Source organism: Poecilia latipinna, unplaced genomic scaffold (genome assembly GCF_001443285.1).
Source record: "Poecilia latipinna isolate Pla-1442-1.1 unplaced genomic scaffold, P_latipinna-1.0 Scaffold2093, whole genome shotgun sequence".
Lineage (NCBI taxonomy): Eukaryota > Metazoa > Chordata > Actinopteri > Cyprinodontiformes > Poeciliidae > Poecilia > Poecilia latipinna.
The window spans coordinates 41,025-111,707 of record NW_015114709.1 but is presented as its reverse complement, the minus strand read 5'-3'; the positions used below and the strand labels follow the sequence as shown (position 1 = coordinate 111,707).

At 38.3% G+C, this 70,683-nt stretch overlaps 3 protein-coding genes and 1 long non-coding RNA gene across 4 annotated transcripts; 3 read left to right on the top strand and 1 right to left on the bottom strand.

The window, feature by feature from the left end:
• The first annotated feature begins 4,180 nt into the window (after nt 1-4,180).
• Nucleotides 4,181-15,820, top strand: LOC106936189 (isthmin-1-like). Its single transcript, XM_015017034.1, has 6 exons — nt 4,181-4,192; nt 8,015-8,233; nt 11,866-12,106; nt 14,196-14,339; nt 14,419-14,508; nt 14,794-15,820. Exons 1-6 carry the CDS (start codon nt 4,181-4,183, stop codon nt 15,309-15,311), a joined length of 1,224 nt encoding a protein of 407 aa, XP_014872520.1. The 3' UTR covers nt 15,312-15,820.
• A 6,168-nt stretch (nt 15,821-21,988) lies between these two features.
• On the bottom strand, nt 21,989-45,872 carry LOC106936190 (threonine aspartase 1-like). The gene is made up of 14 exons (XM_015017035.1): nt 45,668-45,872; nt 44,957-45,158; nt 44,232-44,299; nt 43,310-43,378; nt 42,832-42,952; nt 42,002-42,086; nt 41,847-41,926; nt 41,589-41,695; nt 39,428-39,547; nt 37,540-37,618; nt 32,604-32,714; nt 29,779-29,886; nt 28,908-28,981; nt 21,989-23,270 (listed from the first exon to the last, which is right to left on the bottom strand). The coding sequence occupies exons 2-14, from the start codon at nt 45,084-45,086 to the stop codon at nt 23,178-23,180; spliced, it is 1,245 nt and encodes a 414-aa protein (XP_014872521.1). The 5' UTR covers nt 45,087-45,158; nt 45,668-45,872; the 3' UTR covers nt 21,989-23,177.
• Nucleotides 37,628-38,851, top strand: LOC106936191 (uncharacterized). The gene is made up of 2 exons (XR_001422073.1): nt 37,628-38,143; nt 38,462-38,851. It is a non-coding gene; the product is annotated as an uncharacterized LOC106936191 (long non-coding RNA).
• A 13,099-nt stretch (nt 45,873-58,971) lies between the features above and the next one.
• On the top strand, nt 58,972-66,021 carry LOC106936188 (O-acetyl-ADP-ribose deacetylase MACROD2-like). The gene is made up of 3 exons (XM_015017033.1): nt 58,972-59,197; nt 63,844-63,942; nt 65,162-66,021. The coding sequence occupies exons 1-3, from the start codon at nt 59,161-59,163 to the stop codon at nt 65,305-65,307; spliced, it is 282 nt and encodes a 93-aa protein (XP_014872519.1). The 5' UTR covers nt 58,972-59,160; the 3' UTR covers nt 65,308-66,021.
• The last annotated feature ends 4,662 nt before the right edge of the window (nt 66,022-70,683 follow it).

Below are 70,683 nucleotides of genomic sequence, written 5' to 3'. Positions count from 1 at the left end.
GGCCGAACCAAGTGTACGGGGGGGTTGGGGGGGGGCGGGGGTTGGGGGGGGGGGGGGGGGGGGGATCCAGTGGTTTCTCACCACAAAGCCACTTGCAACTCACCATGCCAGTTTTCAGTGGAGCACATCCTCTAAATGCAGGACCATGAAAAGTTTTTTTTTTTTTTTTTTTTTTTTTTTTTTGCGTTTCTGCATTCTGGTCATAAAAGTTTTAGATTGTCAGCCGCTGGTATCAGACACTGGTTCAGTTTTCAAATGATGTAATCAGTAGTTATCAGTAGCCTTTGTGACACCTGGCAGTGAGTCTTTGACATCACTGGAGGAACAGATCTGATTCAGCCAGTTTGGATGGTTTCAGTGCCATACAACCTCTTAATTAACTGACTTTAATTAAACTCCAAAGACTGTTTCTTCTATTTGTTTTTTTTTGTTTGTTTGTTTGTTTGTTTTTTCTTGGATTTGCTGGTGTGGTTTGGACAATTGTCCAGTTGCATAAATCACTTTTGCTGGAGTTTTCAGGTCACAAACTGGTGATCAGATATTGCCCCTTGGGATTCATTGCAAGCAGCAGTAGTAGTAGTTTAAAAAAAAGTCACCCAGATCCTGACAGCTGTGAAGTAGCCCCACACCATCACACTTCCACTACTGTGTTTTGCTGTCAGTGTGATGTTTTTTTTTTGTTTTTTTTTATGTTGTTCTGGGTTCTTGACCTATTTCTGGATAGATTTTGGTTTTGTGCCATTACTTCAGGGAAGGTTCACCACACTTCCATGATTTCTCAATTGGAGGATATTGACGCCCCTCTGGTGTTCAATGGAATTCCAAATCCTTCAGAATGGCTTTGTAAGTTTTTCCAGACTGATGGAAATCAATACTTTTCATTCTTACATGTACATGATCAGGGTTGTTTTGATCAGGGTTTTGTTTTTTGTTTGTTTGTTTGTTTTTTCTTAGATCTGCTACTCTACTTCCTGTTGTTGAACAGGTTCTATTTAGGTGATTTCTTGATTGTACAGGTCTGGTAGTAAAACTGCTAATAAAATTAAAGTCTGTGTTCCAAAAAATATAGTTAGTCACAATTAATTAATTGTGAAATAATGATTTTATTATTTGATTGCTACATTTTAGGGCCAAGTTAGTTTGCATAGCTTTTTTCCTTAACTTAAATAATTACTCAAAAAACTACATCTTTAACTCTGGAAACATTTCTGTGATTAAAAAAAGAACTAATATCTAAAGATGTAATTCAGAAAACGAATATCAAAGATAATCAGAGTATATGATAAATTATATGACAAAGTGTTTATGATACGACTTATAAACAACAAGTCATTGTTTATGACTTATTAAACTTCAAAACTTCGCTTAATGTTTACAACTGATACATTTGTCAGATAGTTTCAATAAACAAGTAAAACTGTTATTCACCACTCCAAAACTGTCAGAAGCAATTTAATAATAGTTGTTATTTCTAAAGACATCAGAAGTTTTGAGTTCTCCTTTGAGTCAGAATCTAAGTGCTCGTTGGGGCCCCCTGGTGGCTTGTATTATTATTTTTTATTTATTAACCTCAGTTCCACCAGGAAAATCCCACTGAGATCAAACTTCTTTGTTTCAAGAGAATCCTTGCCAAACAAGAGAGTCCGGACCTGGTGACTTTGACCAGCCACATAGTTTGCTTATGCTTCTGGCTGGCTCTGTTAGGTTAATTAAAGCCTTCACTTACTGAGGAAGGCTCTTGGGAGTCTCTGGGGATTGGCACATTCTCCCAAAAGGGAACCCCCAGGAATGATGGTGTGCCAGGAGAGGGGTAGAAAATGATCCGGGGTCAGAGATCAGCACCCTTGCCCCACAGCAGACACACCTCCTATTGTCAGGGAGTTAAATGCTAGCTGCAGGCACTTCTGTCATCAAGGGCTCATCACTGTCATCCAAACCCTTACTTGATAAGCCAGAGGATCAGGCCTGAGCCCCTCATGGTGCCCCATTTCCTGTTAAGATTCCCTGATGTGTGTTTGGAGAGCACTTTGTCATAAACCAAACCTCCACCTTGTTTGGATTTCAGGCAAGGGAAATTGTGTTTGTTGTTGTGTTTGCTATTTATACAAAAACCAATTAAGGTGCCATGCTGGAAAACATAGGAACAGAGGTAAAGGAAACGTCATTACAAGCCGGAACGGTTGAATTACTGACAAGAACATTTAATGAGATGAATTTATTAAAATTAAAAGAAATAGAAATTTATGTTATGTAACCCTGGAATATATTTTGAACATAAGATCATTGAGTGTTGCAGGAAAATAATGTTAAAACCTAAAAACAACATTACAACACTCTAACCTGGATATAAAAGCATGCAAAAGATTTTCTGTGTCCTGTTTTGACAGGAAACCCCCTGTTATGGCAATGTTTATGAGATGGTAGTGGGATCATTTAGTCATGGTTTTTATGTGGATGTTAAAATTTCCATTTGAGTCAAACAGCTAAGTTACTAGCAAGAGGTGTTGTGTTTATTTTTTTTGGGGGGGGGGGTTTGCCTCACTGATTCTGAGGGCTGATCTCTAGCATTTTTGGGACCAAAACAACAGTCTCTAACTTTTCTGTATTAAACTACAGCAGAGGTGTCCCAACCTTCTGCTACAGGAGCCAGTGCTTTTGGGCGAAAACCACTGGATATTTGTGGCTCCATTTACTATAAAGACGCAATAAAAGCACAAAATGTGGTAAGAAATGAGGAGCAGTTTTTTTTTTTTTTTTTTTTTTAGGAATACTGTATTTTACATCCTTTTTAAAATGTGAAATATCACCTTTTTTTTAAGTGTCTCTGTGTCAACAACTTGGGGTGTTCAACCAATACTGTGCCATTCTCTAATTGTGGTGCAGAGGCTGAACAAAAATCATTTCAAGGGCCACAAATGCCCTCTAGGTACACTTTGGATGCCCCTGAGCTGGACGAACTTCTGGAACATTCACTCACTTGGGTTATGCCACATATTACCGATATTAGGAGGTGTTGCAGTACTATATATTCTGAGCAAGTAGGAGCCTAGATATTAAATGAAAGTGGCCTGAGAGTAGAACCTTGAGGAACCCCACCTGTGATCTTTGTCAACTCAGGTTCATTATTGCCAAATGACAAAACAATCCTGGTCTTCCCTGGTGTGCCAAGTAGACAATAATGAAATCAGTACTGAAATCCAGGATTACTGAATCAGAAGTTCAACATAAACGTTTGCACAATAAATCAATCAGGTTCATTTTTCCTTGGTGTGATGACATCAGTTGTTATCACACATCTGATCAAACTGATGTTTTTGACTCCCCTGTGATCCAGGTCAAAACGTGCCATAACACAATTCAGAAGGGAGACATTTGTCAGCATGACACCACTTGAAACATGTTTAATGGCTTAGCAGCCCATTTTAACAGCGACATCAAGCAGACATACTTCAACAAAGCCATAAATCCACACCAAAGACTTATGAGGGGTTTGGGATCAACGGGCTTCTTTAGAAAGTGTCAAAGGTATAGTTCAGGAATTTTAAAGTGAGGGTGTGTTAAAAGCTCACAGGCCGCTCCCACTTTACTTGTAACAGATAATGCTCTCTGTTTCATTTAGTAAAAATCTATATGATCATTGTTGTGTAATCTTCCTATATTGTGTAGCAAGAAGATAAAATGGTAAAGTATTTCCAGTTATATTCAGTGTTAGAAAAGTAAAGAGTAGCTAAAATCAAAATATCAGTATTTTCTCTGGAGTCAAATGGGGTGGCCAGAAATTTTCCATCGGGAGGCCATGCCCCCTCCTGACCACCCCTTAGACGTGCCACTGGCTACTTTGATCTGAAATGCTTTACATGTTCTGTTCTTCATGCATGTTTCACACAGGATGATTTTTGGTGGCACCCCATCTCCTAACTGCAATTCCCATATAATCATAAAATCCAATGCAAATGTGACAAGAGTTTATAAAATGGCATTGCTTTAAAACCACTGTGATACTCTTGAGTTTGGAATATTTTTAAGACAGCAGAGGTGAGTTCTGGTTCGGCATAAAAATGTCCCACAAAATAGCCCCGGAGAACCTCATGTATGACCTTTGTTCGCTTAAGCGAATAAAGAAATCTAACTGATTTCTTAGATTTTTTTTCCATGTCCATGATCAATCCGCAGTATCGTCATGGGCAGTCAAGTAAGTTCTTGACCAGGTGTTAAGATCTTATTGATCCGTGGCTCCAGAGCCACAAGTGGCTCTTTGGACTTTCCACAGTGGCTCTTTATAGCTTTGGATATAAACCTTTAAAGAACCAAGCAGTTTGTTTTAATGCACAGATGCAGGTTTTGGCAGCTTTCTTAGTTTTTCATGCATGCAATTACAGTAATAAAGTAATTCCTAAAGTACAATAGTATATTTTTCTTGTGCTTTTTAAAAAGAAAATGAATCATCCTCTTTTCAAAGGGCATATGTGTTTTATTTTCACTGATTTAAAAAAAAAATCATGTAACATTTTTGGCTCTAAATGAGTTTTATTTAGCAGGACAGTGGGTAAAAATGACTCTTTGGGTTGTAAAAGTTGCAGATCGTCGATTAAGTCAATTTTACTATCTCACCAGCTTTTCCCATCCATTAAATATTATTATATGATCGACTGGGTCAAACGCACAACTACAATCCAGAAAAAATAAGAGTTTTTGTACCCTAGACGTTATGCATTTTAAAATGTTCACTTAATTTAAACGTTTACACTTTCTGTACCATGTGACGTGTGTTTTCAGTGCGATAACATCCGCTGTGGTTCACGGTAAACTGATCTGGTCAAACTGCTGTTTTCAGTGGTTCCTCTATGATTCAGGTGAGGCCGTGCCTCAACGGGAAAACACTTGTCAGCATGACACCACTTGAGACGTGTCTACTGGCTTAACTGCCCATTTTAACATGAGCGTCATGCAGACGTACAGTCACAGCGCTCAAGGCGCTGCATGGCCCCCATGTGCAGACACTGAGTCCTCAGTGCAGCTGCCCTGGGTTCAGTTGTTGGTTTGCATGTCTTCCCCTTGCCTCTTATTAAAGCTTTGGATTTTGACCAAAGCTTTAAAACTTACAAACAATAGCGTTTGTAAGTCTTAAACATCCTTCAATTTCCAGAGTATTTAAAATGCTCATCCCATGTAGCAGATAAATATGTACCTTCCTTGGAAAGATTTCTGTTCAAGTAAAATAAAAACATGTCAGGTATGTTTTTTTTTTTGTTTGTTTTTTTTACAGCTAATAACTGAGGTGCACATTTTCAAGTCTGTGTTTTCCTGGATGTTAGGCCATACAAAGCTGAGGAGGTATTCCAGGAATTTATTGAATATTTGTCGTCCAGCCAAATGTTGAATTGGATGAGCAGGAAGAGGAGCAGCGGGGAGATTATTCTGAGAAATCAAAGGAGGGATTCTGAACTCTTCATCCCAAGTTCATCACCCCACATTTCAATTATCCTAGAAATTCCTTTAGCAATGAAAAATGAAACAAACCTTGAATTTTTTTTTTTTTTTTTTTTTTTTTTTTTTGCACATAAAGTATAGATAAGCTTCACTGACTTCTAATGAAAAGAAGTGATGTCATTCTGCAGCCATGCTTGTCACGGCTCAGGTCATGCATTGTCAACCAAACAAGGTGTCAAATTAACAAAAGTGCAGCAAAAAAGAATTTACTTTAGCTTATTTATGTCCTCTCTTGTCAAAGGTTACTTTAAACTATGTACCTTTTCAGTTTCATTTGCATCCACCTTTTAGATGTGTGAGACGGGAAGGATGATTTCTTTTTTTTTGTTTGTTTTTTCTCCACCACTGCTGAAAACCATGTGGTACCGTGTAGTCTGCCTTAATTTCCTGCCAGTTCCCTGGGTGGGGTGGGAGGTGGGGGGGGAGAACTGAGTGGCTCCCAATTGAACATAGTCATGGCCCTTTAAGGAGCTCCTCACAATGTAAAGCCAAAAAAAAAAAAAAGGGAGGAAGCGGGAAAAGAAGGCGATGAAGAAGAAGAGATACTGTGAGGGAAGAAAGGAGGTGGCTTGTGTACAAGTGTTCATTCATGCCTTTTGAGAGTCAGGGTTTGGGGGCAGTGAGACATCCTGGGAGGCCCCAGATGAGCGGACGACTGGTGTGTCACTTTTGATCTCCAAATGAAAGGATGCTCCTCGACATATGAGCGATGAAAACTATAACGCAGCCGGCTGTCAAAGCTGGCTGCACATTTAAATGGGGTTATTCTGTGCTTCTTTACCTATAAGGTTGTGTTTGAGAGCAAAATGATGAAAGGACTTGTTTTTTTTTTCATTAACACGTGTGTCATATTCCTCTGAAAACAATATAGGAGGATGGGTGAATAATCTGCTAAAAAAGAAAACTTTAATTTCTTAAAACTTATGTTTGCTAAAACAGCCCTGATATTTGTCATAGCGCCAGATATTAATAATATGCTGTGTTAAAATAAATATCCATTCTTTCTGCTGTTAAATATTGATAGTGGCCCCTGCTGAGACAGACTACACAGATGAGACGCCTGCTTTTGTATTACGCCGCTGTATGTTTGCGTTTTACGTTGTGATTAAACCTGCGAATGCTTCGTCTCGGTTGCTCCCTCGGCGGAGCTCAGTTACAGCCAACGAGTGAAATCTGAAGACTGGGAACATGAAAGGCGGGGTTATCACATGGGCAAATCAAAGTCCAAGTACTTTTGTTTGAAGCAGCGAGAGCTCTGTAATGTTCACGTAAAGAGCAGATTGCTGAACCATAAATGGGGCTCCTGAAATCGTTTTATTATTTTTTTTTAAATTCTCTTTTACAGAGCTCATAGCCATAAGTGTCTGGTTTTGGAAACAACACTGCTAGAGTTTTAAACTGGGTTCAGTTTTATGATTTCTTTTCCCACAAATATTATAATTTTCTACATGAATCCTCATACGCAAATCATTCCATTATCCAGAAAAAAAAAAAAAGCTAAATTCTTTACCAAGAGGTCGCAGAAAAATCCATGTTTCTTTCCCTAAATGAATCATTCAGCAGCAGGAATTCTGTAACGTTTTGTCACATTTAAGTTAATCTTAAAAAAGCAATGCAGCTGCTTTCTCCTCAACAGAAGTTAAATGTACATTTATAATCCCGGCTCCCTTGCTGTGCAGCTCCATTTACAGCATCCGTTTTGCTCCAGAGTGCACCTTGGCTCCACACAAACAGCTCCAGTGGGGGCTTTTATGCCCGCCACAATGTGGCTGGGCTGACACTTTGTCTGTGACAGGCCACCACAACCGTGCAGCACCGCTTCCATATTCTCAGGCCTCGGTCTGGCCACAAAAACACTGGGAAGGGAAGAAAAGGAAAAAAAGAAAAACAAGAAACATGATTGATGCCTTGCTTTGATCTTATTTTCTGCCATCCCAGAATGGATGATTGCAGACTACTTATGGCTGTCTGTCCAATTTAGGAATAATTGTTCCTTCTGTGCATACCTGATCGAGGACATATACCTCAGCTGTCATTATGGGATGGATTTACAACACCCTGTCAGAAGACCAAATGTTTTTCTGTCTTCAAGAAGGCAGATGTAATTATTTTTGCAATGTTTGCTTAGGTTTTTCCGTATAGCAGAGCAGGAAAACCATCACTCTTACATAGCTCTTTTTTTAGGCAGCAAGACAGCAGAACATGCTATGTACACAACATATTACTATGGTAAAGTTGCAGCATATTTAGTCAGGATAAAAAAAGGAAAAATACAGTCAGGACGTACATAGTACCTAAAAGCAGGCTCAGAATAGATTTTATTTTGATTGAAGCAGACAGTTCTTCTGTCTGGGTTCAGAGTCGAACTCGCATGAACTCAGAAATTCATCCAGTGTTGCTGTGTGAAAGAAAAATGTGGCGATCTTTGTTCTAAAATGATCAAAAACAGGAATTAAATGTATTCTATATCTACTCCAAATACATTTCAATTGTATGCATATGTTTGTTTCTTTCTCTTCTTTAGCAAAACACCTTAAATGCAAGAAGTAGGTCATTCGTCCAGCTGGCTCCTGAAGACCGGAGGTCTGGTGCAGAGCACCGGCCAGCCCATCAGCCTGCAACGCTCCCCTGGGTGCACGGCAGCAACGTACACAAGGACGGCCCTGGGGCTTTCCTCCTGGATCTGCATAACTTTCCGGACCTCTCCAAAGCCGATATCAATGGACAGAACCCCAACATCCAGGTGAACATGTGTGCCTGTGCACCTGCTGTTTGATGCACTTTGATGCTTTTCTTTACTTCAAGGGACACTCTAGGATTTTTGAAGTGAGGCTCTGTGAAATGTTGATAAGCAGTTAATGTCCTGCCTGCAGTAGATAACTCTCTTGGCGTCTTCGTTTAGCAGTAAACGCAGAGGAGTTGGTCCCAGAGTCTGAAATCAGCAGCTAGTTTAAGAGGGACCAAGAAAAAACTGGACTACTACAACTCTAACCTAAAAAAAATGTCATAAAACAAAATACATTTTTAAAACAATTTGCATCTACTACTTATTTACATAGAAACTGTTCATTACGTACACAGGAAATTGTGAGAGGAGGTGGTGCAACACCAACAATCTTCCCAAGTCAAACATAACGAGAGCAGAACATCCCTCAATCAGATTTTACTTGATATTTGTGTCTTTTTAGACCAAGACTGCTCAGATTTATTTATTTTTTGTGGAAAACTAAAGCTAATGGCTAGACCAAAATACCTTAATAGCAGTTTATGCAACTTTAAGGTGTTTTCACTTATTGGCGTTAGGTGACTAAAGTTAACACTTTACTACAATTTACATTTACAATGGTAGGAGGTTGTCCCCCACAATGATCATCCTGTTTGAAGCATGTACTGTGGATGTAGCATATAAAGCATTGTGGGTCAATGAGACAAAAGTTTTCACTAACCACTAATATTTTTGTGAGGTGGTCCTAGAGGCTTACGTCCCGCTTATATGGTCTGAAATCAAAATGGACTTCAGAGACATTAAAACCATTACAGTCAAAAACCTTATGGTGATGCGTGGGGGTGCAATTTTTTTTAACCCTTTCAGCCATCATTGATTGCATTGGATGGGTTTTTACACTAAAGCTGATGATTACAGGGAACTCTTAAGAAGGAGACAAAGCATCACCAAAGCGTGAAATGCATTCTAAGCATGGAACACGACCGGTATTCCAGTCAAAGTATCTACCTCGTAAAAAATTAAAGAAGGGTAAAAATCAATAAAGTTCACTTTAACTGCTACAAACAGACCAATTCACTATGTTCCCAGAGGCCAAAGCTAACAGATTGTCCAGGCTGTTGCGAAACCAAAGCAGATTTTCTTCATCTCTAAAATGCTAAAAAACCTGGGAATCCTGTTTTAGGAACCTTAAAACCATCGCTACGTTTGTTATTAACACGTAATCTGTAAATGATTTACTCTGTGGTAGAGGTGGTAGACCGCCAATGACCATTCCAATTTAAAGTGAGGTTGTGTAAAGGTCAATATAACAGTATTTACTCAAACCACTTTTATATTTTTAGAACTGACTTTATCCTGGTGAAGCCTTCTAAACTGTCATCATGTTTGCATTGGATCGATTGTTTACACAGGGAAGTGAGCTAGGATGTTGTGCCCCACTAATGATCTTCCTGTGTGAAAAAAAAACACTAACAATCATGTACAGAACTTCAGATCAGAGAAACTATCTAAACAAAAGTAAAACAAAAAATATTGTAGCAGTCTATCACCACTGGTGGTGTACATTTCCTGTGTAAATAATCACTGGATTAATGCAAACAATAAAACAGCCCACAGACCACGTTGGTGTTGTACAGTAGACACCTGGGGGGTGCAGCCAATCAGTACCAGGGGAAATTAATCCCATGGGTTAGCTCCTTTGCAAATGGCAGCCAGTCCAGCATGTAAAGTAACGTAAGCGTCTGAGCTCTTAAATATTTTTTTATTTGCTCTGTGAAAGGAATTGAGGCATATGTTGATTTTCCATAAAAAAAAAAAAAATGAAGCTGCGTTCCACCGGAAAGAAAGCTGTAAATGCTGAACTGCAAATATAGGCGATACACCTGATACGCCGCATTATGTATCAGATCATCTCATGAGCTCTGTGTTGCAGGTGGTGCTCTAAGACGGCATTAGTCCTTTTTAGTCTTGAGCCCTCTTGGATTAAATATTAGCTTTAGCCACCAAGTCCAGCTAATTTGGATTTATGATATGAATTAGGGTAACAAGAAGATTATCTACTGCAGGTAAGATGTTAACTCTTTATAACCTTTGAATTTAAAATTACCCCTTTAAGCTTTGGCGACGCAACAATGAAGGAAAAGAGGTAACAGGAAGGAGAAGAGTCTGGTGCACATCGTTGCACCCTCTTTCTTCCTCTTTCTCCATCCTTCTTCTCTACCCTTGCCCCTTTTCACACTTCCTGGATCCCAGTAAAGCGTAGGAGAGACTCCACGTCAATCATGCTGACAGCTGAAAGGCAGAGACTAACCAACAGAGCGTCACTGCTGCACTAAACCACGTGCAGGAAGATGGACGGTAGCCTTATGTAAATGTGTGGCAGGCCCTTGGTCATAAATCCCTCAGTGAAGCAGATGGTTGAATAACGGCTGCCATGTTTAAATCATTCTCCTGTCTAATCCACCAAAGGGGGCTCTTTCCATTTCTGAGGGCATCATTGCTAAATATGAGCAAGAACAAAGTGTATTAACATCTCAAGATGTGGGAAGAGAGAAAGCAACCAATTGAGCAAGGGCGTGAGGCTGTGGGAGCAAGGCAGGAGGAGGAGGGGGTGTCTTTGATCCTGGGATTCATCTGGCTTTCATGGTCTGGAGGAGGCCGAGTAGCCCTTTGAACTCTGTGTTTAGGTGGAGAGAGCCGGAGAGGTGGGAGGGCAGGGGTGGTGTCCCCCCCCCCTTCATATGGGAGGCACATGTGTCAGGACAGAAAGGGGGAGGGAGCGATGCTGTGTGCTGGGGCAACAGAAAGGGCCTCCTTATTGCATCCGATGTTATCATTCGTATCTTTAAGATGAATATATATCAATTTTAGACAACCCCTCCATAAAAATCTTAAACATTAAGCATAAATTAGTTGGCCTTTCTGGTAGTTTTTAAGCATCATTCTGAAACTCCCTTTACTGAAACGGAAAGAACCATTTAATTCACGGCCACTAAAACAAGAAAACACCCCAGTATGTGAGAATAATAGCACCTTCTTGAAGTATGTCCCTGTATGGCTGGAGACATAAAACAAATTGTTTGCATGATCAGAACAACATTGACTGAAATATGTAAGATGGATGCTTATTGGTGAGAGTAAAAGGACATGACAAATGCTTTAGCCAAAAACACCAGTGAAAGAAAAGGTGGCTGAATTTCTAGAAGTAAACACACGGAAGGAAAACGTATAAATGTCTGCTGGAAACCCTTTTTGCCTTATGGGTATGAAACAGCTCGAATCGTAGTTGGGGGCACAATATTCCTCCAGGAAGATAATTGGGACCTGTGCTTGTTTTCTTTCTCAGTGGCTGAGCAAAATGAATGAGAGAACATTCGGCAGCAGATGCTCTCTCACCGTTTTGACTTTGCTTGCAACCACTGCAGGTGTTGCATTAACTTCAATTGACTTTTTAGGGACAAACAACTTGTTTTAAGAAAATCAAGAGTAGGTTGTGTGACAAATGGTGTCCTTGGAAATGTTTTGACAGCTTTGACATCATCATCACTTAACTTTTGGCTTCCCTGTGCTAACTTGTTTTTAATCTAATCTTCCAGGTTCATGGCATGGCAATGAGTATAACTGTCATGAGCTATCATTTATCTCTACAGGTGACCATTGAAGTGGTGGATGGACTAGAGGGCCATGAACCTGAGAGAGGACTACGCAAGGAGAGCAAGCCCAACTGGGCCTCCCCCAACTGGAGAAACTGGTGGCCTCACACCTCCTCTTCGTCCTCTCATCAAACAGAGGAGCACGATCGCTCCTATGGGAGAAAAACGGAGGACAGCAACTTTCTCAGGCCGCCGTCAGACTGGGACAGGAGAGGAAGTAAAGCTCAAACCGAATACGGTGAGACTGACAGCAGGGTGTGGGTATTTGTTTGTGTTTGCGTGATATGTCACCGGCTCCAATGGGGCTCTTATTTGAGCACTGCTTCCCAGATGGCCGCGGTCTGATGCGGAATCTGTAATTTGCAGATTTACTGATTTAAGCTGTCAGAATAATAAGGGCAGTCATCCTAGGCAAGCCCCGATTGAAGCCCTTGCGCGTTTTTATGGGACAGATTCCGCTGTGGCGCAAAGCTAGCTGCGTCGTTGCATCAAAGTTCAGTCACAGTCAAGGAGCCGGAAGCACCATTAGGGCCTCTTAGGGACTCGAACCACGCTCTCCAAAAGCAAACCCCACAGATAAATCTGCCATGAAAGAATTTATGCTCACTGTCATACAGTGCGGCCCATGTTGAAGCATGCCCAAACCAACACAGTCAAACAGGAATTTCTGTCGTTTTATTCACTTGCACTGGGGTGTTTGGAGGAAAGATGTTTGATATTTAGTAAACCATAACCCCTGTTAAATGCCTCTGGCTTATCGCTGCGGTCATCTCCATCATTCTTCCTGTATTTTACACCACAGTAATGGACATGAAATATTTTATCTGCATTACTGTCATAGTCTTAAAGTTAATGATGCACCGATGGGACAATCATTCATCTGACGTGTGGCCTGAGAATTTTCTTTTTCTTCCTGAATTCAGATTTTTGTCTTGACTGAATATGGCTAACGTGGTTTATATTACTGAAAAAATGCGTATGCTGAAGGGCAAATGGAGGATATATAGGGTGGTTTGAACGCCAGCCAGAAATGCTTGCATCCCAAAATGGCCACATTAATGTTTCTCTCTTATTAAATATGGCTTTTCAAACGTGGATCAATGTGTGTGGCAGAGTCACGGCGGTGGTGGGACAAGGTGAACCTTATGTAACTGCTTCTCTGTTTGCATTTGCTGTCATTTCACTTTGAATTTTCAAATTAAGGAGTTAAGCATACAGCAGCTATGAGGTGTTCAATGTGCACTAAAATTTGTCATTGAACCTTTGTTAGAAGGCTTTTGTGTATTTTCTCATACTACACCCACACATAGAAATATATTTTATTGGGATTTTATATTAGGAACATACACGAAATCTAAAAAGTTTTGCATATGTTTGGATGAAAATTATCAAAAATGTAACTGGCTATTTGAATCATTGAACAGGATCTGATTTAAACATATTTAGCTGGCTGTATCGTTACTATCCTTTGCCTACAGAAACAGTAAAACTTCCCTGTGTTTCTAAAGCTCCTAGCAGGTTTTCTTTGTGGATTGCTCTGATTTTTATCGCCATTTATCTTCCCATGAACTCTGACCAATTTAACTGCCCCTGGTGAGAAAATGCATTCCCAAGTTTTATCACGGGGATGGTGTCTAGTGTTGGTTTTCCACCGCACATACCATTTGGCATGCAGATTAAAAAGTTTTGTTTGGTTTCTTTTGCCAAGAGAACCTTCTTCTACGCATTTACTGAGTTTGTCACGTGGCAAACTGTAAATGATAATACTTCTGACATTCCTTCAACAATGATTTGTACTCGCTACTCTTGTATAAGGGTCAGTTTTGTGGAGTACATGGCTAGTGGTCTGATTTCCTTTGTACAAGCTACCATTGACCTCCTGCTTCTACCTACACCAGCCTAAGTTCATGCAGCCATGTCTTGATATATTTGCATTTTTTCAATTGACAATAGCTTTTTGAGATGTCCAAAGTTTGGAATATTGTTTTCATGACCTAACCCAGCTTTAGGTTTCTCCACCTTATCTCTGACCTATGTCCTATGCTCCTTGGTCTTCACGATGCTGTCTGTTTAGCAATGTAGTGATGAAGGAAGGTTTTACTCTAGATTTTATTAAAGAATATTGAGGTTAAGAAGGAAGCAGAAAAATACATGCCATATGTAGTACTGTCCTGCTACTTTATGTAAAATACATTGAAGTTTGCTTTTATAACATTACAAATTGTGAAAAATACATGCATGAACATTTTTGAACTGCACTGTAACTCTAGGATTTTGTCTGTATTTGTGCTAAAAAATCGTACTGTCTTTCCTTTCTCTGATCCAAGACTACATGGATGGTGAAGGAGACTGGAGCAGCTGGTCAGCATGCAGTGTCACCTGTGGAAACGGCAACCAGAAGAGAACCAGGTCCTGTGGGTATGCCTGTACGGCCACAGAGTCCCGGACTTGCGACATGCCCAACTGTCCAGGTAATCTCCTGTTTGTTTTTATCCTTGTAAGGAGCAAAACAAAACCCACTCATTCTTCATTCAATCCTTGTCCCTTAAGGTTTTGAAGACGCCTTCAAGACGGCAGCTACTGAAGTGAGCCTGCTGGCTGGGAAAAATGAGTTCAACGCCACAGAGCTCTTTGGTGTTGGTAAGATTTTGTCCGTTTACTTTTTTTCCTCCACCCCATCCTTCTTATAGATGCGACTGCTTTATCGCAGAGAATGTTCCTCTACACAGTTGGTATGCTTCCATTTAGCGCCATTACTGTGAAAGTGCTGCAGGGCATGAAGGCCAAAGCTTTCATCTCTACCCACCTTTTATCCCAATGTTCCTAAAGTCTTCAGTAAAACCACACACTTGTGGAAAATGCTACTCCTGCTCACACTTCTGAATTTAAACTTTAATGCTGGCCACCAAACATTATCTCTTCCAGACACAGACAGCTGTGAGCGATGGATGAACTGCAAGAGTGAGTTCTTGAAGAAGTACATGACGAAAGTGGCCAACGACCTTCCCAGCTGTCCCTGCTCTTACCCGACCGAGGTGGCGTACAGCACGGCGGACGTGCACGACCCCCTCACACGGCGCGATTTCCGCTGGAAAGACGCCAGCGGGCCAAAAGAGAAGCTGGAGATCTACAAGCCCACGGCCCGTTACTGCATCCGCTCCATGCTGACCCTGGAGTCGACCACCCTGGCTGCGCAGCACTGTTGCTACGACGACGGCATGAAGCTCATCACCCGCGGCAAAGGGGCCGGCACGCCCAACCTCATCAGCACAGAGTTTTCCGCAGACCTGCACTACAAGGTGGACATCCTGCCCTGGATCATCTGCAAAGGAGACTGGAGCCGCTACAACCAGGCCAGGCCGCCAAACAATGGCCAGAAGTGTCCAGAAAATCCTCAGGATGAGGATTATTACAAACAGTTTGAAGAAGCGAGGGAGTTCTAGCCCACTGTGCAGCTCAAACTAGACTCAGAGACTCATGCATCCTCACAAGAAGCACACTTGTCATAAACCTGTCGTCCGTTTTTTCTGCTTTGGTGACAAGTTCCGTTTTAAAAGGTACTCCTCTATAATGTTGCTGCAAAATGTTACTCAGAGTTGGTCACAAAAAGGGAGAAATTTCTTTTTTTTTTTTTTAAAGGGAAAGTTACTATGATAGAAACGTCAGTTTAGACTGTGTCCAAGTTTGTCTCTGTAGATGTTGCAGTGATAGAGTAATGAGACGCCGTCTCCCAGGAATGTGTTGGTCAGAAACGGGCCAAAGGACAGAGCGGCTCAGTTTTAATAATTTTCTGTGCAGGTTTTATCCATGTAAGCTTGTGGGTATGAATATTTAGCATGCACATTTCTGTTTCGTTCATGTACCTCTGTAATATTCTGTCTGTGAGGCAGTTCATTGTAAAAAGCCTGCATTAGTTTTGTAAAGTATTTATTAAAGTGTAGCTGTGATTGTGGTGGGTGTCTGTGATTTTAGATTATCTTTCACATAAAGGTTTTTTCTATTTTCTTTTTTCTCTCTTGCTAAAGCATTCGAGCTCTGTGAGCATTTTTTACACTTCTTCTACTCTTACAAGCCCAAACTTCAAACTATTTTATTGGGATGTAATATTAAGGGCAAAAAAAACGGCTTCAGTGCAGATTAAATATAGATTGTCTGCAATCACAGACTCTTATTTGGATTTAGGTCTGGACTTTGACTAGTACATTCCAACAAACGAACGTGCGTTGCGCCAACCCAACAGTGAACAAAGTCAGTCCTCAAGGGCCAGTATCCTGCATGTTTATCCTGCTGGAGAAAAGAGGTCCACAACATGATTTTGTGCAGTGTTTAATTACACACAAGTGGACTCTGTGAAGTGACTTCTGAATGCAACTAGTGGTCTTTATTCATTAGTAGCTGACCAGGAAGAAAAGGAGTCTGAGAGGGGGACGTAAATGTATCGACTGAATCCAACCGGAGTCGTGTGCCGGCTCTACCGCTGAGACATGTGGAGCCCCAGGGGATTTTATTAAGCGGTATTATAATAGAAGGGCCTAAATGTGGACACTTTCTAGGTGTTTATGTGTTTAAAAAAACAAAAAAGAAACTGTGGATCCTTCTCCTGACATTTCCCCCTAATTATTCACTAATTTGTGTTGTTCTGCCACATAAAATCCCAATAAAACCCGCTGAGGTTTGTGGTTCCAATGTGACAAAATGTGAAAAAGTTCCAGTGGTTTGAATACGTTGAGACACAGACAAAGACTAAACCAGAGCTTCGTCTCTAGTTCGTACCTCACCATCGCTCAAAAGATAGGATATAACTAACGGAGTGCGGAGAACGCCAGAAATAAACATGCAGAGAAACGATTGAATAAGAAATGTCTAAAAAAAAAAAAAAGCCGACGAATATGCAAAGTGTACTGTCATTTTCCCACATCTTCAAGGTTCATCAGCTGCTCCTAGATTTCTCTCCTGCTGTCAAACAAACAAAAAAAAATCATCTCCAGGAACAGGAAAAAAAAAAAAAAAAAAAATCTCATCTAATCAATTACACTCCTCCACAGAGTTAAGCCAGTGCACAAGACTTCCATTAGTTCCATCCAGAGTGGCTGTCAGGCCAGGCCTTTTGATGGGGCTGTGATATTTCTTCAGAGGACGAGGAGAGTAAGGTTCCTTTGAATGCGACTCAGATTCTTTCTTTGGCATGTGTCCTCACATTCCTGAGTAATTTCTCAGTGTACACACACTCCCACACACACACACATTCACTGCTGCTTGTCCGTAGCAGAGTGTGTGTGTGTGTGTGTGTGTGTGTGTGTGTGTGTGTGTGCATGTGTGTGTGGGGGGGGAGTTTGGGGGGGGACCTCTGACCGTTCCCTCTCTGCTGAGTGCTGCAGTCATTGTCACACAGAGAAAGCCATTCATGATGCCCTCATTCCTGCAGTCTCGTGTGCTGCACAGCTGGCCGGGTGCAGGGGCTTGTCTTTATAAAGCAGCAGGCCCCAGCACGTTTCACACCCCCGAGGCGCTCTCTGTGCAACCGCCTAGTTGTTTCTGTGTTCGTGGAAAACTCCACGGGCATCGTCCGACCCATTTATCCGCGACTCTGCTTTTTCTCAACGTGTCCACAGAAAAATTGAACAAGAAGTTTGCTTAATCCGCTGTCAGTCCCTCCCCCCGAGTTAAAGCGTGGTTTATTGCCGAGATTAAAGAGAAGCAGCGTGGATCGTTATCTTGGCGCGGCGTCTGCTGAGCAGGTTTAGAGATCAAAGCGAGGTGTTCACCTTTTATTTTGTAACATTAGCGCCAAGTTCAAATTGACGGCATACCTTCCACTCCGCCACGTCTCTCCCGCCTCCACCCAGACTCTCCACTCCAGGCAGGCTCCCTCCTTGAGCAGGCGGTTACTCGCATGCACGCCGCACGCCGCTGCTGTTATTATTGCGCAAAGGTACCGATAGGAATACAGATAGAAGGCTGGAGAGGGCGGCTGGTGTGAAATTGCAGAGGAGGGCAGGGAAAGTCTACGCCCGCCAGAGGAAAGAAACCTCGCTGCTTGGACTGTTTGTGAGGCCTCGCTGCTGTGCTGCTATTTCCAGCACGGAGTTCTGGTATGATTCAAAGGCTGCACATTAGTGGTGTATTGTCAAGGACCCGAAAGGGCTCATTAAGCATCACTACGATATGGGTTTTGGTATTTTGCCTCTATTTTTGTTATGAGAAAGGAATTATGTCCAATGTGCCGCTGACACGGCTTCAGATTGAGCTCGTCAGAGCTTCCCCTGGGTTTTCTCACCAGAGCTACACACCAGAGCCACAGTGCGGCAGTCAACTAAATAATTCCATGGACTTTGACTTGCTTACACAAAAATGTAAAGGGTGCCTTGAATTTGTACTGGAATCCCTTTACTTTGAAATAATTAAATAAAATCCAGTGCAACACGTCGAGTAATTTGTGCGTAATTTTGTCTCGGTCGTCTCAAAAGCGTCCATGGATCATGAAGATCAAGGAACGCAGCAGACAGGTCTGGAATTGGTTGTGGAGAAGTGTAAAGCAGAGTAAAGTTAGAAAGCTATTCCTCTGGAGGAGCTGCAGAAATTCACAGCTCAGACATCCGGAAGATCATCTGGCTCTGGTCAGATGAGGCCAAAGCTGAACTTTTTGGACCTACATGCAAAACATTGTGTGACAGAACACACCATCCTCATCCTCAATATGGAAGTGGCAGCATCACACTTTCTGGTGTGCTCTTCTTCATGCACCCAAAAAAACGTTTTGGTGGGGGAAGCTGAATCCAAAACAAATCTGTCCGAAAGTTATATGCTGCAAAAGACTTGAGACTGGGGTGGAGGTACAGCCAGAGGATCACTGGATTAGTTAAGATCAAAGCATATCCATGTGTTTAAAATGCCCCTGTAGATTTAATACTCTTCCACTTAGATTCTTGTCAAACTCATGCATAAGCCTAATTTGGAGTATTCTTAAAGCTCTGCCTCATCATCTTACAAGCAGAAAAGCAAATGTTTGTTTTAGGATCTCAGTCTGAAGGCTCCTGTAGGTAAAGGGGCAGGGACATCTCTTTGTTTTGGGTGTGCTGCAGATGTGGCCGAGCCATTTTTAGTCTCACTTCCCTCACTTTCTTTCACTCGCTCCCTTACACTGCCGCTTTATGGGTGGTGTGGCACAATGCAGGAAGTGTCTGGGCCGCAATACCGCAGGGCCCTAACTTCATGGCAAACCTAATTAAAAGGTTTTTCTTTCGGCTTCTAATCTGAAAGGGCTGTCCTGGACCCGGACCTTGCTTATCTTTCATCCGCCCACCCCCAGTCGTCACCCCCGGCACTTTACTGCAAAAAAAAAAAAAAAAAAAAAAGCAGGCACCGTGCCATCAGCTCACATCTTTGGCACGGCAACACAGGGGAGGAGTAAGCTGTGGGGGTCAGGGGGGGAGCAAATATGGGCATACAGCTGAGCAAACGGGACAAGTACAAGTGTAGGACCTGAGAGGGCACGGAAAGCGAAACAGAGCTCTGCTGCCACACAATGAAACGTAGAAAATGGCAAATCAAATTTCTTTGACTTGTTAGATGTTTGGGTTGGTTTTACAGGCACCTGCTGCTGGCAGGTCCCGTATAAAAGCAAGCACCTGCTTTCACTTACAGCTCCTTGCGGAAATACTCTCTCAACCAAAGATTTTCATCTCGTATACCAACGCAAAGTAGTTCCTAATTGTGAAGTGGGAGGAGACTTTACTAGCAGACAAATCTGAGAATTGTTATGTGCATCCCCCCTGGCGCTGAATATTTTGCATCACCTTTTTGATGCAAATGTTCAACTATCTTTCTCAGAAATGCTGCATTTATACACACAGGAGGACACTTAAATATGCTAAGCGGCTTCTGAAGGCAAATGGTTGCATTTTGTTTAGTGGTTTCAGAGAAAGTATGAGGTAAATACAGGTACAAAACACACTTTTCTGCTTTGCACGTCTGTATGTGGAAAATCTACAGGCCCGTTTTTGGACTATCGCATAAAAAATCAAAAAGAAAAGTTTATGATTGTAATATGACAAATACTTTAAAAAAAACTAGGCACAGGAATACTTTTGCAAGAAACTGTATACAATGTTTCAGGGTATAGATTAACTTTTTCGGGCTCAAAGGAAAAGGCATCGATTCCAGACCTTTTTTTTGTTTGTGATAACCCAAATGTCTTCTACACTGTGCAACGTCGGCTGCAGACATCTGGAAAAACATAAAACATGGTTTGATTTTAAATCTAGATTTTGACTGACTAACCAGGCCATCACAAAGGGCGGCTGGTATGACAATGCCGAGGCGGAATGGTGTCTTGGAGGTGGTGAAGGGGCAGCGAACATGAGGAACAAAAAGCTGCGCGGCCGTGACTCCGCGGTGACAGCACCGCTTGGCATGTTGAGGACAGCAGGGCAGACAGGCAAGGCTGCTTGCCTTTGATCTTTATTTGCTTCATGTCTGTTTTGCATTTATAGAGCTTTGCTGAACGCATGGCATTGGACACACGGAAAATGGCTCAGGACCGGTCCGCGTTTTAAAGAGCCGGGGTCTTTTTTCAAAGCTGACGGGATCCAGAGCGAAGACGAAAACTCCACGGTGAGTAGAGAGGAAGGTTCCCCAGTGGCACAGATTAGCCCTGATGAAAATCGCTCGCTCTCTCATAACACGCAGCTAATCATGTCGGTGGAAAGTTGTGAGTGTATGGGAGGGTTACTGTCAGCGGTTACGTCAGTCTCCCTTTAGATGGACCTTTAACATCAAACTGAGGACAGGTGGCTGCGGAACAACACACACAGCATACTTTTCGCTAACATGCAACACTTATGACCTCCCAAATTCACTTTGCGCCTTAGTGACACCAAACAACTGTGACATATTACACCTTAGGGGCAGACTGACTGCATATCATCACTATGTGGGCTGATCTCACAATCTGGCATAAGGCACCGACACTGACGCATTTCTACTTTCAAACGGTGAATTATGAATCTTTTCACAGTTCTGCTGCAAATACCTCTCAGACACCACAATGGCCACAATCCAGAGTCAGCAGCAGCTGGACAAAGTGTTGCTAGAAAGACTTCCCAGCCTGTAAAAAGGTTCAGAACGACGAGAAGAAAAGAGGAAAGCAAAAAGCACTGGAATATTACATTGATTTTAAAAAGAAAGCGAGCTGCTTCCTTACTGTTATTACATCACAAACACCTCAGCTACTTTGATGTTCGGCTCTTTTCTGGCATACTCTTTGGCTCTCAGAAGTAAAGAGCCCTGTTATATGTTAAATGCTAGATTTGTTTTCCCCAAATAAAGTGTCATTTACCCTGAACGATTCAGATTGGAGAAAAAAAATCAGATCTGAAAATTTTGGGGCTTTCTGGCTTAATGTTTTAAAGGCAGAGAGCCCAAAACTTTTGAATGAAACTACGGTAATACTTTGTTGAAGCATGTTTTTATTAACATGTATAATACTGTCTTCTTCAAGTACAGCAGATCTTTGTTCCAGATTAATCAGATTCACCAAAACTAATGGTGAAGAAAATAAAATGTAGAAATTACATCAAAAACTGTTCATCCAGCTAGTAGGTGCGCACTTATTCATGCCAGGTTATTGCACTTTTTTTTTTATTTACAATCCTTTTTACTGATTTGTTTTCCAGTTACATTGTAGGCCAATTGTCAGACCATGTTTTTTCATTGTGGTGAGCTCCACATTGACTGCTGTCCAAAAAGTAATCAACTTAGTTGCATCAGTTCTGAACTGATCTGCAGGACTTATCAATATTTAAAGCAGCTAATTATGTAGGGTTATTACGTCACATAGCAGCTACTCAAACTCCTTTTTTCTTTAAAATGCCACATTTCATCATATTTTAAAGCCAGAAAGCCCAAAAATCTTGAATGAAAACATAAATAAATCCCACTAAATATTTATATTGGGTTTTAAATCAAGCAAGTAACTTTAAAACACACTTTACGTACAGAAAAAAAAACAGCCTTTTGCCCCTATGACCCGACCCTGGATTAAGCGGGAAATGATTGATTGTTTGATGGACACAGTTGGAAAAACTCATTTCATATTGGGGTGTTAAAACACAGACAAAAGTGTAGCAAGGTAGATTTTATTCAGTTTCTCAGCACTGCAGAGTTTTGCACATATATGGTTTGCAAAGCTTATACAATTCAATATAATTTCTATATAGAAATCAACAGGAGTTTTTTTCATGTTACTAAGTAATAAAGTAAAATAAGCACATCAGCTAACCCCCATTGTCCCCAATGTAGTTGGGGAAAAAGGGTGATTGTTCAGACAGTCACCCTTTTCAAGTACAATTCAACAGCCCCATTTCATGGGCCTGACATAGACATTTGTTTTAGCTGGATTCTTCCAGCAGGAAAATACAGCCTCTTTGCCAGTGGGACTGCGGAAAAATAAAATGTGATTTATAAATGATAAGTAACAGTTGTCACTCTGGAAGTGCTCGGCTTCCTCCTTATAGATCAACTCTGTAACTACAGGGTAAGAGAAAGTCGCTCATTCTAGACATGCAGTATTTATGTATGCACATTTTATAAAGGAAGCAAAACATTCAATGCCTGAAATGATAGAAAATAAGCGTTATGCTACATTTTAAATAATGCTGGAGTCTTAACAGTACAGGTGGTTACATAACAAACTAATGTATTTTTTTTTATTATTGTTAAAAACCAAAGGCTCTAAATTATTGCAAGCAAAAATCTTGAGTAGCAGACAGTTCAAAAGGTGCACTTTTACATATTCCATACATTGTTGTTTGAAAACAAGCAAAAAATATCATGGATTTGAAATTTATAAAAAATGTGAAAATAGTCACATCTCTTCTGCAACACAATATAGCATCCACCCTGTTTCCCTAGATTATAGCTTTTGTACAAAATGCAGGGAGGTATTAATTAGCTGGGGGGAAACAAAAAGTATCAAAGAAAAGTAATGGTACATCAATGTAATGATGCATCAAGTTTATTCCAGGTGACACTGGAGAGCTTGGAGGGTAAACTGGCATAGAATGCATACTGGAGGTCGGCAACGGCAAAGGGAAGTCCTATAAGTGCACTAAGTAGTAGCTATCGCTCATCACTTCTTCCTGAACACCTGTTCAAACAATGAAAGCTTATTATCTCTGGCATCGCAAAGGTTATGGGAAGTTGGGGGTTGCTGTTCGTATGTGTGAGTGCCTGTATGTGCATTGTCTGAGTTCGTATAGGAGTATTGCTAAGGAAGCCCCGAAGAAGAGAGAGAGAGGAGGGAAAGCGGTTCAATCCACCACGCCCATCAGCCGACACACCCCTCCCTCGATGGCCAAAGACTGGCCAGGAACCGTTCCAGGAGGCAATCTGGATATGTGAGTCTGCAGGCAACAACAAATAAAAAACACTTTTAAAAACCCCAGTATATTTTAAGTACAAGTCAAAAAAAAACCCCATTAAAATACAGAGTGACTCACACCAGGCTTCATTTCTAATTTGGTTGAACGTAAAGGTGCCAAACTCCAGCCCACGCGAGTGACTTTAGATGCCTCCTTTCTCCAACACACCTGAACCAAATGAATGGCTCATTAGCAGCCCTCTGCAGAGCTGAATGACCTGCTGATGAGGGAATTCAGTCATTTGGTTCAGGTGAGGTGGAAGGGTGAAGCCTCTAAAACACACCACTGGGAAAACCTATTCCAGTGATTGTTTTTGAGCCAACTTTCTCTGGGAAACTCTTCAAATGGGTGAATAATCAGTAAATCACAACACAGAAAAAACAATGAGGCTCAAACCTGGAAACTTCAACTCAAACACTGGGAGATATAAACATCTAGTCCACTGGTTCTGCCTGTCACTGTTTGCCACAGAGAAGTATGTTACCAGTTTGCTCCAACCATGTAAATCCATGAGCTACAAGTAGGCAGTGTGTGTCCAAATAAAACTATGTGGCTGTCTTTAGCAGTGTTATGAGTAATTTAGCAGGTCATTGTCAGTTGTAAAAATTAAAAAATTAAATAAAAATTACATGTTAATTTTCCCAACAGTGAAGAGTTGTACTTAGCAACCTTATTTTACCAAGCTGGGCCAGAAAGAAACTGAGAAAATATATTACTAACAAAGACAATTATAACAAATAATCATCTCATTTGGATAGTACTTGAAATTTTAAAAAAATCACACAGGAAAGAGAAAGATAATCACCTCAAAATGTGCACATTACAGAGACACACCGGTAGATTTAAAAAGCTATAACTACTTCATTTAACTGGTTAATTTAAAGAATTTTGGACTGTTTATTAATGTCCAGAGAATACAAATTTGCATTTATTTTATTTGTTGGAAGCGTTTCAGTAACTTGCCATGTGTGATTAGATCCCCTGAAGATATTCAGTCAGCATCATCGTGTTTGTATTTTTTCAATTTGAACTGACCGAAAAGTTGTAAGAAAGTCGCAAACACAGCTGTGAAGGCATGAGTGATACTTCCATCTGGGGATCACAGGTCATCGACCCCCCCCTCCATGTGCCATTAATGGCTGTCATCCTCCTTCCTTTCTCTTGGCAGAAAGGCTAACGCTGATTCCTTTCCTCTTGGGGGAGAAGAAAATCCAACTGATGAGTCAGGCCACTGAGCTGGTCCCACATAACTCATCCAGATGCAAGATTCGACTGGTGCTGTTTGGTGTCGGCTCAGACTATTCCCCTGAGCAGCCCGAGGGCAACTGTCACTACAATGGGACAGCAGCCAGACAAGGTCAACCACACATGGCAATACTCTCAGGAGGCCATTATGCCTCGTACGCGCCTCTGAGTTCATCTTCTTCCCTTCATCTTGTGAAAATGAGGTTAAAGGAAGGTCTCATTTGAACTGTTCGAGTCCTCGAATGAGTCATGATCAACTTAAACTAAATGTTTTCCTTTTGATGTTTGTGACCAGTGCAAAACAGTTTTCACACCAAATACTCCACTGAAAATCCCCACAGGGCACAGTTAACTGGCTGCTTGAATTCATAAGGCTGACAGACAAAGACAGTTTAAACCTATAATATATTTACATCAATACATGTGAGGCTTGTGTCCTGTTAAAAGCAACAGGGTCAAGTAATGACGCTAGTCTGACGTAAACACCTCAAGATACAGAATCTGAAAATACGAGAAAAGAACGGGGATGTTAATTTTATAAGATAGAAAGGGCAGCATTACTGAGCAGCAACAATCTGGAGTTTATAGCCAAACAAGTGAGGAAAACTGTTTTATACAAACATCCATTGAGGATAAAGGGGAGGCTTTACACTTCATAAAAGGAGATTAACATGTATGTCAAGCAAATATAAAATGCTTCTCTAATGGCTTGTTTTGGCTAGTAATACCCCAAATACTGATATTTAGGGCTTTGTTCTTAGCTGGGGGGAAAAAAATGCAGGAAATGTTGAGTAAATGTTGCACATTATGCATTTATACAGGCAGCAGCGCTGCAACATGTCTGGGACAAGTCTGATTTTCATTTAAGCTCTGAAAACAGCTTCGAGCACAAAAATGCCTAAACAGACCAACTCGCTTGCTTTTACTTGCATTAAGGAGGGTATTTCAACACATATTAATATCACAAAACCTGCTTTAAAAAGCTCAGTCTGATACACTGCTAGCCTTTGGAAGCCAGCCTTGAAAATGGCACCACCGTATATAAAATGAGGGGTCACCTGGTACTGCAGAGTGCAAAGAAATTGGGAATACAACAAATGGATGTGCATGAAATGTTGATTTCATGGGAATCAAAAGCCCAAAATGACTTTAGGCCCAAATGACATGTTTGTATAGCATACTTGAGGGTGTTGTATCATATCTGTCATAAACAACACGCTCAAGCCCTATTTAAAAAGGAGAAAGTGTAAATATGCTAGAATATGGTTTTTAGGATTGTCAGTGGTGTCAATGTTAACATTTCCTTCACAAGCCACCACTGCTATTGACCAACAGAGAATTTCTGTTTAAGAAACATGCAAAACTTCTGTATAAAAAAAAATAGCTTCAAAAAAGAAGCAAAATGAAGTAGGAAAGAAAGAAGGCATGCAAACCTGTTTACAACTTGTTACTCGGTGACCAAAGTAACCACATGACAGGGCAGCAGCTGTGTCAAAATATAGCATGAACAGGACAGCTCATTGTTCAAATGTTTAAGAAAAACAACATTCTTTGTTGACATAAATGTGTTTAAGAGTTACAGAAGCCACACATTAACACCACAGTGTACACGAAAGGATAAATGTAGCTCTATGACCAAGCTCTTGTTTTTTTGTTGTGGTTTTCAGATTTTTTCCCTCTTAGAATAACTACAAAGACAATCATATGCTATTTTAACTTTTAACTCATTGAAAGATGAATTTTTTATTTTTTTTTAAAGATATAAAATAAATAATATCCAGAAAAGCGTGCATGCTTTTTTGATTTTCTCTGGCTTTACACAATTGAAGAAGAAAATCTTTATAGTGGTTAAGATGTAAAAGAGGAGAAAACAAAGCTCTGTGTGAGGTTTTACTGTTGTCATTCTTTGTCTTTATTCAACCGAGGTGATCAGAAAACAAAATTCAGTCTAAACCAATGGTTTGTAGATTTGCAAAACATCATTTGATTGAATTCAGGGTAAATTCAGGTGAATATTTGAATAAAACCAGATGCTCTTCCTCATGAAAACACTCGTTATGTCACAGTGAAAAGTGGAGAGACAAGAGAACGACTAAATGTTTAACAGATATCTGATAGAAATGGGAAAAAATATAACACGACCGTACAAGTGCCTGACAATCCATGCTAAATCAACATTCTTAGCTGAGATGTTGAGAAAATATGCACCAGATTGGCCTTGACCAGAAAATGTTTGGTCAGAAACCAAAACGTTCACTCTTTTGTCCTACCAGTAAACCCACCATATTAAGTGTTTAAAGACTACATAGTGTGAAGTCTGTTACTAAAAGAAGAGTCAAATTTAGCCTTTTTTAAAATTTTGTTAGTCATGGTAAAATATCTGGTCAATCACAACTGGCTAGTGGTATTTTTCAGGTCAGAACTGCTCCCTATATACAGTGTTGTTTTGTCTGGTTTTCTACAAACACTAAGCTATCTGAAGAAAAACAATTCAAAAGACACCAGAAACCCAGTGACCTCTTTACCAAATACTCACGCTGCTGTGCAAAAGCACCTTTCATGTTTTATCACATTTAATCAGAGAAAGATGAACTCTGGCTGGGCAGAAATGGTCAGCTAATAGGAATGGAAGGAATGTTTGAAGATTCACAGCCAAGGCAGTGAATATCTGAGCTCAGAAAACTGTGCATGAAAACATGGTGTGAGAAATACATGTTTTGCAAGAGTTTTGTTATTTTAAACTTCAATTTGTTTTAAACAAGGACTTAGCACAACACTGGCACCCTTTGTTCCAAACTACTTCTGCTTCTACTCTTCTCCAAGTTTGAAGATTCCCACAGATTTACCATCAAGGTCATGGCCATGCAGGTGGCACTTCGTGGGCCTCTATAGCAGACCACAGCAGCTGGGACTGCAGTCTGAACGCTTTAAAGTTCCTATCTCTTGCTATTTGAACTTCATCTGACGGGAGAGAGAAAACAGATGCTGTTCACCATGGTACCCCTTTAATGAACGTATGTAGGCACTGAGCAGAAAACATCTCTGGTCCCAGCTGGGGATCAGCGAGGGAAATCTTGTTTTGCACCCGATGAAGGAGCATGACGGACAGAAAAGCCAGCTGCTCTGGTGTGCAGATGGCATAACACAAGAGGCACAGCTCGAATCCCACAGTCGCCCTCCAGCAGAGGCAGTGTGAGGTTTGGTGGAGCAGCTGTGATCCTGGCTGCGCTCTCCAATATCAAAATCACCACTGGTCCCTGAAGAGGAAGTGGACACCCGGGCCCCAGGAGATTCAGAGATGGCTGACTCCTAAAGCTGCACTTTACGCAAGTAACTTTTTACTGCTGAATGTGAATAGCATAGTGAATAATTTCATTATAAATCATGAATTTATAATGAAATAAGCGTGCTTTATTTTTTTTAAAGTACCTTGTTTGATGTATTGTGATTCTGAAGAAGCCTGCTTGTTCACTCAGACAAATATATTAGGCATCATGCACATTTATAGAGATTTGCAGGAAATTACACTGATGGACGAGTTTCAGTAACCTTTAGGATACGTTCAAACCCTAAAGGCTGTGATCAGAGAAAGTCAAACCACGAGGAAGAGAACGGTACAGCTGAGGAAGGCGGGACAGCACACAGAAAGCAAACACTTAGAAATATGATCCAGACTGTGATACAGAGATCATGCAGAAGACTGTATCAGAAAGCCCTAATGCTCTTAGAAGCCATAAAATTTTGCTAAAATGTCTATAAGCAATAAAACTTTAAGTTTAATGGTAGTATTCTGTGAATGCATGTATCAGTTTTAAGGTACTGTTTTCTGTTAAACAGATTGTGGAGCTATGACTCCACTATCACATACTGAGAGTGACGTTGCCTCCTATAAATAACTAACCACCCTTCACTGAAAGCAGGCTAAAGAGACAAGCATGGTGGCTGTAGTTTTTAAAGTAAAATCTGAATAAATTAAAATCAGTATCAGAAATCTGCCACAAAATTTTTATTGGTGCATCCCTACTAGTAACAAAACACTTGGCTGAGGATGAAGGTTTTCCGAAGATATTACTAAATTGCAGCATAAAGTTCACATATAATGAAGGAAAGAATAAGAGCATGTCAGGAACATTAACAAACACAGCTTGCACTACAGAATAATTGAGGAGTTTGTTTGTTTTTATCTTTTACATTAACAAATTGTAACACAGGAGTCATTTGGCTTTTATAGTGTAATATTACTGACATAAAGCTATTTTTTAAATATTTTTTTCTAATCTGTAAAATTCTGATGTAGGACAAGTGTTATTAAATATATTACTCTATATACTAATATTAATATATTTTACATTATCAGGCAATTCAAAAGCTCACCTTTGCTTTGCTGTCCTGGGCAGACATGTAGCCAACACACATGCTCTCTGTGGTGTGACTCCACAGGAACTCCACTGTGGAGTGAACAATAAAAACATAAAACAGGGCTGAGCTTATCCAGAATAAATAACATAAGGCATCTTTTAGCATACAAAATGTACGTAATCTAAAAGCCCTACAACATATCACACAAAGACACAGAAGTTTAGAAGCAAATCTGTGATAATGGACCATTTTACCGTTCTAATGTGAAGAACGTGACATGCTGTTAATTCCTACGTCAACAGTTATGAAGTCAACCAATCAAGTTTATTTATAGAGCACATTTCAGCAACAAGGCAGTTCAAAGTGCTTTACATAATAAAAACACAAAAATAAACGGCCATAAAAGACACCACGCAGTCAACAATGGAGAAAACCAGTAAACATTACATTTTGCCAAGTGCCAAAGTAGTGAGAAATGGTCACAACTTTGGAAACATTTCAGCCTGATTTTGATCTTAAGATCTCAGCCCAGCAGAAGAGAGACGATTCTGTCTCAAAGCTGCAGGTAGAGAAACCGGATCCACGAACACAAACAGTCAAACTGAGCAGTTCTCAGAAGGAGCCACTTGTGCAAAGATTAGCAGTTGATTCCAAAGTGGGAGGTCTGAGTTTGAATCTGAGATGAAGGGGGTGAAACCAGAGCCTGACTGCACAAGTTAAACCTCAGACCACCAGCGAGGAAAGCCGCGGCATCTCCTCCCACTTTTACTCATTCAACCATGCGTTAATTTATATATATATATATATATATATATATATATATACAGTCAGAACTGGTGTTAGAGGAACGGATCTGTGCACAGAGATGCAAGTATTAATGCTTTACCCATTGCGGCTTCAATATTTGGAGATGGCTGTGCTTCCACACATCTGCAGCATCTCAAGACAATAACTCCACCCAGAACACGATCTTCACTGGCCAGAAACGGTGAGCCTAAAAACGGAAAGGGCCAGAATATTTATCTGTGACCACAGGGCATCTCTTTCAATCAAAATAATTTAGAAAGACATACACAAACAAAGAAACAAACAAAACAAAAAAAAAAGGATACAAGACAATAGCAGATTGATCTAATGCCTAAACTGTGCAGTGGGTATATAATTGATGTATAATAACACAAACAGTCTCGATGGCCAGCAGCCAGTTTGATTTCCTCAAATATTAAAACGTAAATATGCGTCACCACTTTTTGTTGCTTAGTTTAATTTCTATACTTGTTGACCAGAAGTAGGGTCCTGACTGCAACGTTGGGTATCAGTGATCTAATCAACTGAAAGTAAAGAGACTTACCAGTTTTACTGTGTTCTATTTTCACAGAAAACCCTTTATTCTGGAAAGGTTTTAAGATATCAGTAAGTTTCAGTGCATAAACGACTTTATGTGGCTGCTAGTAGTAAAAGTAGTAAAAAAGCTATTAACCAGACAAATCATAGACTGACATTGATACGTTAAGCGGCTCTCGTGTTCAGAAAGGACTCGCTTTTATTAAATCATAACTACCACAAAATGTAAATAAGCTTTAAACTTGAAAAGATTTCCTTGAACCATCAGTCCTAAATGTGCCCCTAGCATTGGGTTAAATCCAGGAGTATTGAACTTCAGAGGCATATTTTTTCTGCCTGACTTTTTGAAACAATTATTGAAACCTTGGTGTGGACTACACATACCCCAGTCCCTTTAATCAAATGAAAGGGATTTATTGAAAACCTTTCTTCCCCGTTGAGTTATTTGCTTTTTTTTTTTAAAGCCAAGTTAAACAACTGGAAATGATTATTCTCTTCTGATGCAATTATCCTCTTTAGCAGTCTGCTAAATAAAAATATTTCACTGCCTTCATGTGGGCAAAATGAAAGGGATAATGACAGGTAATATGCGCAATAATAACAACAAAATTAACAGGGAAAATAGTTATCCCACCTCACATTAAAAAACAAATAGGAAAAAAGAAGCACCTAATTTGTTGCATGATGAAACTGCAAATCTGAATGAGTTGTGCTGATCTTGGTGTGGTGCAAATAAATTCAAAAAAGCCTGGTGTGTAAAAGGAACAGACTACAAACAACTGCTGCATAACTTGACATGTCTTAAAACAGGAGCAAGAAAAGTAAAAAAAAGAAAAAAGAAAAAAAAAAAAAAACAGGGCCAAATGTTTTATTTGATGAAAATATTTTGTCTGCTCTTCAGTGCTCTTTTTGTGTCCTTCAAAAACGTTTGTCTCCTTCTTATGATGTTCCCTTGGCTCTAAAGTCTCAGTCTGGGCTGGGAAACAGAATGCTGGTATGTGTTTGTCACTTCTACTTGCTAAACAATGGCTCAGTAATTTTCGGTTTTGGTTGCAGGGCACACAAACACCCAGAATTTACCTTGTAAGAGTTGTCTTCAAAGTAACAGCAGTGTGTTTAAAAAAAAATGAGCAAAGCTCAAAAAGGGTTATTTCAACATATAAATGCACTGGGAGAACTGCCGACTCTGATTTGATCCAAGATCTGGAGACAACTTCACATTCTCCTTCTACAGGTGATACTCTTGCCTTTCAGTGTTGAACCTTTTTCTCCTAGACAAAGCTATTGACTGTGACCAACTACATGTGCTTTTGTTCATGCTAAGACCTATTAAATCGCATTAGATGTGATTATCTCCTAAAAGGAGCTCCTGGTGCCATTAACTCCTTACTTTTCTCTGAAATAGAAAGTACTCATGGGTCAGGGCTTCTGTTTGGTAACTAGTATCAATTGGAATGAATGCAATTACTGTGGGACCTGTCTGTATGGTTCTTTGACAGTCACAAAGAATAAACAGAAGAACTGATGTACTTTCCATGTTAGTGAAAAGTGAAAAGTTGATAGAGGCAGAGCCAGGGTGAACCGTCTTTCCGGACTGAATTCCTCCCTACCTTCAAAACTTTCCAAACTGTAGAGAGAGAGGAAAAAAAAGGCTAATTATGGCCCTAATAATTAGTGAAACAAGTTTGACATTTTTACTGCCTTAACATATAAAATCTGATGTATATGGCTTCAAAGACGTTTAGTCGATTTTAGCCCATCACGTAGCTTTGATTAAGTCGCACTGCCATAAAGATTTATGGAGCTGTGTTTAAACCTGATGTGAATTCAGACAGAAACATGAAATAACTTCAAACTGACCTCAGTGTTGGAAAACAAATACATCACAGAGCCAGACATAGATGGACTTTCAGAGGCCAGAACAAGGCTGAAACCACCACATGTATCCACTTGTGTTTTCTTTGTTTCCTCTGTTCTAGCACAGACTGGTCATTCACTGCACAGCAAACACACTTAACGAGGATCTCTAAAACTGGCCACCTCAGGGAACTCAGCAAAATTACACCTTCAAATAAGCACGCAACAAAACGTGCATGTCTTCTTAAATCTTCTGCGGCCATCGTCTGTGATGTGTGGGACATCAGTTTACTATTTAACAATAAAACGTTAAAAGTTGTCTCTTTTGATTCTTTTTTTAAACGTTTCTGGTGGCTCACTCATTCTTCACGGGGAGGAACATCTGCTTGTTTAATTCCCTCAATGCGTTTGTCAAAAACGCAGCATTGTCTTGCAGAAAATGTGTGTGCGTGTGTATGTATGTGTGTGTTTGGAAAATAGTGGTCATCAAGGCACAAGCGGGTGACTCACTGATGAACTTGTTTTGCATAGCCTCCAGCAGCGCTTGGTGGGCATCTTCAGACTGCATGGCAGTGGAGCATTCCCGAGCCAGCATGGTGCGAATCAGATGCTCTCCACACCCTGACAAAACACACACAGCGAAAACCAAACGTGGTTAACACTTTTTAGTTATCACAGATTTAGACTACAGTCTTCTTTAAAAAAAATTTTGAATATATATATACTGATGAGTCTCGTTTGTCAGATTAAAAATAGCTTTTGAAATTAAGCAAGTGTTAAGCATACTTTTCATTAAGTCCACATTTCCGTTTTTAAAAATAGTTTTTATACTGGTCTAATCTTATTAGCGGTTAGCAAAAAACCATCACGATGAAGAGAAATAAGGGTGCTAAAACATCAGTCTTTGTCTAATTACCCCATATAATGAGTTATACTTGGTGATGGAGTTACTAAAATAAGTATTTCAACAACATTCTAACATATGGAATAGGTATATGGCTTTTAGGTCAAATTAACTCTGAGGCTTTAAGGTTAGGTTTGAATTTTTCTTTATTCCAAGTGGAGCAATTAGAAATCAAACACAATTCTCCACATTCTTTATCTCAATATTGTAGCCTTTTTCAGACTTCTAATTTCTTGTATTTTTTTTATGTGCATAAAGGATTTATTTGGCTCTAGTGGCTTTTTTATTTGATCGTGAAGCTACAGGAAAGCAGGTCGTGAGAGACGGGGAAGACATGCGGCAAAGGTCAACAGGCTGGGACTCAAAACCACGCCGACAGAGGATTCAGGACTCTGTATATGGGTTGTGCGGTCTTCACCTGAACCGCAGGCGTGCTCTCTTGTAGTTTTCATAATTCGAAATATGAACCTCAAAATCTCTAGAATGGCAACTGGTTCTTAAGTTTGAAATCTTTCACAAATAATTAAACACAATAACTCTTTTAGCTGTGAAAAAGTATCCAAAGCTGCATTGGGATACCTTAAAACGTTTCTGAACATTGGCACCATTATTTAGATTTTTATTGTTTTAATCCAGAAAGCTGCAGTCTTGGTGCTTGGTTCATCATTTTCATTCCAATTGAAGGTTAAGTTCAGTTCAACTAGAATTCAATGTCGTCCAGTGACCAAACAGATAGTGAATGGGCTCTTTTAGGATTGAGAGCAGTTTACCATAAAGTCAGCTAACCTAACTCTAATATTGCCAAAAGGAGCAGTCCAGTCAAAATTATGCCAAAAGGTTGGCACAACAAAAAAATTCTAAAAATCAAACAAACAAACAAAAAAAACACTTTTTTGACATTTTCAAGTTGAAGACCTATTGTGATAAATTGTCATGTGGTGTCTGTACATTATCTAGCCATTAAAATCATCCCTGGTTAAAAATCTGAGCATTATGCAAAGTCACAGCATTTTTCTATTTGTTTTCCAGTTGGTCTAATTAGGGATGGGAGAGTCGGATTGCAACCTAAAGTCAATATCCAGAGCATCCAAAAGATTTTTCAATGGGATCATTGTCTGGAGTCTGTGGTACACTAGTCATGCACTTAAATACTGTCTCGTCTTCCCTTAACCACTTAAAAAAAAAGAAAGAAAAGCAAAACGAATCTTGGCATCGTCATCCTGGAATATGTCTCTGCCATCATCACACTGATGAAAGAAACAGGCTCTTCAACAGATCCTGGCAGTCAACCCAACAAAGTTTTAAGACACATAAAGTTGTTGAATACAAATATTTTCTACCATAGTCATCCCAGATTATGCTATTGTCCCCCAAAGCTTTCCAAAGTAGACATGATGAGTGAAGTATTTACTTCATTTTTACAATGGTACATCACTTGAGTAACAGAAAAACAAAACAGACCAAGCAGACCGCAAGCTAACGTATTACTGAAACTTTTAAATATTTCTTTATATTGTTGAAGAAGTAATATTTTTGCTTTTCTCGTATGCAAAAAATGTTTTTTCATTCAGCCAGCTGGTTTGCTGTTTGAACCAATATGTGAGGAATGGGCATTACTGAACCAGAAAAAAAATCCGGTCACTCTCGCACTTACTTTAATATCTAGCTGGAAATACTTTTAATTAAAGACTTAAGATGAAAGAACCGTTGTAGGGCTAAGCAGGAAATATATAAAGCATGTAGTGAGCTGCACAATCACTACTACATCTTTTTTTTTTTTTTTTTTTTTTTTTTTCAATTTAATGTTATTAACCAACAACAAGTGATGTGTTAAGAGAAAATTAAGACATTTTTGACTCCATCACTGAAAATCTGTGAAAAGTAAAGCATATGATTACAACAGAAAAATGAACAGGAATCTGAAAGTGAAAATAAAACCCATTTGACGACAGAGCGCTTGTGAAAACTCATATAAAGGCTGAGGAATAATACAGCCTCATTGTTTCTGTAAATACGAATTAAATCTCCCATAAACCTCCAGGTAACTACAACAGAACAAAATGCAGGTTAGTAACTATGCAGGCCAAGTGCCTGGAGGGATTTCCAGCTCTTGCTAAAGCAAAGGAGAGGGCTTCTCTCGCCATCGACTCTGCAGCTTACCAAAGAGCCTCGCAGAGGAAAGGAACCAGAGATTATCAATGTGGCACGAAGAACTGGATATAAAATTGAGACTTGCAACACAACAATAAATAAATAAATAAATGAGCTAGTAATTGCAGATGAAATCTGTTTCTATGCTGATGCCTCAGTGACCACAGCAAAGCCAAGACCAGATGAAGTAATAAAACTATGACCCAGATGAGCCACATATTACAAATCTGACTAAATCGGAAAAAGGGAAGAGGGGGAGTAGGAAGAGGTGGTGGTGGAGGAAGAATTGCGTGTGGCTCTTTGTGAAGTGAAAAAAAGGGGTGACATGAGGGGTAAGGTTCACGCTCCTTGTGTCAAATTAAAAAATATTGTTTTTCTGTTTCTTTTGATGGAAACGGCTTTCAAGTTAGGAAATGAAAAACAGGTGTTGAGCTGGAACCCACATTGTGCTTTTCAAACCCATAAGACTGGCTTTGTGTTGGTTACATCAAAGCAAAGAAGCCACAATATAGTAAGACAGGGTGAAGCGAAAATACACACAGGGAGGAGGCGCACGCACTTGATCTGCTGAGATAACAGACCAACCTTTACTAACAGCCTGCTCAGATGCAACAGGTACACGGCAATCAGCTGAAATGCATAGAAAACTACCACCTCTAACCTGCAGGTAGAGAGCATCTGTCATCCTGTTTGATCACTTAGAGAGCAATATACCAACCATATTTAAGAAAATGACCATGATCTGCCAGCAAGTTTGGAGAGATTCTTGTTTATTACTTTAAAACAACCAAATAATTGCAGTGGATCACACCATCAAGTCAGCTCTGTGCATAATTCAGGACGTATTAGAGGTTCAAGTACACAGAGCTCAAGCTGAAGCCTGTCTGATCAACTCAGCTCATCTGCACTGAGACGCATTAGGCTACAGATCCACATCAAAAGGCTTCTAATGTTCCCCAGAAGCTATGCTGGAGACATCTACACATCTTAAAAGAATACAGCCTTAATTTAAAACCAGACTGCATTGACTTGGTTTCTAAGACTAAAAGGAAAGCAGACTTTCAGCTGCTCAAAATGCAATAATCTACTCAAAAGAAGGAAGATTGTTCTCTGGATGGTGGATTTTTCTTGACTGGAGAGGACCTATTTACGTAAAAAGCTGTTACCTTAAGCCAAAGAAAGGCAGGGCTTAGTTTACAGAGATTCAATGCAACGTTTGCCCCATTTTGTCATTTTATCACCACAAATAAACCCTGCATTTTATTTAAATTTCGTCTGATAAACGAAACAAAATAGCACATATTTCTGAAGTGGAAGGTAAACTATGTGTAAGTAACAGTCCCCTTGAGTCAACACCTTGTAAAACCACTTTTCTCTGCAATTCCCTAAAACCTAGCAGGGTCTCTCTCTACCAGCTTTGCACATCTAAGGACAGAGTTGTTCAATATCACGAAATAGTTCAAGCGTAATCAGACCAGAGAGAGTGGCTGTGAACATCAGATTTTAGGTTTTTCCATCAATGATTAACAAGATTTATGTCTGGAAATTAACTAAGTCTTTCAAACACATCTGCCCGTTTCATTGTACCTCAAGCTAGAGTCACTGTCCCGTTGAAAGACTGAGTAGCATACTGAATGGTTTTGGTTGGATCTCTTGAAGGCTGTATTTGGTTTCATGCTTTACGAAAAAGACACACAGCTTTGTTTATTAGTTTGTTTACTCTGCTGTATCCAACAATGCAATGCACAGCTGGTCTGCTGTGTTTACATCTGCACAAATCAACCGCTCCAAGGGGAGAAAGTGCTACGCCTTCACCATGCTGAGTACAAGTTTCAGATTACGACCATTAATGATACCTACTTAATATATTTTGCACACATATGCAAATAGCCACATGTGAGAAATAGATAAAGACCTATATGTGGGTCATATTAAAATAAAATGACATGATTTTTCACATAAATAGAAATTTAAGTCCCAATAAAAATATCCCACATGAAGGTTAAGTCAAATATGATCATTTAAATGTAGACGACTATTCTTAGCGAGTTTCCCATTATTGTATTTGATTCGCACCAGTTCTCCTAGTATATCTACAGCAGGTATCCCATGTCAAATGTCACTAAAAATCCACACAGCTATGTAATGCACCTGGCATGCAGCTGGCTAACTATGGGTGGAGTATGTTGACTCAATCAGCTCAGGAAGTGACTGATGTGGATCTCTCAACAGGAAAATTTAGAGGTCATCGGAAAGCACTGTCTATTCATTCACATCATGGCCAAAACAAAAAAGATGGGCCAGTGGTAAACAACGGAGCCACTGCACTGTTGCATGTTTTAGCACAAACTCCTAAGGAAATGCAAAGTTGTGTGGAACAAGAGGTTATACCTGAGGTACTCACTGCTGTAGAGTAAGAGTTCATGTTACAGGCGTTTTCAGCCCAGCAGCCACATCCATAATGAGCAGCCTAGAATAAAAACAGGGAGAAATAAGACTGAAAATTAAGAAAGGGTTTGCTGAATTAGCTTTAATGGAAAACTATTACAAACTTAAATGTTACCTCCGGCATTAAAACAAGAAAGGAAAGCTGCAGTAATTATTTCAACCTAATTAGCGGACCCAAGACTCAGGGCTGAATATGAGCGTAAAGTTTGCTAATTAGTTTGAGGAAAAACAACTCTACTAACTTTATCTATTCAAGTTTCATGTTGTAGCCATTTTTCAGTTGTCCTACATTAAAGAAAAGCAAAAGCCAGGACTACTTTCAACTGGCTCAAAGTAAAACATTTACTGTACACACGTTTGCAATCATGTTAAACAAAGACATTTAGTGTGCTGGTAAGTTAATTTGTAGTAGGAACTCTCATTAATTTAGGCAATATCCATTAGGAACCAGAAGTTTATTTGGGTTATTACATCAGGCTGAGGCAGTGCCAGACTAACACAGCAAAGGGAGAAAAAAAGGTGAACAGAAAGCTGTAAGACTTCAGCGGTAATGTCATGATGTGCGGTGGTTGGAGGTGAGAAAGATGCCGGTGAACCCAGGTAGTCATGATGAAAATGATCATTTTAATAAAGAATCGGGAGCAAACTCATAAATACAAGTAGCACTGGAAACAGACAGAAGGACAATAGACGAGGACCGACAAGAGACAAAGACAACAGGTGGACTTAAATACAGGAGGGTAATCAGGAAACTTGACACAGCTGGGATCAATCAACAGGGAGGACAGGACAGAGACTCACAGGGAAACAGGACTAACACAGAAAATCTCAAAATAACTACACAGAAAAACACAGATCACAACAGGTAACAGCTGTTTGCTGAAATATCCAAGCTGCTGTGTTTCAGCTTTCCAAAGGCGCATTGATCAGTAAAATTTTGGTAACTGTGGAACATAAAAAATATACTAAATGTCTGCCAGGAGGAAATCTTGTTTGAGAATTAGAGATACAGCAACAAGCAATTAGTGGATCCTTGCATTATTTTATGCTGTGACCTCCCAGTCAGAAGCTAAACATAATCTTTTATGAGATTATGGAAATATAGGTTGATTGCTGTTACCCATAGATCTTGAAAGAAAATGAGAATAGGTTAAAATCTATATTGGCAGATCAGAGTTTTATGAAATTGGAGAAAGAAAATGGGTCACAAAGGTCTGATCGTTGCATCTCTGCTAGCCAAAAAAAAAAAAAAAAACACTAAAGGGGCAATAATAGTTTCCCAGTGAACCCAGCATAAACAAAAAACAGACCTGTTGGGATGTTCTCTAACATAAATGAAAGGCAGTTATCTGGCAACAGTCGACATCAAAGGCAGCATTTTAGAGAAGGCCATCATATCGAGTTAAATGGTCATACTGGAGGAAATGTTCTGCTTTGCTGCCCCAGAGGCCATGGATGTCATATTCAACTATGAATTATCCATTATACCAAAAGCAGCAATGAATCCAAATGTTTCAGTTGAAGCAGAAGATACTGGTTATGATCATCACCAAAAGATTACAAAAACTTAGGTACGGAGAGTCATGAAAGTCTAGATCTGTAAGAAAAGCCAACATCAAACTAGGGAAAAATATATTATATCTGTTTACTTAAATATATTTTGAAATGGACAAGTGGATTTTACTTATATAAAGAAAAAATAAAGTCGAATTAAGGGTTTTGGATTTCAATTTTGTGTGCTTACTGTTGATAACAGAAACAAGTGTATATATTAAAAAACAAGCCACTATGAGAATAAATGTATCATCACGATAGAAGAGGGTGATCCTACCTGGCCAACCCTTCCAGGATGTTTCATAGCTAGGCCTCCACTGGACACAGCTGCAGCCACGTTCCCCTCCGAGTCCACCACAACAGCTCCGACTGTGTCGAGGCACCCTGAGCCGTTTTCCTACATCACACCAGGAAAGAAAAACTATTCGCGTGGATGGAATAACATGAACACAGATGACAATAATTCCTTAAAAATTTGGGCAACAAAAAATAAATAACGAATCATTCAGAGCCCACAAAAGACAAAACTTTGAATATTTACAAAGTAGGCAAGGACAGCATGAATTTCTGAGTCCTCTTCCTCCCCTTTTGTCTTTAATAAAAATGTTATGCTCTAATTTAAATTGGCTCTTTCTTTCCCTGATTACGGTTTGTGTCGGAAGTGATTTGTTTGCGATCAGTCCATAGTGGATGATGAATTAAATTCTGGATGTGAAACGTGCAAATCGGCATCCTAACACGTGACCACAATTCCACGTTCACCAGAACCTAAATACCCTGACTAAACCTTGGAATAAAAAGGAAAGAAACGAGAAAAGAAAACAGTGCGAGGCTTTTTCTCTTCCATCATCTGCTCTCTTGAATCAGTCATCTCTCTGGGGTTGTAAGACCAAAACGAGGCCAGAGCCAGCAATTTCAAAATTAAAAACCATTGTGCAATACAGCATCCGTGCCTTTCACGGATGGCTGTAAATGATGGCTCCAAAACATGGGAAAATAAAAATTATGTCAATATGTTTTAGACTCCTTGGACATTTTTAACTATACACCATCAGTACACAGGTGTTTCTTGTGCCATGAATTAAAATGAGGAAAAGAGGAAAGATTTTATTGCTTGGCAACGAGTCAGGAAGGCATAAAAAGAACATTGTGCACAAAATTAAAAACAGGCAGCCCAGGCCATGTTTCTAATAAGTTGTTACATTAAACCTGGTAATTTCCTTTTAAATGTCAACTGCAAATTTAAAACCAAGAATAATTTCTTCACTGCATCAAATAGTCACATATTAATCTTCCAATAGGTCACGCGTTTGGGAAAGAAAAACAAACACTTCCTTTGGAATAACAGCCATCTGACAGAAAGATTCATCATTGAATCATTGGTCACTTGAACAAACAAGCAGCCCATAAAAGCTATTTGTTTTATTTTGCATTGAACATTTTGTGAGTGAACTATGATGTGGGTTTACTAAACCAAAATACGATTAAAAAGTAATTCCGATGAAGTTTGCATGCTACATGTTTATTTACGTTGCACAAGATTCACATGTGAACCAAGATAAACGTTCCCACCCTTTTCTATCGCCGCTTCTAGTGGCAGGGAGTTCATATGAGAATGAACGTTTTAAATGATACAGTAAATACTGACAGGCTACCAAACTTTACACCAGGTAGTGTAACATCCATAAAACAGAACTAAGTAACATGAAACAAAACAACAAGAACTGGAATAAAATGAAAGAATGGAGGCAGATATTATTTTCTGTCGTTTAAATCCTGTTAATTCCACAAGAGTAAAATTTGCGGTGTGCGAGAATTTATTGAAATGAACCATTTTACTTTACAATTGTTAAACTGTTCAATAAAGAGAACATCAGGGTACAGTGTTGCCTTTCTGCTCAGCTGTGTCTTCACTACAACAGACCAGAGCAGCGCTCACATCACTCACCACTCTACCCATTGATCTCTCGTTCCATTTTTTCCTAATTTCCCTTCAAATTACCAGTCACTAAAGTCAAATTATACACATTTGATTCTTTTTAGCGCAGCGATTTGAAATCTGTGGGCTTTTAACATGAAAGTTGTTTTTTTCTGCACTCCTTCCTGAAAGACCTGGCAACATACAAGTAAATTGCTAGATTTACACATCTTACAGTTGTGATGCTAAATGCAGCTTAAAGTCAAATGTAGTCATACTCCAGGCAGATTGGGATTTAAATTATTTTCACTCAACAAATAAGTTCATTTCTGGAGTGGAAATGAGACTTTGGGAGACAGTTTTAGAACTTGCTAGACTTTCATAGACATCCTCAAGCTTCTTCACCGCAAATAAACATTTCTCCTTGAGTTTCTTGATGACTGGATAAATGGTTGAGTTGTGTGGACACTCACTTCTAGTCAAATGTTCCCTTTTGTCTTTGATAAGAAAAAAAACTCACGTTTTCACTTGATTGTCGTCTTTTCTTTGCCTGGTTTTGTCCTGTGTCCATTTTCTCTGCTAGCTCCATCTTTCGCTTGTTCCTCTTGTATGCAGATAAACTGAACTCTGGATGTGACAAAATAATGTGGCCCCAATTGCATCCGTATAAAGTAGAGCAAGTCTTCTAATTTCGTTTAAGGCGTATTGGTTTATTCACTGTCAAATACAAATTCTCACATTTTTTAAAAATGTTTATAAATAATTCAACAATACTCACTTGTTGCCATTTTCTCTGAAGGGCAAGGAGGTATTCCATGTCCCACTGCCCAGTCATGTGCTCCTCGCCCCACCAAAAAGCTACAGAAAGACAGCAGAATTAACAAGAGGGAAACACTAACGTTCCGATCTTTGATCATGAGGCTTGATAGTCACCAGGGTGGTATTCTGCCTGCTGAGAGCTTCCCTTTCTGTGCTTCAGTCAAGAGGCAGCTTGCAACTAAGACAGGGTTTTTTATACCTGAGGAGAAGAAAAAAACAAATGAAGTCATTCATTTAAGCAGAGCATTACAGTGTAATGAATTCATTGAGATACATGCCTGCGTCATGTTGTGGAGATGTTTTTATTGAACAGAAATTAGAGAGTAGACCTAGTCAGAGTTGATGGGAAGATGGATGGGGCTAAATACAAGAGCAGACCTACAGAAACCCTGTTACTTCAGACTCGGGTGAAAACTCTTTTTCCACAAGGACAACAACCCTAAACATGCAGCCGAGGCTACAATTAAATAGTTCAGAACAGAATATCTGCATGTTTTTGAATGACCTAGTCAAAATCTAAAGGTAAATTCAATAGAGAATATCTTTCAGATTCTCTTCACCCATTCAGATTAAACTATTTTCGGAAGAATTGAAACTTGACCATAAAATCATTGTAAAAATGTAATAAAGTTTGTGCATGGAAAATAATAAAAAAGGGAAGATGTCTAGAGATGTGAATAGTCATGTAAGGAAGTAAAAGTCAGTAAGAGAACATGCATAAAAACAATGCAGTAAAGATGCTGCAAGTGTACAAGTGAGTTTAAATCTAAGGGAAATCAAGATGTGGAAATACAGATTTATGAACTGCAAAATAATAATGTTCTAGGTGTTTTCAAGATGGAAAAATTACTGTATAAATGCTGTTGTATGAACGGCTGCAGTTGTTGTGAGAGACTGGAGAGGATATTAAAACACATATAGATATGTTAAGAGTAGAAACTAACCACTGATGGCTCCGACTGCGCCAAAATGAAGCGACTTCCCGTCCATGATGCTTGCATCACATTCAATTTCCCCAGATAGATTAAGGTTGGAGCCCATGCCAGCATTTGTAAAAGGAGAGTCCTGACAGCAATTAAACCAAGGGGGAAGTAAACAAAAAACAATATCTAGAGCAGAAAAATCATTTAAAGAAAGGAATGTCACTAACTATTTAAGATAATACCCCAACAGAGTTTGCTCATTTATAATCTGCTTCTAAAAATGAAATTGTCAAAATATCCTTTTTGTCAGCTAGCATGCAAGATAATATCTTTTGTTAAGGTATTTTCTAGTGTTTATTGTGATAAAAGCAATGATTAAGAAAAAAAAGTATCTACAATATCCTTGCAGTCGTTTTAAATAACTATATGTCACTTACTGCATGTCAAAGTCATACAAACCAGCTCGTTTACATTATGAAATGATTTTTATTCAACCAACCTCTAGTTCAACCAGGGCAGCAGTCACAGCTTCCACTGCAAGTGCACCTGCTCTCAATTGGTCTACAGCCTGGAAAAAATAATGACTGAATTAAAACAATGAACAAATCACGGTGAATAGGTGCTATGCATTCTATTATTCTATAACTGTAGGTTAAACACAATGCATCTAATTCAGAGAAACATAAACGTACCCTGTGTCTAAAGCACCCCATTCTGAAGCAGCACACAAATGTTAAACAGTGCTAAAGAAAACGATCCACAAAGAAAGCTTTTTAGGAATATTATAAACTACTCATTTACAGTTGCGAAAATACATCGTCTACGTCACAAAATAAAACTGTGAAACTTGGCTCCTTGTCTGTATTGTGAATAGATGGTATGTAAATCAGTCTAAACAGAAGTGGATTCTTGAAAACTATCTTGAAGTGACAGAGAATGACAACTCTCTTGTGAGACCACCACAACCGTCTCAACAGAACAGCCAACACAAATGTTGGAATTGTGCTGAAAATATGTTGCATTTGTGGTTGAGTTTGAAGAAATATATTTAGTAACATCAAACACATAAAGAAGGATTTATTACTTCGGAATCACTGACAACTGATTTCTTCATTCACAAAGGCTGCCTTTAGACTTGTAAAGCTCTTTACATCCTGGAGCGTAGCTTAATAATTGCGCATTTGGAAAAAACATTCTTCTGTTTGAAAATAATAACTGCGTTGCTACAGTTTTAATATCAACTGAATATGTCTACGATATGCAACAGATATAGTATTCTACACATTGTATTTGTTAACGTTGCCTTTCAATAAGAATTCTACTATATTCTCTGCCATTTCACCAATCTCCTGACAGATTATTTTTGTTCCAAGTGAGTCTTTATCCAGTGTAGGAACATAAGACTTACAAAGTAAACTTACCCGCTGGCAGGCTCTTTTACACACATGCTTATATTCCTTTGCCTTAGATTCAGAGTGGTAACCTGCTCCTGAAAGCAAGTGATAAAAAATTACTCAACTACCTGTGATATACTTGGGATGTTGTATTGCATAAAAGAAAAATCTAAATTTATCAATTTGCAAATATCCTAAACCCAATGCTATTTGTTGATTAAAAAAAAACTATTTTTTTGTTGTATTTCTTTGCATATTTAAATTGAGTTCATCTAATAGGAGAGAAAATAGCAAGATTAGAAACATTGTGAAGTGCATCATATATATATGTGGCCAACTCCTAACAACTTTAAAACAGGAGAAAACATATGAAGAAATGAATGGTGTGTCAGGATACTTGCAGAATTTTATGTTTATTTGGAGGGTGATTGCCTGGTAAATAAAGGCTTCACGAGGAAAGGATTTCTGTGACATAATTCATTAAGCAAGAGGTTTTATAAGTATAGGATTACAAGAAGGTTTAACTAACTGTAGTAGTCTAAACCAGTAGATATTCTATAATCTCTAAATAGTCTTTTTTCCCCCTCTTGTCTCATTTTAGCTTTATGTTTTTTTTTCCCTTCGTCTAATTGGTTGTGTGAATGTGTGATGGCTGAAACTACTTGTTGCAAATGAAATGCCTTTTGGGAACTTAATTAAGTAAAGTGGAGGTGTGGTTTAAAAACACATATTTTAGTGTTTTCCAGACTAACCTGCATGCACAAGGACAAATCCACCAGCACATTTTGCCTTTTGACTCCTGCATGCTTCCTGATTGTACCAGGAGTTGGTCATCACAGAAGAAGGCTGCTGTTCTTCAGTACAATTAATTAAACTTTCCATACCCTCAGCATAACTTCACAAGCTTATCGTTGCCTGTCACGCAGCCTTAACAAAATCATTTTCATAGCGTACCTGCGAGAGGACCAGAAATGTACACATTAACATCGAAATTTAAAAGTGGAATTATTTGACTGGTTAAATAACAATAATAACTTCTTGCAAAGCAATGTATACAGCACTGTATCAGTGAAGCCACAAAGCAACAAGCAGGTATTTATAATTCTACTTAGAATAAATCATTGTAATAAACAATCACTAGTCTTTTAACAACCAAAAGCAGTTTTAAATCTGCATTTGATGAGTCGCGTGCAATTTATTGTCATGATTTGTATGGATAATATCTGAAAAACATTATTTTTTACGTATAAATGTACATTATTCGTATGTTTTTGAGCAACGAACAATATTTTCCAGACATACGCAATTTGCCTTATCATACTGCCATTCGTTTTTGTGTGTTATGTGTCTGTTATACGGATAAAAATACACAATGAACAAATAAGTTATTAAAACTTTAACAAGTTGTTTTCTTTAGCGTGTTAACCAAAAGCTTGCTAACACAAGAAATTGTTCCGACTTACAGTTCTCCCTCCTCTCATATCAGCGACAGAACTGGCTCTTAACCTTCAAATTACCGGACAAGGGTATAAAACACCTGAACAGTAACTGTCCTCATACTTTTAATCATAATAAACTTTGTTTTTACTCTTTCGTGCCCCAGAACAGCCCATGGCTAGTTAGCTGAAGCACACGAAAGCACTTCCGGGTTCAGACTCTCGTTGCTAAGGAAGTGCGGTCTCCAAATATTGGCTCACGTGGACGAAAGGGCGCAAAACACCCAGAATTCATGGAGACGGATGAACGTTAGACCTTAGACATGTACGTGCGAAACTGTACGCAATACAAAAAATAAAAAAATAAAAAGATAAATCACACATTCGGTATATTACAAAACGATATCAACATAATGAAACATAAAAATTCACGCTTGTTTCAGACAAAATCAATCTATTAAAAAAAAAAAAAAGAAAACACACTGGCAAGCATGCATCAATCTTCAAAACTATCAGAAAACACAATATTTCCAATGTTGGTAGAAGTTTGACATATTAAGCATCATGACATTAAAAAAGAAGCCATATTCATAGTTTGCATGAATACTGAAACACTGAAATATTGGATGTTAGTAGATTAAACTGTTAGAACGTTCATGAATAACAAATGCCTACTGTCGTTTAATATACCTCGTTTTTTGAGAGTTAATGGATTTAAGTGTCTTCATTTGTTTGTTGTTTAATTTTTCTTTTAATCATGTAAATCACTTTGAACTGCCATCTTACTAAAAATGTGCTATACAGGTAAAATTGTCTTGCCTTATAGTATAGAAAATTGTCACCTACTCACAATTTTGCACTGCAAAATATACTTCATAATACAATATGTGTTTTTTTCCAGTCAAGAATGGATCAGCATGAAGCAGTTATGTCACTTGTGGGTTTGGGCTGGGAAGCACATAATTTGCAAGCATAAGTTGAGGAGCATTCTGATTTTATGATTGTTATTTTAAATATGAAAAAGATCTAACCAAATTTAAATTCCTGCTGCTATTTCTGACCCTGAAGAACATTGTATGTCAGTTAATATTTAAAAATAATAAATAGTTGGCTTCTAAGAAAGTATAAACCAACAATTTACATCTTTTATGTTTACTGTTTTTCAAAGAGAACATAACATAGCAAAAATATTCACTGTCAAAACGTGGCATTAATGTACTAATTGTTGTACTACTTTAGGTAAAAATAAAATAAAAAGATAAAAACACTCCTATCGAATGATGGTGAGTTAGGTTGTTTTTTTCCCTTCATATAAAAGGTCCTTGCAATCAGACACCCACACCTAGTGAAAAAAACATAAGTAACAGAAACAGAAATGTTATATTTAACAGTTGAACTTCCAGATTTTGTGCCTGAATTTTATTCATGAAACTCTAACTGAATCTCCAGTTGAAAGAAAGATCTTTAAGGAGTCGTTTCATCTGGCCAACTGGCTTTGACAATAGAGTTGTCAACTGAAGCTGTGGAAATAACTTTAAAGTTCCCTCTAAGAAGTAAATCAACACTGAATGTTCCAAAATGATTCTGTCTGCACCCAATCAGCTGTGTCTGGAGTTCAGAAAAAGAAAGAAAAAAAAATCTGAGAAGGGAAACACACTAAGACCAAGGAAGACTTCAAAGCGCCACGACTGAAAAACTCAAGCAATATGCACACAATAACAGAAATGAAAGACAAATGTACAGAAGCAGCAGTCTATAAGAACTCAGCTGAGGGACAGATAAAGTCGAGCATAAACAATTTTGAACAATTAAAATAGAAGAAAACATGGTAACACTGAAAGAAACAAAGATTGACGGTGGATGATTGAATGAAAACGGCATTCAGCGATGAATTATGGATCTCCAAGTACAATCAAGTACAAGTACATTGGATCAAGTGCATTGGTCAAGTAGATGAAATGATGTAAGAGCCTTCTCACAGCACTTGCTTTGTAGCATGAGTGCTGATATGTTTCATCAGGAAACAAAAGCCAACTTAATGACAAACATCTCGGATCTCAATACAATTTAACATTTTGCCTTGAAATGAAAAAAAAAAAGGGAAAATGACACGGGTCCATCATGCCAAGCTGGTCTTTCAAAACCAAATAAAAACTTTTTCAAGCTTCGGTGGCCTATAAAACCATTCATGCCCGTTGAAGACAACATGAAAAAAATGAAAAAGCTCAACAGGGACAAATACTTTTCAAGTCACTGGATTTTTCTCCTAAATCAGAATGCTAAAATTGGTAGCTTTTTTTCTAAAATGTTTTATATGTTTTGGAGGTTTTTTTTGTTTTTTTTTGCAACAAAGTGAAATAACTGACAGAATATCCTCCACAAGTAGTGATTCCATATTTTCCATATAAAATTTCACAGCTTCACAGAAAAATGTATATTTATTGTAGATATGTTTAATTGCAACAATTTTTCTGCACATATTGGAGCTCTATATTTGTATATTTCATAAACGACGGAGCAAGTAGTTGTGATAATCCTAAGGTACACTTCCTAAATCGACTAAGGATGTCATTGCTGTCAATAATTTATTTTGCTACAAAGATAAAGAGATTCAGGTTTTGTCATTGCTTCTGCTTCTCTTATATAAGGACATTTTCTTGGTAAATGCAGGCTTTTATTTGTCACTTTTCTATATGTACACCATCTCCTAAACTTGGGTTAACCTTGTTTATATCTGGTAGATGACATATTTTCTTCTTTTTTATGTTCTCCCTTTATATCATATTACTTATAGGCTCACTCTGCAATTGCGTATGCAACATTTACAACCCAGTGGGTCATTTTATGCTCTCAGTTCAACTACATAAAACTCATTTAGAGTCACAAACATTATACGGCCTTTAAAAAGATTGGTTTACATTCTTTATAAATGTCTATTATTGGAACTTGTCATTTTTAAAGAATCTCTATTTTATTTCTATTTGTAGGATTTTCAACAAAGAAAAGAAAAGAACATTTTTGCAAAAAGTTATGATGATGGATTTACTTTCTTCTTCCATGCTGAGATTTGTGGAAAACATGTTTAAATAAACCAATTTTAGCTGGGGCATAATCTTGCCCCAAAAAGGGCCTTGTGCTCCATGTTCTTTCTGAGAGACATGTTAAGCCTCAGGAGGGAAAGGCTAGACAACATTAGAAATCTATTGCTTCTGTCATAATGTGCAGTGTTTGCTTTGGATCAAGTCAGCAGCGATGAAAGGGCAATGTTCACCAGTTAACGCAAAGAGGGCTGAGGCTGAGGGTGCAGTGTGCTGAGGAGGGCCAATGAGCCTTCAGGGGACAGCGTCAACATTGCATACCACAATGTCTCTGTGGAAACTTCTTCAAGCTGTTCTTAATGGTGTGCAGAGGATCACTATCCAGTTTTATTTGATGTGATCTCTGTCACGACCTCACAAGCTGCAGACACATATCAGCAAAGGATGCTTTAAATGTAAGAAAAACAACAACAACAACAACAAACATTAAAAGTCCATATTTACTGGAGAAATTTTTAAAGAGAAGTTTCTACTTTGTTGTAAAAACAAGTATGATTACAGTGAGACCATACGACTTCTAAATACTGTAATACCTCTCTGACAGCAATTTGAATTCTGAAATAAATGTTTGGATGATAAATTTGGTGATGGGGATATCTTGTAATTTACCCTCATCTGTAATATTTAGCTGACATCTGACATATGAAAATTCTAGCTTGGCTCAGTGACTCTGGCAGTGACTCAAATAGCGAGAGTTCTTTGTATTTTTGCCTCTGTAGCGTAATCAGAAACATAATACATGACCAAGGTTTCCAGTTCTGTAAGCTAAGTTGGACCAAAAAACTACATGTAAGATTAAAGATATTTATTGTATAAAGAATGATCTTCAGTAGTCCTGTAGATGCCAAGGGACAAAGCAACAGCGTAGGAATTAATCTGAAGAGAAGAAGAGCAGGTTCAATGGTGTCCAATGTGAGACGATAGACTGGAAATGTTGAGCCTTTATTTATTTAGTGAAAGTTACCAGTGCTGGGGCAAGAAGCTGGAGGTCCTGAGTGGTTGGTAAAGGGCACAAAAGGGTAGAATGAGGTAACGCTTGATTTAAAGTTTTCCTGCTGGGAAGTGAACCTTCGCCCCTCTCTCAACCATTTTGCTGCCCTGTGTTTGTTGTGATTCTTGGATGTTTCAGTTTTAGTTTTCATAAACGCATGTGTTTTGATCACTATGAGATCTTTATTATTGCTCAAAGGTCTTTCCGTATTCAATTAATGTACCTATGTTCAACATTGCTGGTTTGTAAGTTGTAGCCATATTAGTTAATTCTTTGTATAGTTTCTTATTTTATTCTTGTGTCTTTTTGTGTATATGGATTTATTTCTCTTAGATAATTGCTAGTCTTTTCCACATGGTTTGTCTTTTCTTTGTGTTTCGCTAAGCTTTTTCTGTGCTGTTATTTGTCTTCACTCAGCCTGCCGGTTTGTTCTGCTCCACAGCTGTTGCTGATCCCATGATTACCTCACCTGCATTCAGTGACGTTTTCCACACAATATATAAGATCACTGGTTTTTGATTTTTGTTTTCATTGTTCTTTGCTGATTCATCTGTTCAACCCTGCTTTGTTTGTCCTGTAACTGTGCCTTCAATCATCCCTGTGTTCTTGTTTTTTTTTTTTTTTTACACTTTTTTAGTTTAGTTTCACTACAGTTTAAGTTTTGAGGTTTTGGGATCTTGGTCAATTTTTTTTTATAAATTACCTTTTGCATCATTATTATTTTTTTGTTCCATCTCTGCCTCTCTTTTGCTTGTGTCTGACTCCTCTTTTGTGACAGTATGTAACTCCATTCATTTTCCTATTGACTCACTTGTTGCTGTTGAAGGGGGTTAGTTGTGTGTGTTTAGACTGAAATGCAGTGTTGCTTTTCATCTACAAAGAGTTTTGCATGTAGGTCAAAAGCTTTTGTTCTGACAAAATACATTGCGATTTTTTTGTTTGTAAATTGACAATGTGAAAAAGGGTGAGGGATATTTATGTTTACATAAAGCGCTGTAGATATTTTTTTCTTCTGGTGTGGTAGTTTGAGGAATTTAGGAACATCTTCGAAGGAGTATTGAGGAGTTCCTCAGGAAAGTAGTTCATGTCCATAAAGAGACGTATGGTTTGAGGAGGTGCAAAGAAAGTGTCACAAAGTGAGAGCTGGATTACCTATGAGCAATTCTATGGACAATCAGGTGCTGAATGAGCATCCTGCTGTTTCTTTCAAACAAAAAGGTGGAAGAGGTGACTGAAATAAGTTGGCAGCCTTCAGTGAGACCAGTAACTACTCATGGGAGTGGAGGGGGGGAACAAAACAAAAACAATCACTGGCCACAGTAACTGATAATTTATCCCATGTCATTTCACCTATGTGGTTTTGGAAACTTTGCACCAGATTTCATATGACTATGCATGAGCTCATTTCCCAGGGAGAAGTTTCACAATTGCCTTATGCTGACAGTTTATTTCCTCATTCAGCAAAAAATGTCTAGTAACAGAAATTCACTTGGTTGCATGTCGTACTTTGTAGGAATCAACTGGTCTAAACACACATAAGTTTAAAACAGGGTGTGATAGACTTTAGAGAAAATGCACAGTTCAATAATATAAAAAAGGAATACAGTTGAATTATTAAAATGTTTATCTCCATGTATTAATTTGCTCAACTACAACAAAATATAAACCTAACTTGAGTCGTTTATGTAAAGGGGTAGAAAACAATTTGTTTAGGGCTGTAATATTGGGAGGAAGATGGAATATATGAACCAGAAATGGGAATACAATTTAGACTATCCAAGGGACAAGCTGACCTGGAGTCACCATGACACAGTGAGTTTGAGGCTAAAAGATGAATGAATATATAAGCAATTAAATGAAGTATTAGAATCAAACCAAATAAAAGCATGTATGTTTTTTTTTGTGAGTAAAAGCAGACAGAAATTAGGCAGAATCGTTCTGGAAATGAGTTAATGTCAAAAGCAAATTTATAAAAATGCGCGGGGACAGGCAAAGCAACCGGAATAAAACAAGAACAACGTGACCTGCACAAAGAGTCAGGACAGCCTGAAAGAGAAGTACTGAATAAAGGAGTGTAAATACAAGATCATTACTGGGAGACTTTTCTGGTGAGTCTGATTAACTGCTGCATGGAAGCTTGGAGAGGACATGAGCCAGGACACTGAGGGGAAAATACTACAAGGAAGCACACATATGAATAAAATGATCACACAAGAGAATGCATGTAAAGCAGGAATGCACATCAAAACAAATCACTGGAATACAAAACTCAAAACTAGAAGCGTAAGTTATAGAAGTCAATTTTCAACGGATCATGAAAATAAATCAATTACCTTGCGGGATAAAGCCCAAAACATGCTGTCTCTGCTGCAAATGAGAGCCAGCTACTAAAGCAGTAATGCACTTAAAATGTACAGCATGGGGAGACTTCCAGTTTCATTTCCAAAATGTCTTCATTTCTTTTATGACATAAATAAATGAAGACACATAAATTTCAAAGTTCAAAACACAGCAGGGCAAAAGTGCTGTTGCTTCGGGAGGAAAGGTAATGTAAAACTGCAGGCCAACTTCGCACAAACATAAAACCTTAAACAGTCGGGACCCATTTCACAGCGTGCATGCTTTGAACAATCAATCCGCACTCAGTCCATTCAACTCCAGTTCACCCTGCGATCAAGAAGAAAATTCCCGCTGCTCTTAGCCGGCAGAGAGCAGGCACGCTCTGCTGTGAGGAGACATGCTGGATGGGGGTTTTATTAAATGAAGTAAAATAAACAGAGGGAGTAGTTGCTACATATTTTTGCCAAAGCTGGAACCCACAAGAATTTTAAAGGAAAAGAATCCTCACAGCATGGTGCTTTTTTAATCCGACCTCAAACCCATTCTGAGCACATAGACTAAACAAAGTACCACTCAGTAACCCAACGTACTCGCATGTATGCAGCCTCACGGCAAATTCATCCTACAACTGCATAAGTGAATTAAAAATAAAAGCGCCCCAACAAGAAATGCTGACGTGAACGATGAAGAAAATTCAGTCAAAACAGCTGTATAAGTGGGAAATAAAACGTCTTCCGAGATCAAACGCTCTCAAGAGGTTTAGTAAAGGAGAGTGTGAACACTTAAACAAGCATACTGATTGCAGATGTGTGTCAGATTAAGTCTTCGCATACACAATATGACACGCACACAGAAAAATGACTAGTTCATGACCAATTCAGACTATTTCTGTTCGAGTTGCTGTTCACATCTGTGAGACAGATGAGCGTAATGCATGGCATGTCTCACTGAAGAGTGATGCACAGTGAAATGTTTGATTTAGAGGGATGGAGAAAAAAAAAATCAGCACTCTATGTTGAGCTTTCATGGTTGGACAGAGTGGCGCTATCACAAAACTCTTCTAACTGTAGAGCAAGGGACTTGGAAGCACTGCCTGTTGTAATCTTACTGTCTGTGCTCTTTTGAAACTCCAGGTACCCAGAGTTCCCCAGATCATGCATAATGTCTCTTGCTTCTACTGAAGTGAGCAGTGCAGTGTGTTCCCATTAGATTTTAAAGCTAGAGAGAAAAGAGGGAATAAAAAAGATAACCTGAAATATAAAAGGAAATTGAACCGAAAGAAAAAAACAGATGAAGTAGAAATAGAAATCGAATACTCCATTGCGCTTGGTAATGAAACGATGTTTTCCACACACATTTTGTGGGAAGTATTTTTAATTTTAAATGTGATTATGTGGAATAGGAATCTGAAGATTCACAGAAAAAAAAAAAAACCTGTAGATGATTGTGAATATTTCCTCTAAACTTACTGTTACCATATAGGAAGCAAATAAATACTTATACTGTAAGAAATGCTTTGTGACAAATAAAATTAAAACAGTAAATGCTCAAAGGGTTTGCTACTAAGAAATACAACTTTTTGCATTTTAAAATCTAAGTTTTATGAAAAAGTATTAGACTGTGAAGATTTTATGTGTTTTTTTTCCTAATGATACCACCACATTAGTGAAAGTGAAACCCTGTTCTGTTTCACTAGCCACACTTTCAGGCCGGCAGAATAAGGTGATTTCTTAAAGACATGACTACATGAAGCAAGTTTTAAGAGCTCAAAACGAACAACGTCATGCCTCGATCTGATCTACAATGGATGAGAAACGCCAGAAATGGCATGAACCAGTGAACCACAGTCAGAGCAAATTTCCACATATGGAGAAAATGTGGTGAACCATCCCAACGGTGGTCAGCCTACAAAAACTAACACAGAGAGCACGCCAGTGACTCAACCAGGAGGTCACAAAAGGACCCAAAGCAACATCTAATGTACTATTTGTGATACTTGCCTTAACTTGAGCTGCAAAAGCAAAGGAAAACAATCTTTTATCCACCTTTAACTGGCTAAAAAGATCAAATGGATGTTTTGGAAAGTAGGCCAAGCATTTTCCTCAATAATATAAATCAAGACATTACAAAATTTTTGATTTCAGTAGTTTCCTGCAAGGGGGGACACAGCCAGGGGACACAGCCATTTGTTTTGGTGGCTCACTTTTACACAAACGAAGAGGTTAATTTGGATAGCTTTTTACATTTCATAATTCAAATAATTTGAAAACAGTCTTTCTTTTTTATTTAGCCAGATTGTCTTGGTCTGATGTTAAAATTTGTTTATTGTGAAACATGCAACTGTGGAAAAAAGCAAAAAAACAGGAAATCTTTCACATCTGTACACTTTCACGGTACTGAGCGTTAGACAATGAAAACCTCAGTACATAAAACCTATTGTTAAACCTCATCAAGTCTAGAGGGAGAAAGATTTCCTGTCTCCATTTATTTGTCCTTAGCGAGATTATGTAAACATGATACAAATGAAGGCCGCTGCATTAAAACCTTCGAAACCCACTGAAGCCCACTGTTGGCACTGGCAGGGTGAGCTACGTCAAGGAAAGCAGAAATTGCTGTTGAAAATAGTTTTGCGTAAAGCCTTGACTTTGTAAGAGACATGATTATGATGTAATCCCTTTGCAGAAAACAAGCCAAACTGTACAAAAAGACCTAAATTGCTCAGTTTAGGTCTGAGATTTGCTCAGTTTCATACCTACCATTCCTGTAGCCTCAGGGCACCATTTAGGTGGGCGATAATTGTGAGTATTTTCCTTGAGATAATTGCTTTATGTTGCAATTTCCCAAAGTGGAGAAATGACAGACATGCATATCAAAACAACAACAGCTCACAAGGAGGCAATGTTCTTCCAAGTGACTTGTAGGTGCAGTCAGTGCCTTTAATCCTCTTGTATCCATGACAATAACAACAGCCTACACAAACTTACACAAATAGATCCTCCTCTGTTAGGAGTATGCAAACTGCCCTTCAGACAGAAGCACTGACTGGAGGGAAGCGCCTAAGTTTCAGCCTTTAATTGTTTGTTCTTTTGGTTAAACTTAAGAGGCTTTACTCTGAAATAATGTCATCTCATGAATCTGAAAGTACTTCAGTTGACATTAAGCTTTCATCAATACATAGACAAGCATCAAGATGAGTTAATTTTAATTGAAAGGCCATACAGCTAGTTTCACAGTTTTACACACACACACACACACACACACACACACACACACACAAATCATAAGACCACTAAAACTAAAAAAAAACAAAACAAAACAAAAAAACCCAGAAATGTTATGTTATGTTGTACATAGTACACAGGAAAGACTCCTGACCATCACTGCCACCTTCCACAGGGTAAGAGTGAAAGCATAATTTCTAAAAAAAAAATAAATAAATAAAAAAAACTGTCTTTTTACAGAGTGCTGTATATGAGAAATATGTTGAAATGTTGAGTGGCAGAAAAAGCTCTGTTAGAAAAAGTTGAGTAATTTGTGGAGGACATGTTTGGCATTGAATTATAGGAAGCAAATGATTGGTTGGTTGTAAAAAGACGTCTTCTTCATGCGGTAAGACAAAAGCCTTCAGCTTTGGTAGCAAAATTAGCTTAGCTAAATCATCAGATTTTACAGTTAAAGTCACCAGTCAAACGTTTTGAACAAACTTGTAGCATTTATTTTATAGTAGGTTAACATGAAGGTGGGCTGTAAGAGAGGAGAGAAGACATGTGGGAAAGGTCAATATCGATGACTGAGTCCTCCATACATGGGTCGCATGCTGTGACCCCAGCCTGCCACCATGACACCCATTTTGGAAAAGAAAATCATGATCCCTTTCAGGTTTAAGCTATTTTTGATCATTTATTTATTGTATTTTTCTCTTGCCTTGTCAGTTTAGTTTATCTCTTGTTTCAGTTCAGTTTAATTTGTGTTTTGATTTTGCTCATTTAGATTTATGTTTCTTTCTATTACAGTTTCATTGCTTTCAGAGTTCTTTTCCTCTCACATTTTCCTGGACTGGTTTATTTTCTCCCCTCACTCCTCCATTCTTCACCAGAGCCCAGCTACTAATCACTGCCTTATTCTTCTCCACTATTCTTCCCACCTCCATCTGGTTACCTGTAATTAGTTCTCCTGGTCGTTTCCACTCTTCCCTCTGTTTATATTTGCTCTGTTTGCTTTTGTTCTCCACTAGTTTCTTCCATTCCTGTCATCTCCTTGGCCCTCTGTTGTTCCCTGCAGCGCCTTGCTGCTCCTGTTTTGTAAGTCTGCTCTTTTGTTTGAATTAAACTTTCATCATATTAACCCATAACTCTGGTGTTATTCACTCACAACCCAGTCTGCATGTCGGTCCTACCACAAAATCTCATCATAGGACACGAATGCCTGATTCATAAAAAGATGGCTCTAAATGTGCAAAAAATAAATCAAAGAACTAAATTTCCAGGTAGGAAAGAAGCTTTCCCAACTGAGAATCGACACCGTATTCAGGCTGGAACGCTGGTGAAGAGTCACTGTGCTGTCATTTCTTGGTATACAGACTTTTCACGTTTGAAAAAATAAATTACAGACAGGTCAAAAGAATTAATTGGTGTAATGCTCAAATTACATAAAACACACACACTTTAACTGTTATTTCAATAAATTACATTGGTTAACACTAGAAAAATGCACAATACACCTCAAAATACTATTAAAATAATCACATATATACTTTGCAAAAATTATTTTTCTATTGGTCTTATGTAATATAATTTTATCAAACATTTAATCATCACAATTAAATCCATAAATATTTTGAACCAAATTACTGAAATGAGCAATTTTCAATAAAGTTCCAACATCTTGAGGTTAAAAGCAGTATTACACTCTAACGATTGGGGTGTTTTGAATAACAGCAGCAGACTCTCTGACCATTGTGAGAAAGATCATTCATGCCCGTTCTCTCAGTTTAAGCTGATGCAAGATTGACATCTAGTGGTTTGAAGTAAAAAACACACAACTGCGGAACATTTCGCATGCAATTCTGACTTCGTTTTTATGTTAAATTGATTATTTGACAATGGGTTCTATTCAGAGAAGCTGACAAAAAGGAATTAATACAGCATTACGTAATTTTATACTTCTGTATTAGTCGAAGTGGGAACAAATGAGATGAGAAGTAGAGAAAATTTCTGTTCCTGGAAATGAGAATTAGTTACTTTCTGTTTATAACTGCTCAGTGTGACAGATACTTTTAATTTGCATAAACTGGGTGGTTGCTGAGGAAGATTAGGTCATGCAAATTTAATATACAATGATTCCCAACAAGTCAAGAGCTTTTGTTCCATCTGTAAAGTCTGTTGTTATGTACGGCTACTGTTCTGTCCTTCAATGGCCTGGTTAAAACCTGAATACATTTCAGTGTGAGATCTGGATAGAATTCAGGCCAGCTACAATCTAGATGACAGAAATTTTCCATCCTCAGATATAATGTCAGTGGTTTCGGGAGCAGATGGGTCTGGACCAGAGCAGTGCTAGCACAACAGATGACAGACGGTGGTCTCTGGAACCAGCCTCTCACATGTAACAGTCCAACTTACTGGTCTGATCTGATCTCTCCTGTGAGAAACAGCCCTGTGCTTTACAGGAAAGACAGAAATGCCATCAACACATTAAGTTTAAATAATAACCATAAACAATGATCACAATGAATGACATAAATGTTCTCAAGTAAAACTGTATTGCGTGAGCTTTGCTTGGATTGTTCAAATTGAAATGCTGTAAAATTTGGAGTCCATAGTCACATGGAATTGAAACTAAATTCACTTCGGATTCAATTCAAATTGAGTCCAATTAAAACATACTTCATTAATCCCAAATGGAAATTAAATCATGTTATAAGTCATATTTTCAATTTTCTTCAAAGAATAGTTGTACATTGTGCTATTATTATATAACAATCTGATGAAAATGATACTCAGGGTTGCCTGTTATGCTTTTATATGTAATCCTTTGAAATGTCCAGGGATCCCTAAAGGTTATCTATAACCTTTACAATGTCATCTTTGGAGGATGCCTAAATGCTACCTTCAACGTTCACAGGACTATATTAGAGCATGTTCAGAAAACATTTTCTAAAAGGTCCCTAAAGAACTACCAGTTTAATAGGTTAAAGAGAACCTTTAGGTATATATATTTCTCATAGTTCACATAAATTGTGTTGTCTATGTTAAAAGCAAATTTATGAGAAAATGCAATGTAGAAGCTGTTCTCTCCAAGCTCCCTGAAGGTTCATAGCAACTTTTATGTATTTTAAAAGTTCAATTTTAAAGATAACATTGAAAGCGGAAGCCAATAGCACAGTAAAGTGAAAACAAGTTCTCAAATTTCGATTATCAATTAATAATCTCAGAGTTAACGTAAATAATTTGGAATAATTTGGAATAATTGAACGTATATTGCACTTTTACACGCTGTGGTCAGTGTTGTGCCGAAAAAAACCCACCCTTCCATAAAAAGAACCCTTCGTTTCAGGAAGAAAATCTGAAAGCACTTAATGAATTGGGTACATTGAAAATTTATAAATTAATTCATAAGAGCCATAATTGACTTGATAATTTCGTTAATTTATGTTGCCTATGTAAGCTGGGTTCTTTTCAAAGCGAGCTAAACTACCTGGGTACATTTTTCAGCAGAACACCGGCGCAAGTCTCCAACCAGCTCACACGCTGGAGGGACGAACCACCGGAAACAACCTACCCTCACTCCACTGCGAACGTTGGCACTCTGTGATGGACTGCTCCAACAGACCAATCAGAGGCCGACTTTCTTATTCCTCTGAGCCAATCGTGTGGCCAGAATTCCCACACATAATTTACGGCGCCATCACGATAGGTTGACGTTACTAAGGGGTCCATAGAAATTTGACAGCTTCACAGGTGAGACAACCGTCCAGAGGCTGTTTCACTTTACGTTTCTATTTTCTTTTACCCCCCGGAACTCCACTCACTGTGAGCCTGGGGTTGTCACAATCAAAAAGCAGCCTTTCGAAGTCTTATCACTCCGGCAGCATGAGCAAAAAGAAAAAGGACTGGAAGACTGAAAAAGGTAAGGGTTGTTTTGGAGGTGGGTAATGTGGCTATCATTTCAGCGGCAGACAGCATGAATTATAACCGGGACACTGACAGATCCTCTGCCTTTAATAACTTATTTTCTAGACTATTCTGTCAATGCCAGACGGAGGCTGCACAGATGTTACTGTTGCGCCTCTGCTTGTCTGCTTTATAATGCATGCTTGACATTCGCAGCAGCACCTTTCACTGCTTCTGATCTCTTTATTAGCTTGCGTTATGGGCGCTCAGATATATTTTCGACACGTTTCTGGACTTTAATGAAAGCCACTAACTAGTATTTCCTGTTTTCCACTTGTGTCGTGCTCCAGCATTAGCTCAGTGAGGTGCAAGCAGCCAATTCTGGGTGTATAAATGCCCTTGTAACCACAAACTGCTTTCCACCTCTCAATTACAAACACTAGTGTTGCAATGAAACACTTCAGTTGCTTTAATCTGCAGTAGCAATAGAAAAAAAAACCAATAACAATATTTCGTGTATTTAAATGCAACGAAAAGTGTTTTATGGGGTGCTTGTTTGAGTGCAAAAACTCTTGGACCTGTTGAGTATCAAAAAGAAAATCAAACCTGGTCGATATTTATTTATTGACCTATTCACATTGGAGCTTTTTTATTGCATATCTCTTCCTGAGGTTCAACATAGCTGCAGTTCACTAGTTTGCATTATGCTACTTCTGTCCTTGTCACCATGTGAGCATTGCTTTGGAATTATTAAACACATCATAGAATGCATCCATAACTAAAGTAAGAAGAAAACTTCATGATGATCTCCGTTTTTCACCTCCTGCTACTATTAAAGCTGCAAGTGTTTTTTGGTATGTGGCTACCACCTTTGCACATGTAGAGACTTTTACCATTTTTCTTTGGAAACAGCCTAAGTCCAGTCATATTTAGTATTTTTCAAGTCTTACCTGGAAAAATACCGGGCAGGTGTAACATATGAATGCACGTTTAAGTGGTTCACCATCATGTCTTTGTAAGTTTGGGTTTATGTCATCCTTTATATTTCCAAATGACAGATTGAGCAGAGCTCTGTGAGAGGTCCAAAACTTGGACCTTGCTTTAAGCTTTTCCACACAACCTACAACAGAATATTTATTGCAATATTTATTTACGTCACTGAACTAATACATTTTTGTAAATATTACCATGAAACTTTCAGCAAATATTAATGAGTATTTAAAATATTGAACATTTTCAGATGGAATAACGTCAATTATTCTTAGGCAAAAACATATTTTCACATTTGAACTAAAAATGCTGCTGAGTAAATATTTTATTGATTTAAATAATTTTATGGATGCCATGTTTGGGACAGAAATGCAAGTGCTTACATCCAAATCAGTTGATTGTATCATCTGAAGAATGTTCAACAGCCTGCTAAATTTAAGTGGAGGAAAAGACGCATCTATTTCGTAAGTGCATTAATTCGTACCAAAATGTTGGGTTAACTGAATGTTAAACTTTAAATGAATTAGCTTGTGCATTCTGTTTGTACTCTAAGACAGAATGCCCACAAACTTGAGTCTCACTGATGTGATTCCTGACTCATATTCAATATGGCTGCTGTGCATTTATAAAACTTGTGAAAGTTGTGGGAATAAATAATTTAGTTGCTCTTCTGTCACACATAGAACTTTACCATTCCTGTTTGCTTGCATGTTTCTTTTGGGTTTTAAGGCATGGAATAGAGAAACTTTATTCATGCTTTTGTTGTTAATGGTAAACAACCAGGTCACAGGTCACAAAACCCTGTGACCACTGGTTTTCTGACTTGGGACCAGAACATCTTTTGGACTCCAAGAAATATAGTAAATCAGATCTAATGCCACCGTCAGTCTCAGTTCCATTAATATATTTCACTGTACTGTGTTGTTCAGAGATGTCTGGGAAATGATGGGGGCCGACTCCTGCATTCACAACTATGGCACAGCAAATCTTAGCAGGTCTATATGCTGTATAAAATAGATTTAGAGACAGTTACCTGTCAGGGTAGCTAAGCTTTGGAATTTGTCAGTGATGAATTGTTCAACCTTGTGACTGAGTGTTTTATTATAGTCCAAAAAGCTTTGCTGTGTTCAGCTGCCTTTTTATTCATCCATGTAGAATAAAAGCAGCTGTGGAAATAAGAAAAGTAGGCGATGGGGAAAGATAGTACATTAGGATTAAAACAGATTCCCTGCACTGCAGTAATACTTTAAATGTATGACTGGCTGACTGTGAGGTCTCGCCAAAGGGATATACTGAAAAAGGTTATTTTTCTCCATATTTAGGGTCTTCCTCAGTATTTCTTCCAATAAAAGGTTTCATTTCACAGTGACATTATTCCCTTATTACTATGACCAATGAGTAGATGTAAATTGTTGATATTGACCATCCTCAGCTCTTTTACAGTGCTTTACTAATGTATTTACAACCTCTTGTACTCTTTCAAATGACCCTACTAGAATTTTATATGATGGTGTAATTCAAATTTGTGCCTAAATTGTAAGGATTTCTTTATACAATTACAAATTTGGAATTGTGGCAGGAATTTATTTTCAGCCGCCTTTCTAACAACCAAAGACAAAGAAACAAAAAAGTTACAAATTGTCTTTACCTGATTATTAACTGGAGTTCACCTGTGTGACATAGAGGTGTTTGTTAGAGAACTTAGGTGAACAAACATGTAAACCAGTGCATATGAGGAAGTTGTGGAGAGATTTAAAGCTGGGTTGCAACATCGGAGCTCTACAAATTTCACAGAGCACCATTCAGTTCATCATTTAGGAAACAAAAAAGCCATGGTACAACTGCAAACCTACAAAGACAAAGCCGCCCACCTAAACTGAAAGGCTCGGCAAACAGAGCATTAATCAGCAACCGAACAGGGCTTATGGTAAACTCTTCAGAAGTTACAGATGGTAGAATGTCTTGGCAGGACATCTATAAGTTGTCTGCTCCATAAATCTAGTGTCTTATGGAAGACTGAGATTAAGAAAGCCAGAAGAAGTCCTGCTTACTGTCTGGCACAGGAGATATAGCAAAGGTGGGGCAAAAGATGCTTTGGTTAGATGAGACCAAAATTTTGATCTTTTCTACAATAGACGAAGAAACGTTACTCATCACACGGATACTTCGCTATGGTAAAACACGGTAGTGACAGAATCATGTGATGGGGGTGCTTTTCTTCAAAAGGGGCAAGGAAAGTAGTCAGAGTTCCTAGGAAGATGGATGGACCTAAACACAGGGCAATCTTAAAAAAAACATCTTGTTAGAGGTTTCAAAGCACTTTAGCCATCTTCCAGCTAAACTATAGCCTTAAATATACAAATAGAGGCTTGAGTGAATAGCTTAGATCAGTGGTTCTCAACCGGTGAACCACTGACCAAAATAAAGGAAACATTTCTAACTTAGTCAGTTATTCATGCATTATTCATCAGACTAAAATGATAATCGGAGCAATCACCAACAACAGTCATCTTAATAGTCTTTACTTGCATATTTCATAAAATAAACATCTCCCAACCCTTAGAAGTATTTTCACTTAAACTATAATCAGCAATAGACTAAAGGTAAAAAAAAAAAAAAAAAAAGTCACTTTCTTCAGTTACTGTTTTTATTGCACACATTTTTTGCTCCTGATGAGAGCCTCGGAGTCTGGAGATCTAGCACACAATCCAACGATGAGGTTAAACTCAATATCCAGTCTGTTTCTGTTGTTTTTCTTCAGCTGAACCAGAGCTGAAAAGCTGCTCTCATAGAGACAGGTGCTGAACGGCTGGAGCTCGAGTGGCAAGGGAAGGTTGCTGCTGTATTACAGTACAGCAGCAGAACTGAGGAAAGCTTACCTTAGCAAATTTTGTATTGCAATTACATGATAGCCTGCCCAGCTGACTTTTAGTTATGATTTCCATGCTTATTTCACAGGTGTTGCACATATAATCACTCCTTTGTTTCTCAGGAAACTAGTCTTACAAAGTTGGAACCTTTCGCTGTGATTGATTAGCATAGATTAATACATTTACGTCTTCTTCTGTGGTGTGAAACCAATGAATGCCAACTCTCATTACAAGGAATCATGACCACCTTCTGTAGGATTTATCAGCAATCCACTATTGTTTATTTCCTCATCATTTTCTGTCCATGCAATGGCTCACAACTAATTGAAAATGGATTTATGACCCATCTTTGGGTCAGGACTCGCCACTTGAGAATTGCTGGTGCAGATCCAAGAATATTAATGTTAGTTATAGCCCAGTTAACGTCAGACGTAAATCCAGTTAAGACTTTCAGTCTAATCTCACAAAGTTTAAGAGGCATATCTCAAAATGACTCGCTATTTTTTTTTCTTCCCCCTAACAAAATGTATCACAGTTTGTGATTGTAAAGTGGCAAAGTATTCAAGAATAGAGGTGAACAAGAGGATTATCTCATCAGGATGGAAAAAGGGCGTATAAACGGGGCAATCAAAAGTTTTGTAATGTCAGTTATTTATAATCGAGGTTATTTTCAAATCTAAAAGATTATGTAGAAAAAAAATATTGGGAGTGGATTGGTCTATGGTAGAGGTGGAATACCAAATCATATTTTTGGAAGAAGAGGAGTTTGTCGCAGAACTTTTTGTTTGTTTTTTGTTCACAGAACGACTCCTTCAACTAGATCGAGAGGACAGGCGCAAGGAGTATCGTAAAGGTTTCACACAACTGGATGACATTCCAACTTGGAGAGAGGAAAACAGATGTGAGACTTTTTATTCATTATTTAAAGTGCTGAATGCCAAGTTGGTGGAAAGTGGTAGTTTTTTTTTTTTTTTTTACACAAGCCTTCCTTCTCATTTTGCATCATCAGAACTTTCCCACCACTTTTGTTGTAAGCTTAAGATTTGTGCATCAAGAGTAGTAAAACTCCAGATATATTTGCATGCAGTTTAATGAATATTCCTTTAAAGGTAGCAACCCATCATGTATTGCATCAAAGCAGAGTTTTGCAACTGCGATTTTAAAAACACTGATACTGAAATGATTGCAGTTTAAAATACTGCATACAGCTACTTGTGAGAGTTCATGCCACCGTGAGCTCTTCAAATAACAGGACAACTTCAATAAGAATCTGGTGGTCGACAGGAAAATTAGAAATGGGTCACTGGGTGATTTTAACATGATATCGATCCAAAATGCATGGGCAAATTTACTCTGAATTGGTTCGTAAGGTGGAAAACCTGTGGGAGCTGAGTGGGAAAGAAGACATGAAGGCAAGAGAGAGAGCCAAGGATGATTTAGAAAGGAAAAGCCAAAAATCCCTCTTCCTGAAAGCTCCAACCTCGATAAATGTCATCAGGCTTTCATGCTGTCCTTTTGGCAAAAGGGCTTGGTAGAAAAATATTGACAGCCAGTAATTGTGCAACCAGTGATTTTAGTTACAAATAATTCTGTCTTCAAATAGAATTTTATTTTGCCAACTTAACCTTCCTTAAATTACATGTTTGGCTTTTACTGTGTGGGTTACGCTAGTGCTATAAAAGATTAATTTATTTAAGACTTTTTACATGTCTTTACCAACACCTTTTTCTGCATTATCCAAAAAGAGTAAGTGCTTATGTCACATCAAGTTTTTAAGACTGCATTCAGTGTTGGAAGGAAACAAAAATTATTTTACTAAAGCTCATCAACATGCTTTATATCTTATTTGTGAATGGAGGTAAAGTTATTAATTCTTTGAAATTTCTTTTTCTGTCGTGTCAGCTTATTTCATGATTAAACATTTTTGAGCTTTACATTTGTTTTGGAGTTTTGCTACTCTAGGAAATGTTGCTGTTTGATATGAAACCAATTGTTTATGATCTACACACTAAAGTGTTCTTTAATGCCTTTTTGAGCACATCTGCAAGCTCTTTTCAAATATCCAGCTGATATCTAACTCCATTACATGCTTGGTGGCCTGTTTCTGTTTGTTACTTCAGCCAGGAACAAAGAAGATGATGAGAAGGAGCTCCCAGGTGGAGGAGGCCTCGGTGATAAAGTATCTCTCTACAAGGGTGATATTACTGTCCTGGAGGTGGATGCCATAGTCAATGCTGGTAGGAGCTCTGCTCTCTATGCTTTTTAAGCTGCTGGTTTTTTGTCTGGAGTTCAGCTTTAAGTTGTGTTTTGCTGCCCTCTGCTGGTGAACATAAAGAATAACTAATCCTGGAGGCGTCACAGAAGTGGTGTGTGATTATGATTAAGGCAAGTTAAGGAAGTGTGCTTGGTCTTGCTTGCCATAATTGAAATTGTATGGCGGTTTCCTTCTTTTCTTGTCTTCTGTTAGGTCACACGTTATTTCTGTTTGATTCTGAAAGATTTTTCTGGTACAGCTTTCTGTAATGCTATTAGTCCTCTGCCTCCTCCACCTGTTGTTCGAACCCGATCTTTGCTACAGATATTCCCCTCCCCGCTCTCCCTATTCCTTTTTCTCCCCCTTTCCCGTGCAATGCAAATAAAAGCCACTTAAATTTAAGAAAAAAACAAAACAAAACAAAAAAACATTGAATTTGATGAGGTTAATCAAATCTTTTGGATTATTTAATGAGGACTGAAGAACACTGCTCATACATCAACATAATATTACAGACAAACTTGGAACATTTAAAAATACCGGAGACATTTAAATGTCATGGAAGTTGTTTTGTATGATCGGCATTTTGACCTTTTAACACAAAGCGTTGAAGAGCTCAAGCAGCGTGGTGTTTTGTTTGAGTATTGTGATAACATGAAAACCAAATGTCTGCTGTACGATTACCGTAACTATGGGTAACAAGCCTAAAATATTCACCTTGGTGAACCATTTGTCTCTTGATTCTACTTGATGTTACTATGTCGCAGATACTTGGTGGTTCCATGATCCTACTCTTTTCTTTGACGAGTGAACTTTTCTGATTTTTAAACCTCTCTTAACATCCTCCTTGCCGTGCATGGTGGCAAGACAGACGAGATTTCTCACTGAATCTTATTCATCCTAATTGTAGTTGTGGTAAACTTTTTATCCTGTCTCTAATTGTAGACAGGAAGTGGCAACAAGAAAAACAGCTATTCGTCTATAAACTCCTCATGACTCAATATGATAAACACACATTTGGCCAGGTTGAATGGCATGTTGCTAAAAGAAATGATATAGAAACAGGATTACTAATATGGAAATCTTAAAGGTGATCTGATTAACTTTGGGTAAAATCTTTTAAAGAATTAAGAGTGGATTAAAAAAAAAAAAGCCAGTGTTAGACAGTTCTAGTTCAATAAAATAGATTTTTTTTAAAGCATCTTTATGGATATGTACTGTGGGCTCCAGTAAATGTAGAGAATGCCATATTAGGTCCTTTATAAACCTTAAATTTTGTTATTTGGTTGTTTTAAATAGAGATGTAGAAAAACTTTAGAGTAAGTTCCTATTTCTCCCTGTCTTTGTTATAAAATACATGTTGCATTTGGTAATTGGGAGGTAAAGAGCATTACTATGGCCTGTAATGTCATGGTCACAGTCTCAGAGTAAATATCAGGGTTATTTTTTTTCTGCAACAGTTGAATTTTTCATTCTGTGCAGGCAGGTTAGCTCATCAGTTAATGCTGCCAAACATTCAGGCTGTGATTAAGCTCCATTGTGGCCTAGAGGCAATCCATTCTGTTTAGCCGACCATCACGAGGTCTGAAAGGTTCAAAGGGCTTTCTGTGGGCTTTTATGATTTTTGAGAATTTGTCTCCCTGATTCTCTATTCTCTCTGGTGGTCTGGTTGCTTTTTGCACAGGTGGCAGGACTGATAGGAATATAAAGTGCTAAACTTTGCTGTCCAGAGTTACTTGCCGTCTCTGTGAGCCTTGCACTGCAGTGTTGGTGGAAAGATAATTTGCATGTGAATGCAATGTTCTGTGCAATTTTTTTTTGTTGACAAAAGTTATTTATTCTAACTAAAGTCACTGAGTTATATAAATGATGCACATACTGACATATTGTTGTAGCCCTTTTTCAGATATTTAGGAATAGATTTGTGGGGGGAAAAAAAAAAAAACATTGGACAACTTGCCTGACTTTTTTACTTTCATCTGTTATTTTGCCTGCTGTATTTTCATTTTGAATTGCTGTTTTTTATTTAGACTTCACATCAGTTAGACGCCTAACATATTGTCAGCATAAATTACAGTTGAAATTGTTCTGTGAAGTGTTGAGGGTTAAATTTGACCTACGTGTCTGTTGAAAGATCCACAATTTACAGTTTTCTGGCAAAACCCACATTTTTTATTTTTTTTTTTAAAGTTTAAAATATTCAGGTTTTTCCAAAAGTTCATGATGGCTTTGTGGTTTAACACATATTGCAGGGCTTTCTGAAATAAAAGCCCTGCAATATTGCAGTACAGATCCTGCACTGTACTGGAAAGTGGGAATTAAGTGCTTTCCATTGTTTCATGGCAAACTCACTTTTGGTATTTCTTTCTAAAAAATAAATAAATAAATAAAAAAAGTACCTTAGTCTAATTTGACAAAAGTACACAGTCCTAGAGTATCTAGCAAATTCTAAATGTTTGTCTGGACAGAAAATCTCTTCTCTTGTCCTTGAATCAAAAGGACAAGAGACAAGAGAGTAGATGTCATGCCAGCATTTAGCTGGCATGACATCTACATGCCAGCAACCAGCTGGCCACAACAATCCAGCTGTTGTTGTGGACACCTGGTGACCCCAAGAGGCCACTCGTTTGCTGTAGTTATTGAACAGAGAGCTTTCGGTTGTGGGAGTCCTGAACCAGCCGAGGGATCGGCGGCAAAAAAAAAAGCAAAAAGCCATCATATTTAACTTGTAAAATAAGAATATAAAAACGGTTATGTTTTTTTTTATTGGGTTTGTTGGTGGAAATAATGATTTTGCCACTTGTTACTTTAAAATTAAATATTTCTTGACTTCTATTTTTTTTTTTTTTTTTTTTTTTTTTTGCTACTGAATAATGGAAATGAAATATGATTTTCTTCATGTATATTTGAGTATAACATTTTGCCACTGCAATAAAAGACTAGGGCTTTTAACACTTCTATATGTTTTATAAATGTGGCCCTAATATAGACACATTTCTGAAAGCATTGCTGATGTAGTGTAAGGTTGTAGAGGCAGCATATTCAAAAGCACACAGAAAGGAAGTTATAACATTTATGCGATGTGAAGGATTTTGGTGGAATTGTAATTTTTCTCTTGATAAATTTTCCCACGATGACACAATGAGTGCGTGGGTTGCTAAGGAGGAAAGGAGTTTCCTCCCTGATTGTGTTGCAGATATGGCTTCTGCTTATAGCTGTAAGTGGTTGTCAGGCTGCTTTATGTCCACCATTAAAATTTAATTACCAGGCTCATTGAGTTTTTAACTCTTCCTTAATTTTGTTTAGCTGGCAGTGACACAAGAGGAGCTCGCACTGTCACCTGTGTGAGAGCATGAAGAAAGCAGAACAGCTGATAAACTGCAGGGCAGTACGCTTACTGTGCCTGTACTGTCCTTTTTCAGCGTGTATACAGAAAGGCTCCAACAATGACTAACTTGTTTTTGTGTGTGTGCGTGCGTGCGTGCGTGTGAGCAGAATGCTTGCATGACAAGGCAGTTTTCACGCCTTTCTGCCTAATTAAGAGGAGAAAAGAAAATAATCAGCGTCAATATTTCTCATTTCTAAAAAAAAATGTTTAAAAAAACCTTTTAGTTTGAGTTTTGATTTAGCAGATTTTTTTTTTTAGTAAACCAAGACAAGAAAAGAATGCAATGCAATATTTGCCCATGTGTTCAAAATAATTTCATTACTGCTTACAAAGTTTGTGTTGTGAAATCCTCTGCACCATGTGTGACATTCAACAAAGCAGTCAAACAGAACTGAAACTTTTGTTAACAAAATACTCACTTTTCCAGTTTTGTAAAAAGAAAATGCACACAACTCTACAGACAAAACAAAATTAAACTTGCAGTCACTCCCTTTCTAATTAATCAACAAGAAAATGTTTAGCTTTGCTGTCTGAGTTCTCTAGCTGTGGCTCTGAGACATCTACACGTAGAATGTATGTCATTAAATCCTATACTTCAGCAGATTTCTTACAATTTCCTCATAGATTATTTTATGTGTGGTAAACAAAGAGCTTTAATCATTGAGTGTCCCTTAATTTTAGGCTCTGTACCTACTCCTTTGACCACAAAAGGCTCTTTTAAAGATTGCAATAAATGTGTTCTATATAAATGGATGTCATAATTTCAGTACTTCACAGGCATATTGAATTATGAAGTTGTCAAAATAAATTTTTTATATTATTTGTTTTTATTCATATATGTAAATAAGTAGAGTGGACTGAAGAACCAGAAAAATTACATGCTGCATGGATTTTACCACCAGGAAATGTGGAGGAAAAATAAAAATGCAAATCATGTTGTGAGATTAAGCATATTGTGTGAGTCAGTGACACTAAACATTTCAATGGGATGCAGATTTTTTAATTTAAAAAACAAAGCCTTTAATGTGAATTTTTTTTGCGACTTTCACAAGGATAAAGAACATTGATGGACCAAGGAGGATTAAAGACTGATATCTGAGCATAAGTCTGCCATATATATGCAAAATACAGATTATCATATTGTCCTGCATTATGGTGAAGCCAACCATGGATTTACAGAATATTTAGAGGGAAAAAAAAAAAAAAAGTCCCGTTTTCTTTTTGGCTGAAATTGATCCGTTTTGCAAGAAGTGGGAAGAATGAGCTAAAGGAATTAAAAAGCAGCTTGAACATCCTGAGTTTACAGATTAAATCATTGTTTCTGCAGCTGTCAAATATTAGATGAAACTTTTTGTTAAAAATATAGTATGTATGTACAGTGTGCATAGTTAGAGCAACTATTTTCCTTTTGAGTAAAAATGCTCCTCTGTGTACATTTTTGATTAGTGATGACTAGGAGGAGGAGATCAAAGTTAATCGAGTGTGAAAAAAAACAAACTAATTTATACTAGAATAACTCCTACTAAAGTAGGTTTTGCTGTCAGATGGTGTGCATTGTATTTAATTTTAGTTATCCTACATGTCTTTAACCCAGTTCTTTAAAATGTAGTGCTTGGAATTTGACTCAGCATTCTCATTTGGAAGGGAGGTGGAGAAGATGTGCTATTATTATGACTGATAATTATGCAGGGTTTGAATCCTAACCTTTTATCTACTGTAAACCCTTCCTATCTTTCTTTATTAGATCATTTATTCAGGAACCAATTTTAATTGCACAGAAGTGGCTATGAGTGCTATAAAGAACCTTTAGGGTTGGAGATAAGTACAAGAAATTCAATTGGTTCTGAGTTGAGTAGAGCCCCTTCTGTTGTGGTGATTATTGACCCTCAGACAGTATTAATGCTGCTATGGATTATAAATACAACAATAAGCCCTTTTCTCTGGGATAGTAATTTTGCTTTAATGCAGTGGTTCCCAAACTTTTTCTTCTGCGCCCCCCC

Bases quoted from the DNA above. Each gene is read 5' to 3' on its own strand.
- LOC106936189 (XM_015017034.1), top strand. The intron at 8,234-11,865 runs GTGAACATGTGT...TTATCTCTACAG, and splicing joins GACAGAACCCCAACATCCAG to GTGACCATTGAAGTGGTGGA. The intron at 12,107-14,195 runs GTGAGACTGACA...CTCTGATCCAAG, and splicing joins TAAAGCTCAAACCGAATACG to ACTACATGGATGGTGAAGGA.
- LOC106936190 (XM_015017035.1), bottom strand. From the start codon at position 45,086: ATGGAAAGTTTAATTAATTGTACTGAAGAACAGCAGCCTTCTTCTGTG. The intron at 42,087-42,831 runs GTTAGTTTCTAC...TCTTCTCCTCAG, and splicing joins CGCAGTCGGAGCCATCAGTG to GTATAAAAAACCCTGTCTTA. The intron at 28,982-29,778 runs GTAAAGCATTAA...TTCACTCCACAG, and splicing joins AAATATTGAAGCCGCAATGG to TGGAGTTCCTGTGGAGTCAC.
- LOC106936188 (XM_015017033.1), top strand. From the start codon at position 59,161: ATGAGCAAAAAGAAAAAGGACTGGAAGACTGAAAAAG. The intron at 59,198-63,843 runs GTAAGGGTTGTT...TTTTGTTCACAG, and splicing joins GGACTGGAAGACTGAAAAAG to AACGACTCCTTCAACTAGAT. The intron at 63,943-65,161 runs GTGAGACTTTTT...TTGTTACTTCAG, and splicing joins TTGGAGAGAGGAAAACAGAT to CCAGGAACAAAGAAGATGAT.